Source organism: Beta vulgaris, chromosome 5 (assembly GCF_026745355.1).
Source record: "Beta vulgaris subsp. vulgaris cultivar EL10 chromosome 5, EL10.2, whole genome shotgun sequence".
NCBI lineage: Eukaryota > Viridiplantae > Streptophyta > Magnoliopsida > Caryophyllales > Amaranthaceae > Beta > Beta vulgaris.
This window is the reverse complement of record NC_079206.1, coordinates 17994396-18066484: the sequence shown is the minus strand read 5'-3', so window position 1 is coordinate 18066484 and position 72089 is coordinate 17994396. Positions and strand designations below refer to the sequence as shown.

At 36.2% G+C, this 72089-nt stretch overlaps 3 protein-coding genes and 3 pseudogenes across 3 annotated transcripts; 3 read left to right on the top strand and 3 right to left on the bottom strand.

Moving 5' to 3' along the window:
* LOC104886518 (uncharacterized) overlaps window positions 1-2042 on the top strand; it is a 2836-nt pseudogene extending 794 nt beyond the window's left edge.
* Window positions 2043-23169: 21127 nt separating this feature from the next.
* LOC125498095 (U2 spliceosomal RNA) lies at window positions 23170-23348 on the top strand (annotated as a pseudogene).
* Window positions 23349-31309: 7961 nt separating this feature from the next.
* On the bottom strand, window positions 31310-31486 carry LOC125498106 (U2 spliceosomal RNA; annotated as a pseudogene).
* Window positions 31487-46266: 14780 nt separating this feature from the next.
* On the bottom strand, window positions 46267-46726 carry LOC125497335 (uncharacterized). Its single transcript, XM_048643901.2, has 2 exons — window positions 46553-46726; window positions 46267-46470 (listed from the first exon to the last, which is right to left on the bottom strand). The coding sequence occupies exons 1-2, from the start codon at window positions 46706-46708 to the stop codon at window positions 46282-46284; spliced, it is 345 nt and encodes a 114-aa protein (XP_048499858.1). The 5' UTR covers window positions 46709-46726; the 3' UTR covers window positions 46267-46281.
* Window positions 46727-49413: 2687 nt separating this feature from the next.
* Window positions 49414-52457, bottom strand: LOC130591359 (uncharacterized). Its single transcript, XM_057394646.1, has 6 exons — window positions 52313-52457; window positions 51735-51934; window positions 51464-51644; window positions 51128-51377; window positions 49771-50608; window positions 49414-49692 (listed from the first exon to the last, which is right to left on the bottom strand). Exons 1-6 carry the CDS (start codon window positions 52455-52457, stop codon window positions 49414-49416), a joined length of 1893 nt encoding a protein of 630 aa, XP_057250629.1.
* A 7082-nt stretch (window positions 52458-59539) lies between these two features.
* Window positions 59540-61173, top strand: LOC130591358 (uncharacterized). Its single transcript, XM_057394645.1, has 3 exons — window positions 59540-59989; window positions 60076-60085; window positions 60767-61173. The coding sequence occupies exons 1-3, from the start codon at window positions 59540-59542 to the stop codon at window positions 61171-61173; spliced, it is 867 nt and encodes a 288-aa protein (XP_057250628.1).
* Window positions 61174-72089: the final 10916 nt, after the last annotated feature.

Here is a 72089-nt window from a genome sequence, read left to right as displayed (position 1 = left end):
AGATAAAGAAGTGACTAATGTCATGGTCATGCTTGATGAGTTCAAACAAGAATGGAAAAAAACTGGTTGTACTATTATGTCTGATGGTTGGAGTGATAGAAAAAGGCATTCTATTTGTAATTTCTTAGTGAATAGCCCTAAGGGGACTGTCTTTCTGTCATCTATAGATACATCAGACATATCTAAGACAACAGACAAAGTCCTTGAGATGTTAGATGTTGTTGTAGAGCAAGTTGGTGAGGAGAATGTAGTTCAGGTTGTCACTGACAATGCTTCCAATTATAAGGCTGCTGGAGAAAAGTTAATGGAGAAAAGAACAAAGTTATACTGGACTCCATGTGCTGCCCATTGCATTGATCTAATGCTAGAGGATTTAGAGAAAAAGATTAAGGTTCACAATGTGACAATTGCAAAGGCTAGGAAAATAACAACATACATATATTCTAGGACTTTGTTGCTTACTTGGATGAGAGAAAGTACTAAGGGTAGAGAGCTAATTAGACCCGTTGTAACACGGTTTGCAACTTCTTACTTGACATTAAGGTGCTTAAATGAGCATAAAGGGTCATTATTAGCTCTTTTTGCATCTAATAAGTGGAAATCAAGCAAGTTTGCTACAACTGTTGAAGGGAAAAAAATCCAAAGAATTGTCTTGGATACTCGTGGATTTTGGCAAAGTGTTCTAACATGTTTAAAGGGAGCCTTGCCACTTGTGAAAGTTCTTCGCATGGTGGATTCTGATGAGAACCCTGCAATGGGATTCATATATGAAGCAATGGCACAAGCGAAAAATCAAATCAAAACAAATTTCAACAATGTTGAGAAAAAGTATGTTTTTTTAGCTTATTTGTGTATTCTTCCATGTAACTAGTTATTTACTTTGTTAACCTTATTTGTGTTTTCTTCCATGTCGCTATAAACCTATTTTAGAGATTGTTGATGAGCGTTGGGTGGATCAATTACATAGACCTTTACATGCTGCTGCTTACTTTTTGAATCCGCAATTTCAATATAGTGCTGATTTTCAAGTTAGTGCGGACATTAAAATCGGTTTGTATAATTGTTTACAAAGAATGGTCCCCGATCCCGATGAAAGAATGCTTATTGATCTACAAATGGGTGCTTTTAAAAATGCCAAAGGACTCTTTGGGTTGCCTACTGCTGTGATGACCAGGACAAAAAAACTCCAGGTGCATTTTTTTTCATTTTATTGTTAGTTTTTGCAATTTATAGTTATTTTCCAAGCATATTTATTTAATTATCTTTGTGTAGCCGATTGGTGGGATTCATATGGGGACGAATGTCCAGAGTTGAAAAGGTTTGCAATTAGGATCTTGAGCTTGACTTGCAGTTCTTCTGGTTGTGAGCGAAATTGGAGTGCCTTCGAGATGGTATATTAATGATCTATCCTATTTTATAGAACTTATGATTTTGGTTAAATTAAAAATTATGTAATGTTTGTTGATGTGATTTAGGTCCACACTAAGAAAAGAAATCGATTACATCAGAAAAAGATGAATGATCTAGTGTTCGTGATGTACAATCTGAAATTAAAAAGGAGATATGACATACGAGCAAGCAAGTCCATAATGCAACAACCAATAGTTTTGGATGACTTGCCTTCAGATGATGAGTGGATAGCTGAAATCGAAGAACCTGTTCTTCCAGCTACCAACACATGGTTAGGTGCTCTTGATAGAGCATCTAGGAGACTTGCAAGAGCTGGGCAAAATGGAGATGAAGGCATCACTACGGAGTTAAATGGATCTCAAAGTATGCTTTCTTCTCTAACTTTCTTCCCCTTTATTAATAACATCATTGCAAATCTAATCTTCTACTTCTCTTTTTTTCCTCTATATGTAGATGAGAATGTTGAAGTTCAAATGCTAAGTGATGATGATGAAGTTGCACCAACATTTGATTCAAATGATATTGATTTGGATGATATTGATGATTATGGTGATGAAATGGGGGCAACTACCACGGGAACTACCAACGGGAGTGATGATGTCGACGATGGGAGCTTTGGATTTAATGATTAATGAATATTATTAATTTAAATTGAGTACTTTTTTTAAATTAAGGACAATTATTGTGTTTGTATTTTGTTCAACTTTAATTTTATTGTATGTTTGTATCTTGTTCAACTTTAATTTTATTGATGGTGTCCTTTTTCGTCTCATATTGATACCATTACGCATAAAATTGAATTTTTAGTGTTGTTCATTGAAAAAATAGGTAAACAGTTTACATATTTTATCATAGAATCTTATTCCCGCAAAATTCGTAGAATCTTACGATTTTACGATTCGATTTTACGATCCGATTCTGACAGGCCCTTCCGATTTAAAGTAGAATCGCGATTTTGACAACCTTGATCATAACTGCCATTGTTGCTCTTGTTTACCAGGTGTGGCGGGATAGGAATGATGCTCTATGGAATGATAAGGTCCCTTCCATAAGTGCATATTGTCAAGCAGATTCAGTATACGGTAAAAAATAGAATAATACAAGTTTATAGGAGTACGACCCTTAGAGGGTGTTTGGTATGGAAGATGTAAACGGAATGAAAAGGATTTTGATAAGGAGGGGAAATGGAAATAGTAACCGTTACCTTTAATTGTTGCTTGATATCTTAGTGGAATGGAAACAATTGAGAGGATTATGATTGAGGAAGGAAACATGATTTGTTTCTACTAGTTTGATAAGGGTAACAAATGGGGGGATTATGTTTCCCCTTGGAAACGGTATTTGTTACTTAACACTCATACCAAACAATTAGAAATGGAAACACTTATGTGAATCCGTTTCCTACATCAAAATTTTCCATACCAAACACCCTCTTAGTGAGGATAGGTGGTTTACTGTCTTGTAAGTAGTTTTTTTTTTAGGCTTTGCCTCTATTGGTTGGCTGCTAAGGTCATGCTTGAGTTGTACAAAGGCTTGTTTTAGTTCAATATATCTTACTTCTTGCTTAAAAAAACAACCATTTAACCGATAATTTTACTAATATTTACCTTAATCTTGTTCCTCGTAAAGTAGTCCAAAAGCCCATGAGCTAGCTGTACTAGCTAGGAATAGACTTGTGTAGTTTTTTGTTTGGTGCATGTCAAAACAGAAAAAAAAAGTTGGGCTAGAACTGAGAATCTCTATTATATAAGCTAAGAAGGAGCAATGGTGTTCCTTTTGAAATTTACTTAATTGCCTCTCTAGCCACCTAATTAACCCCAATTTCATACATAAATTTGCCAAAATAAAAATATCAATCAAATCAATTTAAACCCAATCAACTCATATAAGATTCAATCATATAAACTTGCCAATAAAAAAGATTTAATCAAAAAGATTCATAATCAATAACTTACCAAACGTTAATACTACATCCAATAACAAAAAAAAAAAATTACATGGCATAACATCCTCTCAAATCATTTTTTCCATAACACAAACTCAATTACAAACACAAACTCCAAACAAAAAAAAATCAATTCTATTCAAAGATTGTAGCTTCGCGACATTCTCAAATATGGAACTCTAAAATTTGCCACTTCTTTACCGTCATTCGGGTACGCTGTTCATTAATGAAAATAAAATTATGTATGTTGTTCTATGTTCAGTAAATCTTAAAAATATATACTATGTTCGAGTAAAATTAAACTCAAATTATAGTTCCTCTTACGAATATGTGTCGTAATATATTTTTTCCAAAAAAAAAATTTACATTAAATTACAGTTTATTTAAAATTTAATTCGAATATAGTTGAAAATCAAATTGAAATTACATCATAAATGGTCGAAAAAAAATGACTTCAATATTCGTGTCGTGGATATAAAAATTTAAGACGAAATATGAGAACTCGAATTGTTTTGTGCCCATATATTAAAAAGAATTTGAGAAAAAAAAAACTTAAACCCATATATTAAATTCGTTCATATACCTTTAATATTCATTCCCAAATACTTTTAAAAAAATTGAGACATAATATGAGAACTCGAATTTGGAGGAAATCAAAAAAAAATTTAAACCCATATATTAAAATAAAAAAATTGTCCCCATAATCGAATTTCAACATAAACTGCAGAGTTTGGACCATGACCGCAAGCAAGCTTGGCGATCCATGACGGTCTGAGTGAAAGCCAATTTCATGACCGCCAAAGCCAACTCTGCAACTTACTTGAGATAATCTTCAGCTAATAATGGACGGTCTCAATTGAATAGAGAGAGAAAAAATCGAGTATGTGGTTTGAATTGGGGGAAATTGATGAAGATGATGTTCAATTGAATATATAGAGAGAGAAAAAATATTGCTTGAAATTCAAAAATATGGGTATGGTAATTGGGAAGTAGTGCTTTGATTTGGAAAAATATCATCGCACGCATCCCGTGCATTAAAAACTAGTATCACGAAAACCAACTTGTGCCTAATCTAAAGTTACTCGTCACATACAACAGAACATGCTTTATTCTTATTGGTGGAGTTAGGATTCTCAATTATAAGTAGGTTAAAAAACTATCAAATAATGATAATAATAGTGAAATATTATTTAAGTTAAACACTTATAATCCTTTTTTTAAAAATACAGTGTGATATTATTATAGGAAATTATTTCCCATGCTTTTGATTTGGTCCATTTACAACTTTAACACTCCAAATTTCACATTTAAGTTTTTTTTTTCAATTGTACGTTAAAGTTGTTGGGCTACTCGAAAGGGATTATTTGATGCTAATTATTATATATCCATACCAATTATATAATTTTTTTTACATTAATTCATGAATTGTACTCAATTGGTATAGAAAGTGCTGCAATTTGTACTACTAATGATAAGAAAATGTGCTATATTGTGTTACTAACTTTAAAAGAATATCAACTTTTCAAAACACTTGCTAGTTTATTATTTCATATATTGATAGTCAAAATTGTGTATTGACAAATGTTAAAAGGTTTTTATTAAGTGGAAAGAGTGAGTTTTACATATTTCAATAACTTCATGTAAGAGGACAACTTTTAAAAAATTGGATTTTTACTTCTTGTTTTAGCTTTTCTCTTTTCTACGTTGTGCCCCTAATGTTTTTCTTCTTTCAAGTTTTAGTCATCCGTTTATTTTAGTATACTTATATGAATGGATTCTTTCAACAACACACTTACTTTTAATTATAATGTTAGTACTAATAAAAATGATAACATCTTAACTACCATAAATCATTTATTAATAAGGGTTGATTTTTGTTAACTAACTAGTTGTTGCCCCGATCAAAACCACGGGTCATTGCTATAATTCGTTCAATATTTTTTTGAAATTAAATGATATGCCCCCATATCACTATATACATTTACACTAGTGGAAAAATGAAGAAGGGTTACAATGAAAAAGGCCTGTAGGGCTGCGCTTTTTGACAGCAGCCCTTTCAGTAGCAGCCCTTCACCTTTTAAGTAGGGCTGCGCTAGAAAAGCGCAGCCCTTAAGCTAGGAAAAAGCGCAGCCCTTCTAGCCCAGCTCAGAAGGGCTGCGCTTTTTCCTAACTAGCGCAGCCCTTCCTACCAAAAAAAAAAAAAAAAAAAAAATTTCTTTGACATTTTTTTAATCATAATCTCACATTTTCTGAAATTAAACAGAAGAGAAGAGAAACGAAACGAAAATACTAAACCCAAAACAAAAAAAAGAATGAAACGAAAATAAAAAAAGGAACAAAAACTAATATAAAAGAGAAGTATACAAGAAGTATACAAGAACATTAATCAAAACAAAGATGAAAATACAAGAAATTATATACAAAGATAAGTATACAAGAACATTAATCAAAATAAACAAAGAGAAGTATACAAGAACATTAATCAAAACAAAGAGAAGTATACAAGAACATTAATCAAAACAAAGAGAAGTATACAAGAACATTAATCAAAATATATAAACAAAGAGAAGTATACAAGAACATTAATCAAAATATATAAACAAAGAGAAGTATACAAGAACATTATAGATCTGAAAATACAAGAAATACCTCCAAACATTAACCTAATAATATTTAAATACATAAAACAAAACCCTAATACATAGTTTAAGGGAAAAAAAATTCGGAAAAACTTAAAATGCCTATTTGGAGGCTTAAACGAACTCGGATGGCTTAAAAAGCCTAAACTTATTATTTGTAGGGCTGCGCTTTTCCAAAAAGGCGCAGCCCTTCAACCATAGGGCTGCACTTTTATCAAAAGCGCAGCCCTTCTTGCGCAGCCCTTCTGTTTTTTCCCCTAGTGTTAGATGACACATGAAAACCTCAAATACTTTATAACTTTCAATTAGTATTGAGTATTGAGTTCATAATAATTTTATTGTGACATCATTCACATTTCGCAAAATGGATCACTCTTTTAAGTCAAAATGAGTCATTTTTAAACAAAGAATAATTGTTTACGTTAACGAGTCACTTGTATATAAGTAAAACTGATCCATTTAGGACAAAAAATACTCGCTCTAAAGTATAACTATTTATATTAAATAGATGAGTCATATATAAGTTTATAAGTGTCTATATCTTTAAGATCAATAGTTACCCGAGCACGAACTCATATCATACAATGGATCGGTCCTTCAAATTAGTTGATTCAACATGATAAAGTTTGTAATACCATTTTTCAGGTCATAAAGAGATGTTCCGTTTCGCTTCTACCTATAATTAATTGAAATTAACTACAACATAGTTCTCTCAAATTTCTCCTTCGAATAGGTAATAATACTATTTCTTTTTACTTTGTAAAAGGCTAAGTATAAATTAACAGTTGGTGGATCCATTAGAGATTTTTATAATGCAACAAAGTTGATTTGATATTTTATTATCACTATGATGTTAAACAATAACTTGATAGATAATATAACTTGTAACACAATGATATATTATTATATTACTCATTTACTCATCTATAATGTAGGAGTTGAATTTGTGTGTCAGCTTAACAAGTATAATTACTTCCACTTACAATAATAATCAATATAAGCTTTTAGCTTTTAGATTAGTTGGTTAGTGTATTTGTATCTCAAAGAAGAGGTTGTGGGTCCGATTCTTAACACACACATACAGTTTTATTGCTTAATTGTGTCATGTTTCGGGGGGGGGGGGGGATGGGACATGTGGTAGCATGGCATTTGTTTGCTTTGAGTTTTAGATATATAAATAGATGTCATTAGTAGCAGGGGGAAAAAACTACTCATTTATAATGCAGGAGTTGAATTTGTGTGTTAACTTAAGAAGTATAATTACTTCCGCTTATAATAAATAATCAATATAAGCTTGTAGATTAGTTGGTTAATGTATTTGTATCTCAAAAGAGAGGTTGTGAGCTCGAGCCTCAACACACACATATTTATTGCTTAATTGTGTCAATTGCTTGGGAAGGGGGAACATGTAGCAGCATGTAAAATAAAACTAGTTTTTAGGCTCGGGCTATACCCCCAATACTTATATTTTTCATCTATTAATAATTTGATTTTAAAATAATTACACCTTATATGACTTGGTTGTAGTGGTAAATGTATCTGAATACTTATTAATAGGTCATGGGGTCGATTCAAGATATCATTATATTTTTTCCAAAAAATATGATGACCAATCTACTGTTGGTCATTGCACACGCGATAAACTTCTAGTGCAAGAGGAAAGGTTCCACATGGCACATAAAAGCACACTTGAAATAAATTATATATGCAATCAAGGAATTTGTGTTATGATTAACAATTTCACCGACCTTTATGTGAGTTGCCCTCTGACCTTTGAACTCCATCTCCTGATCTGTATTCTCGAACAACAACAATAAGATTTTATTAGCATAAAAAATAATTTGTAAAACTACCCCATTAGTTACAGAGTAGAGGACTGATCACATTCACGGTGAATTTCGAAAGGGGAGATGGAGCAAGGGGATGACTGCAAAAAACAAATCAATTAAGAAAAATAAACTTATGGCTGGAAGTAAGAATTATTGCCACATTACTAATAACAACACAAATCTATAATTTTGTGGAAATATGAATCACTAAAAGATGTTAGATGAGATGGTGAGTCTTTCGAAATCCTTACCCAATGTCAGGGGTTTGAACCCAAGCTTTATCATATATATTTTTTAAATAATGATCGCTTGACTTATTGTTGATTAATTAATAACCACGTGGAAAAATTTTAATGGCAGAAAGAGGTCGGCGTCACGTGGTGCATAGATGCCGTTATGTACATCTTTTAATACATTTGTATAGATTTTTTATAATATGCTACTTAGAATTTACTACTGTAGTTGAGACATTGAGGAAGATGGAAAAGATAAGGCGAAAAAGGCAAGAGGGATTTAAAAAAAATAGATGTTGGAAAATTCTGCTAGGCGGAAATATCGAACCTCGGATGTTGGGACATATCATAAATGCATCTTCAAGATACACCACTTTGTAACAAGAATTATATACCTATATATTGCTGGTTTATTAGTTATATTATGTAATTACTCAATTTCGTTTCGCTAATTAAGTCAAATCATATTTTAATTTGTTTTTAGGGTAGCAGATGCGACGTCCTGTTATTTAATATTGGTCCTAATTTATCCCATAATAATTAATGAGATCAGTTGCATGCGTTTCATGTAAGGAAAAATAGAGTCATATGAGATCTTGTTAGACTCATTTCAACCTATACTGTCATAATACTCCCTTCGTTTTATTTTTTGAAGATCTTCTCAAAGGCTGTAGATACACAATTTAAAGCAAATTGGAAAAAGTGTAAAAATTGAATCCACGTGATTTCTTTAAATTTTTTCACGAGGAAAAAAAGTATGGGTTTATTATATATTAAGGGAGATATAGACCATGGAAGAGAGAATATGGGACAAGGATGATTATTAAATTATTGTATATGATCTTTTGACAAGATAAAAATAAAGCATAGTCAGTAGATCTTAAGAAAAGGATGGAAAAGAAAAACGTGTAGTTATTAAGAAAATGGAGGGAGTATCAAAATTTTTTTATAAATTTTTTACTTTATATGAAATTAAATTTATTAATGGTTAAAAATATGTATTGGCAATCGTGTCGAGATAAGTGTATAAATAAAGGAATAATTATGTATCTGCAGTAGTCCAAATAATTTATATATGAATGCCTCTATTAAAGGCATGTTTTGTCTACCATGAATTCTATTGCAATAATCTACATAATCCTTAGTATCCACAATTACAACTTATATCATACATACATGTAGTGGTGTCAAAATAGGTTATGGGTATATCCACAACCAATCAGGTCAGACCCGGACAGGTCAACATTTTGTCTGTTAGTGTCCTGGGTCATGATTGGTTAGGTTTTGTTCATCTGGGTCGGTAACATTTGAATCATTGGATAGCTAGTGTTGGATAGGTCTGAGCGTGCCATTTACAAGTCAATCCTTTTTATGGGTAAGCTCGTCGTCCATGGACATTTTTAGGTAGGTTTGCGGAGGTTGTATTTGGGTTTCATGTACGCTTGGGTCGAGTCAAGTGTAATCGGGTTAAATCACATATGGCCTTAGTTCGATCATTGTGAACTTCGGTTAACTCCTGGTTGGGTCATTTTGATTTTGTTATGAATTTTGTAAACAAATCATATTATTAAAAGGTTTTAAGATGGACATATATATACATATATGTGTGTGCGATAAACATATGGATGATAACGAAAAACTAATAAAAACACTATATTGTTTATCATGATGTTTAGTGTATTCTCTTAGTACATTTCGACTAATTAACTGCGTAAAACCACTCTAATAAGTAAAGGAGTAGAACGACTCTTCATACTTTCTAATATTATATTATTATAACCAATGATAATAATAATGAGTAGATGATCAATTCCAAGGTTCATATAAATGATTTATTATTACAAGCATTATGATTAATATATAAGTTTGTAAATAGTTATGATGATAATGAGAATAGTAATAAAAATAAACATAAAACGATGATGATGAATTGATGATGATGATAATAATAATAATAATAATAATAATATAATAATAATAATAATAATAATAATAATAATAATAATAATAATAATAATAATAATAATAATAATAATAATAATAATAATAATAATACAAATAATAACAGTAATTGTAACAATGCAAACAATAACAATAAATACAAATAAGAACATGAATACTAACAATAACAATCACAATATAAATACTCACTACTACAAAAAAGGGCAAAGATAACTGTTAAATAAAGCTTTACATAATTGTTTTGAGGTGTTATCCAAGTCAATGTAATGTAAAGTAAGCATAACACCTGATGAACATGTTATGTTTGTCAGAGAAAACATAACAGTCATTTATAATACACGTTATGCCACTAGATAACACATTTTGTAAATATAAGTGTTATGTTTGCTATTTATATGACAAATTGAAAGAAGAAAAAATTTAACACTTATCTTAAATAACTGTTATATTTTCCTATAATATATATAACATATATTACCTACAACTGTTATCTATGATATTTTAAAAAAAATTATCAAATTATAATTTCAGGCATATATTATTGGTCGCAAAGCCCGTTTTTTGCTCCCTCTATTGATAGACAATTTCATTGCCTGCCGTCGTTTCACAACAATGTCATACAATACAATTCCTTTTTTTTACGGTACAATACATGTGTCTGTTATACCGATAATAATAGTAGCAACAATGCTAATAATAGCAAGAAAAATATCTAACATAACTTGATTTATATGTATTATGTTGTGACTATATATGATAAAAATATAAACAAACTATTTTATCAATATGTTTAATCATTTTAGTCGAAAATTGGTATCAAAATAATTGTAAAACCATACCTAATACTCTATTGATTATAAATTGGTATAATGACTTTTGATATATTATAATATTATAACAAATAACATTCATACATTCATATGTTTACAACGACGGTTCATATGAGCCATAAGAGATTATAACGAGGGTTCATATGTTGCACAGTAATAATAATAATAATAATAAACATAGCAACATACCCCCGAATTCGGTAATTAACTAGCAAAGTAGGCTCAGACCTCAAAAATTAGGGGGTAACAAGGGAATCCCAACCCATAAGGAAACTTATAGAGACTGGAAAATGGGAATTTATACCCACAAGCAAATATCCACACAAACACCCCAAATTTGGGGTTAATGAGATTCGAATGTTGAGAGGTGGGAGCTCCAACCATTGGGCTCCCACATGATTATTCTCTAGTTAAATACCAGTATAGTGTTTATGATATTCTCTTAACTTTGTATACATGTGACTATAAACGAACTATTTTAGTAAGATCATCCGATCCGTTTTACTTTTTTTTTGTCCTCTAGAAAAAATATAATTTTATTGTCATTTGAATATTAAATAACCAATCTGACTATAAGAATAGAATTGAACTCATGAACATTATTAACAATTAAATATGCTCATAATTCTAACATCATAAATAAAAATAAAAAAATTACATCAAGAAACCTATGCAGGCTTACGACTTTAAATAAAAACAAAGAGTCAACTACCAAACAACTGAAGATAGAATTATCAGTAATAATGCAATATCAAGTAAACAATCTACTTGATTTCAATGGCATTAATATTTCACTATGGTTTATGTACTTACAAGTTAGTCATAACTCATAACTCATTAGCCTTTGCATGTTATCTATAAATGTATCTCGAAATGCATGGTTAAGAGAATGCAACCTCTTCTACCAAACCTCACAGAAAATTTCCAAAATGCTTTTGTTTCGGGACGTCAAATGGAGGATCACATCCTTATTTCCCGTGAATTATTACATATCATCAATAAATAAAGATTAGGATCACATCATTTAGCAGCTCTTAAGCTTGACATGAATTAAGCGTATGATCGGGCTAGCCCCATGTTATCTATAAATGTATCTCGAAATGCATGGTTAAGAGAATGCAACCTCTTCTACCAAACCTCACAGAAAATTTCCAAAATGCTTTTGTTTCGGGGCGTCAAATGGAGGATCACATCCTTAGTTCCCGTGAATTATTACATATCATCAATAAATAAAGATTAGGATCACATCATTTAGCAGCTCTTAAGCTTGACATGAATTAAGCGTATGATCGGGCTAGCCCGTTGTTTCTTCTTAAAATCCTCCCAACTTATGGTTTTTTGGCAAAATGGGTGCATCTAGTTCATCAATGTATCTCTATTGTTTCGTATAGAGTTCTTATAAACAGAGCTGCTTCCAAACCTTTTGTTCCTTAATGTAGTTTGTGTGGGGGGGGGGGGGGGGGGGGGGCTTGTCTCCTTATGTATGGATTTTTTTTATCTTGTATGACTATTATGGTTGTGGATATTCGGAGCTTTCAAGGAATTCAAATTCGAAGGCAAGGACTGAAGGATTTATGTCCTCGACTTAAATGCAATTACTAATATATAATGGATCGTATTATAGAGATAATAAGTTCGTTATATTGGGTCGTCTATACGTCTTGCTAGAGAAAGCTATAGAACTTCGGATTAGTAAATAAATAAACCCGAAGCCCAATGTAACGGATCCTACAAGGTCACACATTAAACTTGGATCAACAAAAGAAACCTAGAGCCCAAGAGGGCCCTAGGGTGGCCGGCCAAGAGATAGGAAAAGGGGAGAGAAATCTGACCTAAATACTTTTATATATTTGGGTTAGGCAGAAAAGAAAACAGTCAGTTTATTCTCTTATTATTTTCTCTCTCCTATTCTCTCTCTTCATCAAAGTCACGTTTAAACTCCAAAAACAAGAAAGAAAATTTCTTCCTTTCCAACTAGCATTGGTGGAGTGTTGATCTGGGTTGGTGGACTAAGTAGAGGAATCACATCTGAGATTCTCAATCCGAGTCATTCAAGCTTTGTGGAAATCACGCTACAAAGGTTATTTCTAAACTTGTATGTGATCCTTGATTATATATGCATGTGATCCTGATTTAAGTGCTTATGAATTTGATTCATCAAATTCCGCTTTATAGTACTTATAAATTCCTACAGTGGTATCAGTTTTAGCCTCTTGCATATAGAGTTTTGGTCATAAAGTTTAGTTTATGTATGATTAATTTTAATTTGATTAAGGGGAGGAATTAAATTATGGATTGAATAATTAATTGAAATTTGTTAAAAAGAGTTTTAATTACTTTCTTTCTCATTTTTTTTAATAGCCGTTTTTTTCCCACCTAATAAACCCTAATTTTCGAAATTTATAAAATTCTGATTTTAGATCTCTAAATTTCGAAAATAATTTTCATTATTAATAATTTTCATGTTTAAAATAGTTTATGTATGAAGATGAATTCATATAAAAGGTGTTTTGTATGAATTAATGATTAATTATATGAATAATCTGAAAATTAATTAAAATAGAGATTTTAAATCTAATTTTCTGTATTAAGCATAAAGAGTTATGTTTAATTTAGTCAAGATCACCTAATTAAATTTACAAGAGGTTGTAATTTTAATATCCTTCAAAAAAAAAAAAAAAAAAAAAATATTGAAGGAAGAAAGAACGGGAGCAGTGGCTGCTCCGGTGACTGTGGTATGTCGGCAAGATATCGGGGAACGGCGACGCGAGGCTGGCCACCAGCAGTCGCGTCGGAAAAGGTATGTGGCGGCAGCACGACGCGCGTTTGACGTGCGACGCAGTGCTGCTCGCTGCAGTAGTGGGATGCCGGTGTCTGGTCGGTTCGCGAAAGAACGGCGAGTCGCCGGTGAGGTGGCCTGAAGGTCGCTAGTAAGGCTGCCTGAAGGTCGCCGGTAGTCGCTGGGTGTTACTGTTGCGTCATTTGGCTAATAAACGTGAACTCAGTTCACGAGTTGGTTTTGGTTTTAAAATAAAAAAAAAAAAAAATTGTTACGGATAACGTGCATAAAAATCAAGGCAGCATTATTTTTTTTTATTTTAAGCTTTATTTTGAAAACAGAATTTTGAGAAAGATAAGTAAATTTCAATTAGGTTGACTTGGTCATAAATTTCAATCCATAATCTGATTTTTTAATCTAATTAAAATTAATTAGGCTAGTTTTAAGGGATAGAATCTTTAGGTGATTAGATTTACTTAAAATTTTATCTTCTTGCTTTAATTAAGAATATTTGATATTTTAATTGATTGGCAAGTATAATATTGATATTATTATGTGGCTTTTATATATGATATATTTGCTATGTATGACTAGTATGGCCCAAATTAAGATAGAAAATACGATCTGCGTATCGTGATGTATTCTTGTAATTTTAAATACGATCTGCGTATCGTTAAGTATTTTTGTAATTTATTTAATTTAGTTATTATGTAAATTATTTTTGATACTTATGTAATCCAAAGAAGAGTCCATCAAGAGAAGGCCCATGGAAAAGTGTGATGGAGATCCATGAAGAGTCCAAGAAGGAGCCATTGATGCTTAGTTCTTAGGATTAGGGGCCATACTAGATCATTTTATTTTGCATTTTATTATTTTAAAATGCTTATAAGTTTATTGTATGTTGGTTATTGATGCGCTAGAGTTCACTAATTCATAACAACATAATAAACTTAGGCCCCGTAAATATTAAGGTTTGCTTTTCCAAACATAAAGTACTTATAAAACCCTTAATTAATAGTAATAGGTCATGCCTCCGCAGGGTGTTATCATTAATTTTGGGATAATAAGGTAAAATTGCGAATTTTACAACTTAGTTTGGTTGTCCTTAACAAAATTATCAAAAGCGTTTTGAATTTTGAAGCAAGAGATAGTTAAACATGCGATGTTTATCCATCTAAACAAGAGTTATAAAGTGTTATAATTAGTAAAAGAGTTTACTTACCTTGATAATGTAACGTTATGATAAGGCCTCCGTCTGCTTAGTGTTACATGTTGATAGGATCTTGTAAAACACTTATTCATAGGGGACTTTAATTTTGAATAGGTGGTCAACCTAGAAACCTTTACATGTTTTAGGTTGCTTTATAAACATAAAATTGAACTTTGCCTTATTTTTCTGTCTGTAGATATCATGTCTAATAACAACAACAACAACTCCGGTTTCAACATTCGTCCTTTTCTGGAAAAAAACAGACTGAATGGTGAAAATTTCCTTAATTGGGAAAGGACCTTAAGACTCGTTCTGAGGTTTGAGGGTCGAGAGGACGTCTTAGATACCCCGCTTCCTGTAATAACTGATGAATCAACTGACGCTGAAAAACGTCGTGCAAAACAGGCTAGTGATAAGTCTATACCAATCACTTGTTTGATGGTAGCAGCCATGGAGCCGAACCTCCAAAAGAGGTTCGAAACCAAGGATGCCTACACGATCATGCAAGAGCTGCGGGCCATGTTTAAAACTCAGGCCCGAGTTGAGCGGTATAAGACTAACAGGGAGATCCTTGAATGTCACTTGAAGCCGGGTCAAGCTGTTGGCCCCCATGTGTTCGAAATGATGGGTCTTTTTTGAAAACATGGAAAGACTTGGGTTCCCTTATAGGCTCGAGTTGGCTACTGACATCATTCTCCACTCACTACCTGAAAGTTTTAATCAGTTCAGAATGACCTACAATATGAATGAGTCTGAAAAGACTTTGCAAGAGCTGCATGGATTGTTGGTCAATGCTGAAAGGAACATCCCTAAGGTTGAACCAAAGAAAGAGGTTCTGTTGGTTCAAAAGGGAAAGGGTTTCAAAAAGAAATGGGCGGAAAGAAGGACAAAGGCAAGCAAGTTGCCACTGTCGCTGAAAAACCTAAGCCAACCGCCAAGCCCAAGGTTGCTGCGGAAAGCAAGTGCTTCCACTGTCACAAGATTGGACACTGGAAGAGGAACTGCCCGATATACTTGGAGGAAATAAAGAAGTCTGGGGCTTCTACTTCAGGTATATATGTTATAGAAATCAATTTACTTCTACTTCTTTATGGGTATTTGATACCGGTTGTGGTTCTCACAGTGTTAATGATGTGCAGGGACTAAAAAGAAGTAGGAAGTTGGCAAAAGGCGAGGTAGAGCTACGCGTTGGAAATGGAGCACGAGTTGCTGCACTTGCCGTCGGGAGCTATAGTCTACACTTGCCATCTGGGCTTATTTTAGAATTAAATAATTGTTATTTCGTTCCTACAATAACTAAGAACATAATTTCGGTTTCAGTTTTGGATTCTGAAGGTTTTTGCTTTGAAATAAAGAACAAATGTTGTTCCATTTCTTACAATAATATGTTCTATGCCAGAGCTAATTTGATAAATGGTTTATATGTGCTTGATAAATCATTACAAGTCTATAACATAGATAGCAAGAAAAAGAAATCAAATGATTCTAACCTAACCTATATTTGGCATTGCCGAATGGGTCATATAAACCAAAAGCGCATTCACAAGTTACAAAAGGACGGTATAATTCCATCATTTGATTTCGAATCATTTGATGTATGTGAATCATGCTTAATGGGTAAGATGACAAAATCACCATTTACTGGAAAAGGTGAAAGGGCCAGCGATCTTTTAGGACTCATACATACAGATGTATGTGGTCCTATGAGCACAAAGGCAAGGGGAGGGTTTAATTACTTCATCACCTTCACTGATGATTTGAGTAGATATGGCTATATTTACTTAATGAAACATAAGTCGGAATCTTTTGATAGATTCAAAGAGTTCCAAAATGAAGTACAGAATCAACTTGGTAAGACAATAAAAGCACTACGATCCGATCGTGGTGGTGAATATTTGAGCCAAGAGTTTGATGATCATCTAAAGGATTGTGGAATTCTTTCACAATTAACTCCACCAGGAACACCACAGTTAAATGGTGTATCTGAAAGGAGGAATCGAACATTACTAGATATGGTTCGATCTATGATGAGTCTTGCTGATCTACCGATTTCTTTTTGGGGATACGCTCTCGAAACTGCTGCACACACACTAAATAGGAGCCCGTCAAAGGCTGTAGAAAAGACTCCATATGAGTTATGGAATGGAAAACCTCCAAACTTGTCTTTTCTAAAAATCTGGGGATGCGAGGTCTATGTAAAGCGGTTACTATCAGACAAACTCGCACCCAAGTCAGATAAATGTCTCTTTGTGGGATATCCAAAAGAGACAAGGGGTTATTACTTCTATAACCGTCAAGAGAACAAAGTGTTTGTTGCTCGTGATGGTGTCTTTCTTGAAAAGGAATTTGTTTCTAGAAAGACAAGTGGGAGTAAAATAACCTCGAAGAAATTCGAGATGAGCAACAACTGGACGTGGCTCACACCATGTCAGAGACGGCCCAACAAGACGAAAGTCATGTTGAGGAGATAACTATTCAACGCATGAACCTCCTACCGTCCCATTCGAAGTTGAATCAAGCGAAAATCTTCAAACTGTTGAAGAGAACGTTTCTCTTGATGCTCAGACCCCGCTAGGTCTAGTAGACCAAGGATTCCAAACAAAAAGTTGATTGATTTCCTATTAACTGGAAATTCTGAAATTATGATTTTGGAAAATTCAGAACCTACTACCTACAAACAAGCTTTGACGAGCCCAGACTCTGAGAAATGGCTTGAGGCCATGAAATCCGAGTTAGACTCCATGTCTGAGAATAAAGTTTGGACACTAGTTGACTTGCCTGCTGGGGTTAACCCTATTGGATGCAAGTGGGTGTTCAAATTGAAAACAGACAAAGATGGAAATGTCTATGTCTACAAAGCAAGACTGGTTGCAAAAGGATTCAGACAAGTTCATGGTATAGACTATGATGAGACCTTTTCTCCAGTAGCAATGCTTAAATCAATTCGGATACTTTTAGCGATTGCTGCATTTTTCGATTACGAAATTTGGCAGATGGATGTCAAAACCGCATTCTTGAATGGGTTCTTGAATGAGGATGTGTACATGACACAACCTGAAGGTTTTGAAGATCCAGAAAATCCTAAAAGGGTTTGCAAGCTTCAGAGATCCATTTATGGATTGAAGCAGGCATCTCGGAGCTGGAATCTTCGGTTTGATGAGGCAATCAAACAATTTGGTTTCATCAAAAGCGAAGAAGAGTCTTGTGTTTACAAGAAGTTTAGTGGGAGCAGCTTAGTCTTCTTGGTTCTGTATGTAGATGACATACTAATCATGGGAAACGACATACCAATGCTTGAGTCAGTCAAGGAATGGTTAAAAGTTGTTTCTCTATGAAGGACCTTGGAGAAGCTGAGTACATACTGGGAATTAAAATCCATAGAGATAGGTCTCGAAGGATGATTGGGCTGAGTCAAGAAACTTATATTGATAAGGTTCTTACAAGGTTCAACATGGAAAACTCGAAGAGAGGTTTCGTTCCCATGTCACATGGCATATCGCTTAGCAAGAGTCAGTGCCCGACTGAGCCTGATGAGTTAAAGCGAATGAGTAGCATTCCTTATGCTTCGGCTATAGGGTCTATTATGTATGCCATGATAAGTACTCGACCTGATGTTGCATATGCCTTGAGCATGTGTAGCAGGTTCCAAGCAAATCCAGGAGAAGCACACTGGACTGCAGCTAAGAGCATCCTTAAGTACTTAAGGAGGACTAAAGCATGTTCTTAGTATATGGGGGACAAAGTGAGTTGGTTGTTGAAGGTTACACGGATGCAAGCTTCCAAACCGACAGAGATGACTACCGCTCTCAGTCAGGGTATGTCTTTCGTCTGAATGGAGGAGCAGTGAGCTGGAAGAGCTCAAAGCAAAGCACTGTAGCAGACTCTACGACAGAATCAGAATATTTAGCAGCAGTTGAAGCAGCTAAGGAAGCAGTTTGGATAAAGAAATTCTTGACAGAGCTGGATATCGTACCTAGTGTTCTGGAAGGAATTGAGTTGTTTTGTGACAACAATGGTGCTATTGCGCAAGCAAAAGAGCCAAGGTCACATAACAAGTCCAAGCATGTGATGAGGAAGTATCACCTCATTCGAGAGATAGTTGACAGGAAGGATGTCAGAATCTGCAAAGTTCATACGGATGAGAACGTGGCTGATCCGCTAACTAAACCGCTACCTCAACCCAAGCATGAGTGTCACGCTAGGGCTATAGGCTTGAAGCAAATGTTAGAGTGGCTTTAGATTGTACTAGGTTTAGAGAAACTTATTACAATGTAAAGACATGGTTTTGCTATTTATGTTTATGATAATAAATTTTGTCTTATTTAATTTTGGTTTGGTATTAAATAAAATGTCCAAAATATATCTTGAATTCTATGGTTTTGTCAAATATGTGATTTGATGAATGAAACACCATAAGTGAACAGAATTCATAGAATATTAAAGTTCCTAATCTAAGTCATTAAACTGGACATAAATGACTTATTAAAGGGATTAGCATATAAGATTGATTGATAGCGCCGTTTCATGGGCTATGGAAACATAAAGATGTTTAATCAATCATATGGACATGTATAGTTGATACATAGTCGAACTTGACCTACTTAGAAGTTTTATAACTTCGAAATTATATTAGTAGATTCCTGAGACATGAGTAGAACATTACTCAGCCCAATGATTAGTATATTTGATACTGTCAAACGTCATGCCGTAAAAGGGGACTATAAAGGCAGCATTCAGGTTGTGCTAAAAGTTGAGTGGGAGTATTGGTTACTACAAGATTGGAAAAGTCCTCCTATATGAGATAGGATAGGTTCTTGGCCCCTTGAAGAGTGAAAAATTGAAAATGCATGGCCGTGCTCAAATGGATCATTCGATGATCATTTGTTTGACAATTTGAACTCGGATTTCAAGGAATAATTTGAAAGCTAGTATGGATGATATAGAAATATGATCATACTATCAAATTAAGACATTAAGAGACTTGAGGAATAAAAACATTGCACACTCGTCTCGGACAAGTGGGAGATTGAAGGATTTATGTCCTCGACTTAAATGCAATTACTAATATATAATGGATCGTATTATAGAGATAATATGTTCATTATATTGGGTCGTCTATACGTCTTGCTAGAGAAAGCTATAGAACTTCGGATTAGTAAATAAATAACCCGAAGCCCAATGTAACGGATCCTACAAGGTCACACATTAAACTTGGATCAACAAAAGAAACCTAGAGCCCAAGAGGGCCCTAGGGTGGCCGGCCAAGAGATAGGAAAAGGGGAAGAAATCTGACCTAAATACTTTTATAATTTGGGTTAGGCAGAAAAGAAAACAGTCAGTTTATTCTCTTATTATTTTCTCTCTCCTATTCTCTCTCTTCATCAAAGTCACGTTTAAACTCCAAAAACAAGAAAGAAGTTTTCTTCCTTTCCAACTAGCATTGGTGGAGTGTTGATCTGGGTTGGTGGACTAAGTAGAGGAATCACATCTGAGATTCTCAATCCGAGTCATTCAAGCTTTGTGGAAATCACGCTACAAAGGTTATTTCTAAACTTGTATGTGATCCTTGATTATATATGCATGTGATCCTGATTTAAGTGCTTATGAATTTGATTCATCAAATTCCGCTTTATAGTACTTATAAATTCCTACAAGGACCTTCTATTTCCCACCTGCAGATACTATTTATTCTTTTTCAGAGCCTCCGATATAGCATACTAAGCACTGAAAGATTTGATAGAAAGATTTTGTTCTATTTTCGGGGAACTTCTGAATCTCCATTAGTCCTTTATAAAATTTAGTCCAAATATCTCTTAGGAAAATCAACAACAGTATAATAATGATCGCCTCAAATGGACTCTAAGCCTGCAATGGGGGTGTATCCAGGCATTTCAGTGGATTTCCAAGATTCTTAAATACAACACTTCACTTCCTTGCTCGACAAAATGTCAAAACAAATTTCTCAATGGAAACATCGCAATCTCAACCAATTAACAAAGCTTATTATCATCAATTCAATTTTAATTGCTTCCTTGATGAATCAACTGGTTGTTTTCCATATACTATCCTATATTGCAAATAAGATTGATATATAGTATGATGGCTCGATTCTTTTGGACTGACCAACAGGGTAAAGGTATTCTGACGCAGTCGGAATTAATGGAGAAAAGCAAGCGCTAATCTCGAATCAAGAACACACAAATTTACAAGCGATAAATCTGTAAAACTCCAGAATCCACCAGAAAAGAGTATAAACTCTGTGATATTATTAAAAGTCAAAAACTGCCTCCAAACATTGACCTAATAATGTTTAAATACGTAAAACAAAACCCTAATACGTAATTAAGGAAGTAACAAAATTCGAAAATAATTAAAATGCCTGTTTCGGGCCTTAAACGAACTCGGATGGCTTAAAAAACCTATACGTCACAGCATAGCGGTGTGTTTAACTCGTTGGGCCGTTCCACTTCCGAAAAGGTATCACAATAAGCAATCGGACTCCGTCGGCCCAATTAGCGCAAATCAGTTCAGTTTTCGTCGCGCTTCCTTATCGAACTTATCTGCCAACCGTCCTATGTCATATTAACTGGCGAAGACAAAGCATAATTCATTGCCCTAAAGGTGCAGAAGGCCTGGGAATTCACAACATTGGGGTCATGAATGAATCACTTCTGATAAAAAAATGCTTGGCATATATCCTACATAACCCCCAACTCCTGATTTCTAAGATCTATGATAAGATCAGCTTCTCACGACAACACAACACCCCTCGGGCTCGAAGTATGTCTTGGGGTGCAAGAAGCATAGTTTAGGTAGCTAAAACTCTTTGCCCGCGTTGTGTGTTAAAAGTAGGTAATAGGCAAAAGATTATGGTTGTGCAAGATAAATGAGTCCTTGGTCAAACTCCGATTACGAAAGATGAAATTTCTCTAAGCGAAGTTGCTAATTTGAACGTCGCGGATCTCATTCTTCCTCATGATCAAGGATGGGATATCTGGAAAATTCACAAGTTATTATCTCGCTTAGTGCAGGTATGATCACCGGCTTTGAATTACCAATATCACTGACTACTGGTGATGCTCTCTATTGATCGTTCACCAAATCGACAATTTCTTTACAAAAACAAGTTATCATGTGATTTATCAAAAACAACCAAAATGAAATTTGTATCATGACAAGTCCATCGATGGCTCAGTTTCTACTCTTCTTATGGGATTTGAATATCATGCCCAAAATGGAAACTATTTCTCTAGAAACTATGGCATAATAGTCTTGCCACTATTGTTAATCTCTTTCGCAAAGGTATTGGAAGCTCAGATAATTGTCCTATTTGTTTAGAGGAAGTTGTTGAAGATTGTCAACATCTTTTCAGAGACTTCCCCTTTGCTTTGGAAGCTTGGGAAATAAGGGATTTAGATCATCCTACTTTGCAACCGCATTTATTTGTGACATGGTCAGTGCGTCAATTTTTTGGTTATAATCAGAAGAAGGGTCATAATGGGTCAGCTTTACCAAAATTTATTGGTGTACTCTGGGCTATTTGGATGACTAGGAACTAACAAGTTTTCAGACACTCTCTTGCCTGGATTGAATCTATTAAGCATCACATTGAGGATCAGGTGCACCATTAGGTTTTTGTGAAGGATGATCATATTTCTCCAACTCACTTCATCAACAAGGGCCCGCCGCTGGGCTTTATTTCTGCTAAGTTTGGCACTTCTCCCCATAATAATCCATATGTTATTCTTAGAATTGATGGTGCTTGAGATAAAAGAAATCACAAGACAATAGTAGCTTGGATTGCTTAACCTTCTAATTCGCAGCCTCCCTCTTCTCAGGCTCATATCTTGCAGGCTTCCTCAACTCTTCAAGTTGAAGCCGCGGCTTAGTCTACTTGCACTTTGTTGGGTCCAAGCATTTTTTCGCCATAAGTTTTTTGGTCTACAATGACTGTAAGATGTTAGTTCGTCTGGTTGGGTCTCCCACGCTCAACGACATCAACTTCCAACATACAATTCAGGATATCCAACGTCTGGCAACCACGTTCCAATGATGCGAGATATTAAAGGTTAGTCGTCAGGAGGTTATAGAAGCTCACAATCTCGCGAAGGCCTGTTGAAATTCCAGTTTCTCCTTTACTTACCATTAAGTTATTTTTTATTCTGTTTGGTTTGTCTTTATTGTACATTTTCCATGCTGTCAAAAAAAAAACTCATACTTGAGCACAACAGAAATGCACAAAGGAACAACAAAAATAGTCCCACATCGATGATATAAGCAAGAATGTGTTGTGAAGAAACTATAAGAGGCTAGTGCTGAATATAGAATAAGCTACCCTTCTCAATCTTTGGCTAAGATCAAGTGTAGTATCTGAAACATGAGCTAATGTCCCACAATGATATTAAATTTACTTTTTAAGGGGAAAGTTCCACTAGTCCACAATAGCTTACTGCTGGGAACTTCGAGCGTAGCCTGTGCGTTGCACTATGGAACCTAGTATATTCAATCTCCATTAAATATATTTTCAAGCCTGGATACAGAAAAATAATTGAATTTTAGCAATTTTGTTGGGTTTATTTGTCCAAATAGGTTGTTAAAATTGGATCAAATTGGACATATATATATATATATATATATATATATATATTATATATATATATATATAATATATATATATATATATATATATAATTTTATTTTATTTGGTTCAATTAAATTCTAGTTGAATTTAGGTATTATAAACAAATCGGGTTGAATCAGATATTTACTGGTCTAGTTGGGTGTTGGTTAATATCTGGTGGGAGTGCAGGTTTGTATTGTCAGGTCAGAATATGATCTTGGTGTGTGGGTAATACCAAGTCAGGTTTCGATCAGATATGTGGACTGACCCTCACAGGTCGAACCAGGTTCAAGTCAAGTCAGTATCAGGTTGATCCAACGATCAGATCTGATTCTGACACCACTACATACAATTGTCCAATGAGCATGGTAAATCCTAGCTATTTTTGAATGCTCCAAATATGCAAAATTCGCATAATAAAAAGAGTTCCAAATAAGAGAATGAGCAAAAATAGAATTTCATATACCAGCATATATGACACACTCTGGCGTGCAAGGAATTCCCTTACAACTTTTATCGGTGCATCATCTTGTCAAATTCTTATATCTCCAAACAACCGTCAAATATTTCTCTTATATTATCTTCAATACATGCATTTCCCAACATTCTTCCATATATCTTTATTTCGAATTTTATCTCAGAGTGTTCACATACATCAGTCAATTTGTGCATATATGTTACCCCATATCTCTAATATGATCTTTCCCAAATATCCAACATTCTTACCTATATATTAATGCTAATCTAACAATCGTACTATAGAATTTTCGATTTTTTTTTCACCAAACACCCCTGACAAATTTTCTATTCACCAGATACCCCAACTTTTTTCCAAATTCACCATATGCCCCTTACTTTTAAAAAAAAATAACACAAAATGCCCTTAATGACTAACAACGGTTAACCCCGTTAGTGATTAACCCTAAGAAATCCTAATTAACCTTAAAAAACCGTAATTAACACTAAAAATCCTAGTTACCTTAAAAATCCTAAGTCAACCCAATTAACTAAGTCAACCCAATTAACTAAGTCAACCCAATTAACCCTAAATCAATCCAATTAATCTTAAGTAAACCCCCAGCCCCCAGCCCCACTCCCCTTCCCCCGCAGCTCACCCTCTTCCTCGATCTCCCCCACCGCTGCACCTCCTCCTCCTCCCACCCCCACACTCGCAACCCTAACACTCTCTCTCGACCACCCAACCCTCCCCAACCACCCCCTTCAAATTCCGCAGAATTAACCCACCGCGCAAGAAGAGAAGAACTCATCGGGTGAAATCATGACGGAAGAGTTTAGAGGAGGAGAGAGAATCGATGTTAGAGGTAGGGGCATAAACGAGGTCGGAGATGTTTCTGCATGATTTGAAGGGGGTGGATGGGGGAGGGCTACGGCATGGGGTGGTGTAGAGAGAGTTGGGGCCGTGGAGTTGGTGGGGAGGGAAAGGCGAGGGAGATCGGGGGGGAGGGTAGTGGCTTGGCTGGTGGGGGTGGGCTAGTGGGGGTGGGCTAGTGGGGGTGGGCTAGGGGGCTAGGGGGGTTGATGGGGTTGGGGGTGGGTTAGGGAGAGAGAGTGTTTGGTTGACTTAGGGTTAATTGGGTTGAGTTAGGATTTTTTGGGTTAATTAGGATTTTTTACGGTTAATTAGAGTTTTTAGGCTTAATTAACGTTGATGACTAATAGAGTGAACCGTCGTTAGTCATTAAGGGTAGTTTGTATCTTTTTTTAAAAGTTAGGGATATATGATAAATTTGAAAAAAATTTGGAGTATCTAGTGAATTAAAAATTTATTAAGAGTATTTGGTGAATAAACCATAGAATAATCCCCATAATGTCACAGGTACCCAACCAAAGGCAAACATATCCCAATTTCTCCTCTTCAGAACATATTAAGAACAAATTAGATTTAAACTATTCCCTGTTCACCTTGAATTGGGGGTGAAAAACACAAATTTACATTACATCCACTCCTAATAAAAATAATTAGAATATTATTAAGGAAAAATTGTGAATAACCACCTGCCAGATACCCTTATTTTAAAATAACCACCCCCATTTCATTTGCATTTAAATAACCACCTCTACTTCCCTTAACGTTTTTAAATACCCACCTCTTAACAGAAAAAGGTGACTCTGTTACCTCTTAGGCTTGTTGACACGCTTTTTATTAAATATCCCGTCAATTTCCTCGACTTTGACCTATATATATATCTCTAGCATCGACAAATCTAATCTAAACAAATTTGGCAAAGATTTACTTCAATTCCACTGTGATTCCCCTTGAAGCTCAAAATTCAGGTATGTTCTTTACAATTTCTAGGGTTTTAATGTATATATCTAGGGGAAATTAGGGCTTTTTCTTGGCAAACTCATACTACTAGCAGCATATACATTCTCTATCATTCCCCATAAATACCTCAAATTAATTATTCTTTTTCTAATTGACAACTAAGGTAACTGAAACCCCCCCCCTCATACTGAACCACCTTCCCCCCTTTAATAATCTTCTGAGCAAAATCCCCACCAATGCATTTTGAAGCCTAATTTGATATTTTGACATTCTCGCAAGGACAAAACTGAAATTAGGATTCTACCAATTTCATAAGGCAATCAACAGTAATTAAAAATCATTCAAAAACGAAAAAGCATTTGCTTAACCAAGCTTTTAATTACTTAATTGAAGAATTTATACATATCTTAGTATAGTATAAAGGTTAAAGTTTCAGTTTTTTTACCTTGTTTAGGGCATATAATTGACTTCACTGGGCCCCAACTTCACAACACAATGCAGTAACACCACCGTCACTCACACCTTCTTCTCACTGTAAAAAAACTGAGTTGCAGATTAGAGAGAGAAAGAATATTGTCCAGAAAATTGAATGGGGAGGGGAAGGTGAAACAATAATTGAAGTTTGAAGAAGAAAGAGGAGAGAGGAAAAAGAGAATAGAAAGAAAAGTATGAAATGCGTGGTTTGTTGGAGGGAGATTAGGTCAGTAAAAAAAAAACTGGACCCCACTGTTAACGGAGTCACCATTTTCTGTTAAGAGGTGGGTATTTTAAAACGTGAAACTGAGTAGAGGTGGTTATTTAAATGCAAATGAAATTAGGGTGGTTATTTTGAAACAAGGGTATTTGACATGTAGTTATTCACAATTTTTCCTATTATTGACTAACAATCAAGACTCTGCCGTAACGTCCCGTAAAAAAAAAAAAAAAAGACTCTGCCGTAACGCAACCATGTATTTTTACGGTAATTAGACCATCCAAGATTCCAAGGTCAAACTTTAATAAACTTATATGCATCATGCATGAACCAGCTCTATTTCATGTGCCCTCGTCGAAATTACTAAATTTACAATTTTCACTGTAGAATGACGAAATAAGATTTGATTTGGTAAGAGAGAATAAATCCATAAATATCTACGGAACAACAGAAAAATAAATACAAATGCAAAACGCCAAATACTCCCCAACAAAAAAGCAGTAGCTAGTCTGAAATTTCTTATAACAACTAATAGTGAAGAATGGTTGCCATTACACACTACTTTCTAACGAAATCCAAGTTGAATTAAGAATTTACTCTAAAGTTTATATATGACTTACCCAAATATAATTAAGATGCCTTGGTGGCTGACGTCCTGACGAGAATTGAAGAAGAGCTACTTGACAATAACTTTTCAAGAGATGGGCGAATTTCAAGTATGATGTAGTTCAAGTATAAAGTTTTCTTTTTTTTGTCATAAGTCGTAAATGATTTGATTTCATTTGAAACAAGTTACAACCAAAGTATAAAGTTACAAATACATTTTAGGAAATTTTACAAACGTCTGAGGTAAGATGGAAATTTGCAATTTTATTATCTATACGAAAATATATATAAAGATCCTAGTAAAAAGATCGGATTACTTGCAAAATAAAGTGAGATTTCATCCCGATTTAATTAGACATAGGTGGTTGTATGTCTTCTAGAACATAGGACAACTCCATATCAACACCTATATACGGCTGGTCAACGGTTACTTCAAAAATATGACTTGCATTGCTAAGTGGTTTACTTCAGCAAGGCATTAACGATGAGCTACAAGCATACAACCAATGTCGTAAAAAATCAACCAGCACAAAAGTCTCCAAATTATGTTATACCTACGAACTACTAAACATTGAACCTGATTTTGTTTTTTCTTGCTTTCTGTTTAGGTAATGAGAAATACTAGCAGTAATTAGACAAGATGCTACATAAACTAGAAAAAAGTTCCTTTACTCAATAACAATTAAACCATCTAGCATCCACTATTATTCCATACTTACCTTATATGATAACAGCTTTGATGATTCTCAAACAAACATATAACTTCTAATAGATTATAGAAATACTGGGAATAATTTTTCCCATCTTCTCAAAATTATTCAAACATATAAAAGAAATCAAAAATATTTAAAGTGATACTCTCTATTAGATAAAAAATTCTTTGTCGAGTCTTGTTAGGTGTGTTATACAGTATATTGACTACAAGAAAAAACGCTTATAGAGGCAAGATAGATTTGCCTTTAAAACTCAAACTGTAGCCTTCCGTTGGTTTTTAAAGTAAATGACTGGTGGCCTCTAATACTTTCGTTGCTAATTATGGTTGCCTCTAAAAGTTCCTTTTTGAGCCAATGTAACATGTTGCCTCTAAAAGACTTTACGTTTAAAGGCAATCATATATTCTTGTCTCAAAATATAATTAGATGCAACCATATATTCTTGTCTCAAAATATTAGAGGCAATATGAAATTTTGCTTCTAATATATTCAAGGACAACCATATAACTTTGTCTTGAAATATTTTGAGCCAAAGTGAAAAGTATTTCTAAAAACCATACATATTTAGGGAAATCATCTGATTTCGCCTCAAGATATAATTAGAGGCAGTATAAAAAGTTATGTTAAAAAATTGCATATATTTAGGGACAATCATAAATTTTACCTCAAAATATAATTAAAAGCAATGTCTTATTTTTTAAATAATGATATCGAAATGCAATTAGAGACTGTCGTAAAAGGTATCTAGTGCATCGAAAGTAATCTAGCGTATTATTCACATGTTTTCAAGCACGATCATCTATACGAAGTAACCATGGTAAAATCCCTTCAAAAAAAAAACCATGGCAAAATTGAAAAAATAAATCAACAATTTTTTATGGAAATCAAACATTTATTAACCCCAAATAACATTGTTAACTAAATGATTTTTTAACTAGAATAATACAAATATTTGTCTGTTCTCTCACAACTATACAAACTTTTGATTATTTTTAAATAATACAAACTTCACACCAAAATTCCCCTCTGGAGGACAAGTTGACCTCTGACCTTTAAAACAGGTAAAAAAATTTAACAAAATAGAAATCCTTTCTTTCTCCTTCCCCTTCCCCCAACCAACTGAATCCCCTGCCCTACCTCGACCCAGCCCCACGCTCACCCCACTCTTCCCCACGGAACCACCCTCCTCCTCCTCCTCCCCCACAGAACCACGCCCGCCCTACCACGAAACCACCATTCAGCAGCCTCAAAACCTCCTCCTTCCACACTACCATAGCTGGGCAGAATCCCCACACCACCATCAAAATAACCAAAAAAAATTGCGACAATTAATCTCCATCTCATATCATATATTTCAGTAAACTATCAATCGAAATTTGATGCAAGATCAAAAAATAATATTAACAACAAACTTCAATCAAAAAAAAATTTCTACACATTTGTTCAATGCAACAATCAATTAAAGAGACAAAAATTCACTTTAATATCCAAAAATAAACAAAAATTCGTAAAAGAACATGCAAAAAATTCTAGAAAATCGGAAACCTAAGCAACTATACTATGCAAATCGTTAACAAATCAAATAACAACAAATCCACAGGTGATCGCCGGAGAAAAAAGGGGGAAAAATAAGTAGATAGAAAATGACTTTTGCGAAATCGAAACCACTAGAGCACCATCAGCAAATTCGAAACAATCACCACCGCGAGCACCAAACTCGAACAAATCTGGGTTGTGGAGGTTTTGAAATTCGGTGTTAGTTTGTGGCGGATGTGGAGGAAAGGAAGAGGAACAGGAGAGGAGGTGCTGGTCGACTGATTGCGCAAGAAAAGAGAGAAGCTTTAATGGCGGAAAAGAGAGAGACTAATGAAAGGAAAAAAAATGGAGGAAGAAGAATCAGAGCAAACAAAGAAGAAGAAGGGGAAATAACGAAAAAAAAGTCACATCACTAGTTTACCTACACGAACAAGTGACTAATCGATCGTGACCTACTGGAGAAATTTTGGTCAAAAGTTTATATTATTAAAAAATAATAAAAAGTTTGTATTATTGTGAAAGAACGGGCAAAAATTTGTATTATTCCGGTTAAAAAATTCTTAACTAAAATTGAACAGTTGTACAATCTCCACCATACAAAAGGCTCTAGGCCTTGCAAAAATCTGCAAGTCGGAAACTACAAAAATCACCAAACAGCAAAAAACTACCAAAGTCAAACCAAGTTAAGATTGGTCTAAAATAGCAAAACGAAGTGCAGATTAGTGTGAGCAGACCAATCAACACCAATGACAAAAATAAAACAGCAGAAATGTAGTTCATAGGAGATCGTCAACCTATAGAATAGCATAAAAGTATCAATAGAGCAACAACAAAGATACAACAACAATTAGGATTGTGCAAAGTAAAGATCAGACCGAAATCTGGAACGGAAGTGACATGAATTTGGACCGGACCGGTGATGGAAAATTCCGGTTCGGACCGGTGACGGAAATTTCCGATGTTTTAGTTAAAAAAAAAGTTTAAAAGGTGGAAAGTTAAAGTTAAAAACCTACAATTTATTACCTTTAGGAATATTATTATTAAAATTAATAAAATTTAATTTATATTATTTATAAATATGTTTAAATCAAATAAAAAAGTTCTTTTTGAAAAATATAAATTACGTTCAACAACTCCAAAACCGAACCGGAATTTATCCGATTCGATCCCGGTCTAAAATTTTTCAAGATTCATATCCAGTGGATTTCGGCCCGGTCCTGGACCAATACCACCCCTAGCAACAATAGTGACACCTCAATAGTTCTTGGGGTATATGTTGAAAAGTTGTCACTGTAGAAACAAGAAAGTATTAGCAAACTTTAATATGAATGTAAAAACAAGAAAGCATTAGCAAACTTTAATATGAATATACTAATATTCTAGTTTCTCTAGAAAATGTTAGAACACTTCTTCTATTATCTCTATTATATATTGGAATAGGGGAAAATGGACACCAAAAAATAAAAAAGAGGACAAAAAAATGATCAAAGTTAAACTGAACAACAATTTTTTTTTTTAAATAAAACTAAAGATAAAAAAAGACAATGGCTAGCGTTAACTAGTTCTTACTTTATCTTTTTAAGAGGTTTCACTTCTTATTTGTGGTGTGAGAAACATATTTGACCGCTTCGTCAACCTAATACTGACCTGATTTGAACCTGACTTGACTTGTAAGGGTCAGTCCCTAAATCTGATCGAAACATGACTTGGGATTACGGATTATCCAAATCTGACGGTCACCCGGCAAGATCATATTCTGACCTGACCATATAAACCTACATTCAAACCCAAACCTGACCGTAACCCCACCAGATATTAACCAAAATCCAACTAGACCCAGTAACTATCCCATCGAACCCAATAAGCTTATAATTGACCCCAATTCAACTAGAATTCAATTAAACTAAATAAAATAAAATATGTTCGATCCAATTTTACCAAGCCATTTGGACAAGTAAACCCAACAAAATTACTAAAATTCAATTATTGTTCTATATGTAGGCTTGAAAATATATGTAATGGAGCTTCAATATACTAGGTTCTGTAGTGCAACGTAGACGGCTATGCACGAAGTTCCCAGCAGCTAGCTATTGAAGACTGGTGGAACTTTCCCCTTAAATTTGATATCATTGTGGGGCATTGGCTAACGTTTCAGATACTACACTTGATCTTAGCCAAAGGCTGAGAAGGGTAGCTTATTCCATATTTAGCACTAACCTTTTATAGTTTCTTCACAACACATTCTTGCTTATATAATCGATGTGGGACTATTTTTGTTGTTCATATGTGCAAATCTGTTGTGATCAAGTATGAGTTATTTTTGACAACGTGGAAAATGTACAATAAAAATAATCCAAACATAACAAAAAATAACTTAATGGTAAGTAAATGAGAAACTGGAATTTCGACAGGCCTTCACGAGATTGTGAGCTTCTATAACCTCCTGCCGACTAACCTTCAATATCTTTCACCATTAGAACGTGGTTGCCAGACGTTGGATATCCTGAATTGTATGTTGTTCGTTAATGTGGTTGATAGTAGGGAAAAGCAACTTAGGAACAAAGTAATTCCTATGGTTAAGATTTTATGGGCTAAACATTTGTCATCCAAAGCAACATGGGAAGTTGAGGATCAAATGAAATCCAAATACCCTCACCTATTTGCTTGAATGACCTTATTACAATTCTGCAAAGTTATTATGTGTTTATGTAATGATATGTATATGTGAATATGTGATTCTGAAATATTATGAATGAAATGCATGACGTTCTGCACCTAATTACGTTTATGAATTTTGGAGAACGAAACTTTTTTCAAGGGGGTGAGGATGTAATATCCCAAAACATTAAACATGTTTAATAAAATAATTAGGAAAGTTAATTGATTGTTTAATAATTGTTTTAGTTAAGTAAGTTTAACTACGAATAATTTTGAGCTTTTAGATGAACTAAATTATTAAGTAAGATTATTAAAACTAATAAAAGCCATTAAGGAATGTGTCTAACAACTTTATGCAACAAAAACATGTCAGAGCATCAACAAGGGAAATTAAATAAAAAAAGGGAAAAAAGTAGGAAATTCCTCCAAGCAAACCCACGGTTAACCGACCACCCCCCTATTCTTCCCTCTACTCTCCCTTGTTCCCTACTCTAGGTGGAAGCCACCACTCACCCTTCTGCCACCTCCCTTTTGTATGATAAATTCATCTCTAAAGAGTCAGTGCACTAGGGCTCACAAATCACAAGTTCAACAAAAATATCACAAAATTTCTTCTCCTCTCACATCACCACCACACCACCACTACTATGCGCACCACCACCCTATGACTGACGAACACCACATCAGTCCTTCACCGCACGTGGCGCCAACAACACCACTCTCGCTCGCACTCTCCTCTATTTTGTCCGCTTGCTGCTGTTCCTGCCTTCTAGCTACCGCAGAGCTCTGAAGATCGACGGTCGACGCGGGTCTGTTGCTGCCGCCGCCAACACTTGTAATATCCTAAAATCTTAAATGTGTTTAAGTTAAATAATTAATTTTAATAAGTAGTTAAAATATATTTTATTTTATCATTTCGCTAATTAAGCAAAGTAAAATAAAACGATTATAGAATTTCAATATGAAATTTACCAACTTAAATTGCGTTAATAACTAAGTGTCGACAATTTATATTTTATGATTTCATGAGTTAACAAAAAAGGTTAGCTTTTGTTGTTAATTCACCACGTGAAGTAAGTTGAGAAGTAATGTAATTTTCTGATTTTGGTTACAAAATAAAAAAGAAAAATGAGTAAAAGTTCCATGGTCAATACTCCATTAATGTTACCTTCTTCTTCACCCTTCTATGGCCACTTGACAAGCATGCCATCACACCCTCTTTCTTCCTCTGCCAAAAGTTATGTCACCAATACCTCTTCTTAACTTCTTCAAGTCAAAAATTCAGAATAGTTACTTCAATCTTCTCCCTTCCAACTACTGATTTTGTGTTCTTGATCTCACTATAAATAGCCATGAAAATCTCTCACTAAGAACACCATCAACAACAACTCTCACCCTCTCACCCTTCACTTCACCACCACATACGAACTAATCAGAATTTTCCGTCAACAACTTGCCGGGAAACATGAACCAAAGAAACCCAAAAAGAAAACTCCTATGTTCTCTCTCCCCCCTCTGTTTCGGGCTTCAAACACCACCACCGGCTGCCGCGGGGTCGCGCGACATTTGCACCGCGCTTAGTCGCGCGCCACCCTGCCTCGGTTGTCGTTCGCCAGAGCACCGCCGACCACCAGCAGCCTCGCTCTCTCTCTCCTCCTCGCACTCTTCTCTTTCGCGCTCCTCTTCTTCGTCGCGCCAGCAACACCGCGCACAGCCACGCGACACATAGCTCGTCATCCCGTTCTCCGGTCTCTTCGCCGTCGTTCGCCTCTGCTCGCCACCGTCGCCAGAGCCGTCCCCCAGCCGCAGCACCGTCGTCCCTGCTCTAACAAGCAGAGGTAACGACATTCCTCCTTTTTATTAAGCAAATTCTGATTTTCTTAAATTTAATAATCCAACTCCAAGTTTAAATTCTTTAGTTAGTTATTTTAGTTTGGCCTAAGATAATACCTTCGGACTAAACTCAAGTGTTTATAATCTGAATAGGAATTGGTTTCCTGTCAGCCTGTTCCCCCTGAACAGTTGACTTCTCTCTTGACTTTACTCAAAGTCTTTTCTCTTTCTCTCTTTCTCTCTTCTCTTTCTCTTTCTCTTTCTCTTTTTCTCTCAAAATGGTTACAGACTTAGATTCACTCAACCCAATCTATAATACATTAATTTCTAAGAAGAAGAAAACCGAATGTACTTTCTCTAAGAATATTACATAAAATTCTGAAAGTATATCTAAAAGATCCGTTACAAATGTCTATTTGTAGAGACCTATTTTCCCAAGCACTTCTCCACGATTTTCTCCAAAAGCTTCTCCATGATCTTCTCCATGATCACACGTAGCTCAGCTACTTCTCTGTAATCTGTCTGTTGCATTTTTTTACCGTTGGCAGTTTGTTCAGTTTGGCTTTCACGATCTCAGCCACTTCTCCACGTTCACACGCCTCACAAATAGTTAGGTTGTTGCGGTTCCTAAATTATAGGAACTACCTCAACGTTCTTTTTGTAAGCGCCTCCTTAGGTTAGTGTTTTGCGGCTCCTAGATTGTAGGTAACAAAAGATGTTGCACACACACTAACTAAAAACAATATTATGGAATCTTAATATTTCATTTGTTACGCCCATAATATTAATCGGATACCACAAATAAGTTATAAACAACTTAATCTTGATTAAACACCTAATCAATTCTTCATAAGTTATTTAACATGTTATTTGTGAAATATGAAGATAATTAAACTAATTAAAACTAGAATAATAAATTAAACAGAACAAAAAAAACTGGAGAAATAAATCAAAGCCATATACAAATTACTTCTAACATAAAACTAAAAACCGAATTAATAAACCAAAAACATGTAAACTTTAATTATATGCCATTATCAAAATAGTGAAATAACAATTATGTTTTATATATGAATTGCGGGAATATAAATGTTTTATGATGGTTATGATGATATGATGAAATGATGACGATGATGATGTTATGGACGAAATGAAAGAATATAATTATTCATGATGATGATGATATGCTTAAAATAAATGAAAGATGATAAATTCAAGTGAAACACGGTTCTTGGCAAGTATCCCGTTATCCTGGGTCGTGCACGTACCTTTTGGCCGGTTAACCACCTTCTATTTAGTGAGGGCTATTGTCCTCGGGTGGCACCGCACATTTTTGGGCATTAACGCCACCTTCCTTTTAGTGAGGGCTTTTTTCTTCGGGTGGCTACCTTCTGTTTACGATGTTACTATGTTCTCGGGAGATGTCCCTTCTGTTGTACGAGCCATGTTACCAAAGTAAAAGATATATGATGATGAACATGATAAAGAAGATAATGTAACATGTTATGATATGTTTGTGAAATAGTTTTACTTATTCTCTTCTCCCTGTTTTTAAATAAAATGATGTGAAATGAATATACGATGTTAGAGTAGTATATTACTGAGCTTCGGCTCACAACATCTTTTTTTATGTTTACGGTACTGACGGTGATAACGGTATGGCATAGTAGTGAGGATTATTATAATATTTAGATTATATACACTCTCATGGTTTTAATTTAAGTTTATGTCAAAACTCGGATTAGTAACTAAGTTTCCATTAATCAAGAGTAATGTTCAATCCATATTATGTTTCATGTTATAAAATGTTTAAGTTTATTAGTTTATGTTGCCTTGTATTTTCCATATGGAAAGTACGGCGGTGACGCGCCGACCGTCTAGGTTTCGTTGCTAATAATCGATTATTTAACTTAACTACACTTGATTAGAGGTCGGGGCGTTACAGCACCTCTCGCCGGAGCTCGTCGAGAACTCTTTCCTTTCATTGTTACGTCCCTGCTCCAAGTGAGCAGAGGTATACACACCTCTTATTTCCCATTATAATTTGATTTCAAGTACTACAAATGCAAGCCCAATTATTACCCATTGTTAATTAGATTATATTTAGTTCATAAGTATTTGGGTGGTGGTAGTTTTAGGGGAAAAGTTGTGGTGGTGGGAATACTAGGGTTTTCTTTGATAACATCTAAACAAACAACTTTGAAAATCAAAGGGTAAACCTTTCCATTCTCCTTGTAACCCTTTCTCAAACCCTTTCCCTTTCCATTCAACCAACCAAACACCCCCTTTTATATTTTAATATTGGTCCTTTAAATTGTGTGTACCATTGATAAATATGTCATGTGTTTGACTCTCATTTTCGCTTGCAGCCTGTGTTTAGTCCATCCATTTGGGCTGAAATGACAAGTCCTAATGGTTCGTCTACTGTCCCTGTTTTAGGTGGCGAAACACTATCATTTGATTCGGAAATTACCAAGTCGCCTAAAAAAAACAGTCGCTCGATTGGGCGGTTAATGTCTCGTGCCCGATCGGACGATGTTTGCCAAGTCGTGATTCTCGATTGACGCCCGATTGGGAGTACCCGTTAGACCTGATCGGGCACCTTGTCTTAAGAGCCTGATGAAGACAAGCGACCCTGCCCGACCTGACTGAGCGGGCCTACGAAAACTCCGTTTGACGAGATTCAAGGCATCAAACACATTTATGTTATTAGTCAAAGAGAAGTGGTATGGAAGAAGATATATGTGAGGGCAGGTAGGATAGATAAGGCATAGCTTTTGCTAGGAGATTTTTTTATTGTGTTTAAAATATAGAGGAGAGAATAGGTTCTTTTGTTAAGGATTATGAGATGGATCCTTTTGGGAGATATATGGCTAGATATGGGTTAGATGATTTAAAGTCAATGATGGGCTATTATTTTACATGGCATAATCAGTAGCATGGTGAAGAGAGGATGTTTAGTATGATTGACAGAGTCATGGAAAATCAAGCAACTTTTATCCAAGGAAGGCTTATTGCCCATAATATCCTTACTTGTCAAGATATCGTGAAAAATTATGGTAGGAAATATGCTAGTGCTGGGTGTATAATAAAAATGGACATTAGGAAAGCGTATGATTCCGTTGATTGGGTATTCATGGAAGATATCTTATATGCTTTATAGTTTGCTGAAAAATTCATAAAGATTATTATGGAGTGTGTTTGTACTCCTGTAGGATTCTATAAGTACTATAAGCGGAATTTAATGAATCTAATTCATAAGCACTTAAAACAGGATCACATGCACATACAATCAAGGATCACATATAATAAGTTTAGAATTAACCTTTGTAGCGTGAATTTCACAAAGCTTGAATAACCCGGATAAAGAACCCCAGAAGTGATTCCTCTACTTGGTCCACCAACCCAGATCAACACTCCACCAATGCTAGTTGGAAAGGAAGAAAACTTCTTCAAGTTTATGGAGTATATTACGTGACTTTTAAGAGAATAGGAGAGAGAAAACAATAAGAGATATTGTTATGTTCCCTATTTTGAGTTTTGAATGATGACAAACCACATTGAACTATTATATTGCATGCATGTTTCTGTTTACATGTGTAGGTGCCAAAGTACGAGTTCAATGGATAGAAAGACGAAGCTAGTGAAGCCAAGTCTTGAAGAATTACATGAAGACCAAGATCAAGTTGTAGCTTTTAGGTATTAGATGCAATGTAAGTGGTATAAAGGTTTTAATGCACTATAAAGGTTTGAAACTAGAGAGATGAGGTAGTTGTGGATGACAAGAAACATCGGATACTTGTCATACACAACTACAAGTAAAATTTGGTTGATTGGAACAATCTGGGAACCAGTCCTCTAAGATTTACTTCATGCATTCGTATTTTAGGAAAGTTCTCTTTCCGAGTAAAATTGATTTTCAAATACACAGATGCATGGTTTAATATGTGAGCAAGATTTCTTAAATATGGTAAGTGTGTTATATGATAGTATACTGAGTATATTTTCCTTGGAATTATTTTCATACTTCCAAGGAAAGTATACTCACATAATATCATGTAATATTTACTTACCAAAGGCTTATTTAAGGTGTTTTGCTAACATACAAACATTAAGCTTTTGCACGATAATTTTGGAGTATTCCCTCAGCAAAAGTATTCTCTCTCAAGTATTCAAACCTAGCATAAACCCTAATACCACATAGATCTTAAACTACTCTCATTCTAAGCATATTAGGCTGTTTTGCTCGTGAGCCTTGTTGTATTTGAGCATCCTGTGAGTTCAGGTTGCTGGGGAAGTTGATCAGGGATCAATTTCATTTGAACCTTCATAGTTGGTGGTTGAGTCGAACTTCCATAGGTGGAAGTTGGGGAATCATCTTGTGCATAGGTGCATAAGTGATTGAGTGTAATTCTTTTGTTATTCTGAGTTGATTAATAAAAGAGTGAGTGAGTGGAGGACGTAGACTTATTGAAGTAGAACCTCGTTAAATCTTGTGTTGTTTATTCATTGCTGTTATTTCCACTGCTAGAGAACTGTTTCTTTACTGTTCTTACAATAATCGAAAAAGTTGCAACATTCGGACAAACACTCAATTCACCCCCCCTCTTGAAGGGTAACACCTAGAGAAGGAGGACATAATGACTACTCAAGAAATGACCAGTGGACCCGGAGGATCAAGGCTACCAAAGTTCAATGGAACTAACTATCCTTGGTGGAAGAATTGCATGAGAAATCTGATCATTGGCACAGACTATGAGTGCTGGATGATCATCAGGAATGGACCAAGGAAGGTGGCTAACAATTCAGATGGAACAGAGAAGAAGGGAGTGAGTACACTACTACAGATCTGAAGACTTGAGAAGAATGCAAAGGCCATGTCACTACTTCAACAAGGTATTGCTGATAATGAGGTAAGTCGTATATTAGCATCTCTACTGCTAAGGAAATATGGGAAACCTTAGAATTAGCCTATGAAGGCACTAGTGAAGTCAGGAGATCTAAAGTTGATATGCTATGTCTAAATATGAAACTTTTGATATGAACCGAGATGAAAATATAAGAGATATGTTTACTCGTTTCATGACAATTATCAATGAACTTAAATCTCTTGGAAAAGACTTTACTAATGAAGATTTGGTGAGAAAGATCTTGAGAAGTTTGACAGGTAAATGGCTGCCCAAGGTGACTGCTATTCAGGAGGCTAAGGATCTAACGAATTGTCCATGAACAACTTATTGGTCATTAATGACTCATGAGATGTTGGTGGATCAAAGAGGAAAGCACAACAAAAGTCGTGGGTTAGCTTTGAAGGGTGAGGAAAATGATGAAGATCTTGATGATATTGGTCTCATGGCTAAGAGGTTTGAGAGGAGTCTCATAGCGCAGTTCAAGGGGAAGTCTTGGAAGAACAAGGGCAACTTGAAGAAGACCAGTTCCAGCACTGGTTGCTTCAAATGTGGAGAAACTGGACACATGATCAAGGATTGTCCAGCATGGAAGAATGATAAAGGAGGACAGAGAGAGAAGAAAATGACTAAGAGGGCTATGCTAGCCGCCTGGGGTGATTCTGATTCAGGTGGTGAAAGCGAGGAAGATGAAGCCCTAATGTGTGTGACGCTCTGATTGGAGACATAGACCAGAAGCAGACCAGTTTAGGAAAGAAAGGACACATGTGCTCATGGCAGGAAGCAGCTCTTCCGACGAGAACAGGTAACTATCTCTAATATGCAAGAACAAATGAGATATTATGATAGAGATGAGTTACTAGGTTCTATTGATTCTGCTATTAAACAAAATGTTAAATGAAATGCTACTTATAAAGCTAACAAAAAGAAGTTGAGAGAAGTAACTCGAAACTTAGACCTAAGTGAAAGCCGTTCTGCTGAACTTGAACTTATTTGTACAGAACTGAAAGAAAAAATTTAGTAAACTCAAGGAGGCTGAAGTTGAAGGTATAAATTTCGAATTACTCAAACAGAAAAGCTCTACTTTAGAACATTCAGATTTAATTGTGGCTCATAACTATCTAATTGATGATGTGGAAGAATTGTTCAATGAGTATGTGGATTTGAAAGCTTCTTTTGCTAGCACAAGTGGTCCTAGTGTTAATGTCGAAGACTTATGTTTGGAATACGAGGGTAAGATATGTGATCTTCAATCCGAATTATATGAACAAAGAAAAGGCAAGAACATTGTGACCACGTCTGACCCAGATCCAGAACTAGTCTCAAAACTTAAGGATGAGCTTCATAAGGCAAAGTTGGATCTTGTCATTGCTACAGAATTTAATGAAGCTCAACATAAGAAACTTGAAACCAAAGAACATGATTTAAGTGACTGCTTGAGACAGATGAATAGGTTGCTCGATGCTCAGAGTACTTTAAATATTCTGACTTCACAACCTGGTAATCCTCAGAGGTTTGGATTAGGATATTCTGGAACCAGTTCCCAACAGCCACCAAAGTTGGGAAGAGATGAGACTTGGATTTCCGAATTCAAGAGAGGTAAGTACGTGTTTGCAAAGGACATGCACGTATGTACCTACTGTGGTAAGAATGCTCATGTTATTAATACTTGTTGGACTAAGCAAAAATATGATAAAAGAAATCAGTCTCATATTCACAATGTCCTTTATCAGAAGGGTCACACACATAATTGGTCTAACAATGGGAAACATGATAAAACTAAGAAGACCAATGTAAAACAAATCTAGGTTAGAAAGGACAGAGTCAAACCAGTTTCCAAAGACAAGGAACCCAAGAAAATCTGGGTTCCTAAAACTAAACCTTGATTTGTTTGTGCAGGTTAGAGTGAGAGCAAGACCATACTGGCACTAGTACAAAAAACATCAAATGCTCCGGTTAAAAACCCTTCAAATGCTCCGTTTTTTACGCGTAGCTGACGTCATACGAGCAATTGGACAATAACAAATGCTCCGGTTTTCAACGGGAGCATTTGATGGGACAAATGCTCCTGTTGTCTTGAAAACCGGAGCATTTGTACAGTTTTTGCCTTCAAAATTTGTCAAATGCTCCGGTTTTTAGCTAATAACTGGAGCATTTGTCCCATCAAGTGCTCCGTTTTTTGCTAACAACCGGAGCATTTGTTCTTTTTTTTTATTATTTATAAAATTAGCACCGTTTTCAAATATGATTTCTAGAGCTGTTACAAATATATTGCGCACGCAGACTCTGTTACAATTCTCCACCTCGTGCCCTCCTCATTGCTATACAATATTCATCCAAAGTATATCCAACAAATTGCATACAGAAATTCAATAATCCAACAAATTAACTTTCAAATTAAAATTATATTATAATGAAGTGTAGAATTGAATTACAAAATACTACTCTAAATTCAAAGTATGCATGTGTTTACATCATAAGTAACTACATACATATCAAAATCAAAGACAACTATCGGTAAGGAAGGAAGCAAACTTGTCTCGAACTTCATTGATTTCCTCAATAGTGAATGACTCCTCCTTTGACGTGTTGTAAATCTAATAAGAACAAAGACAATAATATATATGTCAAAATTTATCCGTTATTAGGTCGTTTTGCCATTAATTATATCCTTTTTCATTCCATATCATGTATTTTTAGCTTACAATCTATTCTAATAAGTTGTTTTGGGATTATTAGGATAATTACAAGTCAAAGTTGATCGTTCAAGTCAATTTTGAGTAAGTAAATCCCTTTAGAAGGTCAATTTAGCCCGTTCGGGTCCAATGCATCCATTTCATACCACATCATGTAATTTTAATTTAGAATCTACTCTAATATGTTGTTTTAGGATTACTAGGATGATCAAAAGTAAAAGTTGATCGTTCTAATCAATTTTGTGCAAGTAAAGGTCATATCAAGTTCGTTTTAGATCATTTTAGATCCAATTTATCCATTTATATACCATAGCATGTAATTTTTGCTTATAATCTACTCTAACATGTTTTAGGATTACTACAATGATTTCAAGTCATAGTTTGTAAGGGGGATGAAATGTTACAAACCTTCTCTAGATCATTAAATTTCGTGCAAGAAGAAATTATATCGTACATAAACCTCATCACATAATAGCCGCAAGCAACCCCGTCATGTTGTTGTGCACACTAAATTCAAAAACATAATCAAAAAATAATTCTCAAAATCTGATCAATAAATCTAGGGAGACTAATAACTTAAAGATAGATGACAACTAAAATCATTTACTAACCTTCACTGATTTCCATTGAGGAAGTGTGGCTCTTCTGGGACCAGAACCACGCAGTTTCTTCATCACACTACAACACCACATTTTATAATAGTGACAACAATGTCATGCATGTTATTGAAGACTTAAAAGAAAATGAAAATATAACAATACCTATTCAATATGCTTTTGACTAGTAAGCCTCGGGGTGGTTCTTGACGCACAGAATCAAAATGGTATATTGTATGATTTGAAGGAGATATCACCAAAAGCATCCAATGAAGACTAATAATAAAAATTTAAATTCACCCCCTCAAAAAAAAAAAAAAAATTTAAATTCAACTATCATATATATATATATATATATATATATATATATATATATATATAACATATTTGTACCAATAATATTTATCCAAAATAGCATTATGAAAAGACATTATCAATTAGGTACTAAAACATACTCTTCAATGTATGGAGCGATAATATACTTATCTCCCGATCGAACACATTGTCTAATACTCCGTTCAATGTACTCATTTGCTTCTGCATGGTTGTGCAAGCAATTGGCATCACGAATCTCTTGTGGACATAACCACCCAACTTTCGAAACAGAATCACATCCAAGTAAATCTTCGTAAAGTGCACTAAAAGAATAATCAAGTAAAGTTAGAATGAAAACCGTCAACAACTAACAAAATATTGAAGTAGTTACTTTAATTATATATAACCTCATGAAGACTTGTAATATGGATATATTTAACATCGCTCCACAGAGGAATTCCCGAATATCCACTTTATATACCCAAGTAGCCGAATCTTCACCTAGGTAATGGAATTGAGACTTCTCCAAATCAACCTTTGTTGGGGAAGAATCGGGCAAGTTGCTAACCCGAGCATGTAGCCAAAGACATGACTTGCTAAGAGATCGGATCACTTGCTCATCACACACAAGTGGCGTTCCTTTTGGTGTTGCATCAGGAGATGAGCCCTTGGATGAAATCTTTCCTTCAATTGCAAGAATAGGTTGTGATTTCACCTTGTTACTGTTAGCTTTTGAGTCCACCTCATTCGATTTTGAACGGTTTCCTTGCGAAACCTCTTTATTCACATCCAAATTTCTCACATTTTTTGCCTTTTTTGTCTTCAAAGCCTATTTAGAAACAAAAAGACACAAAAAAACATAGTTGAAAAGATCATTTGGTATGTTTTCATGCCAGTTTTATGAAAAGGAGAGGAAATAAAATATCTATAAAGCGTATGGTGATTATAAACAACAAATTGAACAGATAAAGGAAAAAATTACAAATCAACTTCATAATGTGCATATATTTTTGAGTTGGGCAAAACTTTTATATCACTATCATCATGCTTAGTCACATATATTTTACCTCATCTGTAAATCGCACCCAAGCACGAGGCCATAACACAAAACTACCCTCTGCGTCATTAAGAACAAAGAGGCTCCATTCCGCCCTAGGGACCGGCAGTGAGAAATTTTCAAATCCACATATAATGGTGTCTACAGACACATTAAAATAAAAATTTGCTACCGACAGCAAATGCGATGTTTGGCCCACTCTCGATGGTTGTGCCCGATCATAAGCTACCACAACCAACTCCCCATCTTTTGATTTGGGAAGTAAAAGATCACAATGTGTCTCCTCCTATTTAAAACATAATTGGCTATATCAAACTTTAACAACATGATATAATATATTTTGTTAGAAAAGAAACTGAAAAAGTAATTATTTTTTTACCTCTAAATCAGGTATCGGGGGATCAAGTAGTGGAGGATTGGGTATCGAATCAGGTACTTCTCTGAGTGTCTCTTTAAGTGTCTGAGGATCTTGCTGGCTTAATTTGTCCCTAGGAGTGATATTGAGCTCGTCAAAGCTAGGTAATCCCATGTGTTCCAAGATGGCACTGAATTGATTCTTCATCTTCTTCTCAAGCTCCTCTATTGCAGATTTCATTTTGCGCTCCATATCTTGTGATGCATTAGAAATTGAGCTTGATCTTGTTGCGGAGTACTCTTCACCGTAAACTTTTTTCAAGCCTAGTCGTACCCCTCCTTTCCCTTTCACGCGTCCATCATGATCCTTACCTAGTACCATATACAAGGCATCCTTGTTCGCTTTGGGAACGAACTCGCCTGTAACCTCTTTGTGCTTCCATCCAAGCTAGTGAAAGAAGGAACACATAAGAAAACGGTTAGTTGGAAACTGAAAAACTAAACTCAAATGAAGTGACACTAAATACTAACCACAACATCGGCTATCTTATTCGTTCCCGGATCAGAAATGGTTCTTCTCCCACTTGCATCTCGACTATGAAGTGAACAATACCAATCGGCAACTCGATCAATCTTCTTTGTCTTAATTGTAGAGCTAGAAGTTCCCCCCGACGATGAGCTAATGCTTGGGTAAAAACCATCTACTTCAATCCACTCCTTTCTACTCTGCTCATAAGTTTTAGGACCCATATGATGATAAAACTTCTTCTTCCCTGAACTTATATAAGCTTTAGCGCGCTTTTCCTGTAGAATCAATATAAAATATATAAATTAAAGGTAACTATAGTCAATAAAGGCATATTAATATAAAAAAATTGACTAGTTGGGGTGGCAGGGGGTAAAAGGAGGGTGGCAGGGGGGTGGAAGGGGGGTGGTAGGGGGTAAAAGGAGGCTGGCAGGGGGGTGGAAGGGTAGTTTTGTTTCAGGAATTCAGGCGAACACTATATTCTATGAAAAATCTTGTAAAATGTTCAGTAGCAGTTTTGTTTCTGTAGTCTGCCTAGTTTGAAATTTTAATTATGCAAATAGCTGCAACAGTATTCTGTTCATATGTTATGAATGAGTCTGACTTATTAGCTGTGTGTTCTTTCAAGTCAAAGTGGTTGTAATTGATAGTCTAACATTTTATTTCCGTCAAGATTTTGAGGACATGGCCCTCAGGACTCGGATTCTTGGTGAGATGGCACTGAAATTGATGAAGCTTGCACATAAGTTCAATCTGGCTGTAAGTGAAAGTCTCACTCTTAAACTCTTCCCTGTTGTAAGGTGCACTTGGGCTGAACAAACAGATGAGAGTCTACTTGATGTTAGTCTCACAAACTGACAGATGTAGACACAGATTCATCTCAGGAACCTTAATTTATTGTTCAGAACTCGGAAGTGTATGACTAGGTCCTATAGTTTTTCTTGATTGACAGTTTCAATTGGGTACATGAAGGGACTGGAAATAAAGTTTGGATTTATTCCAACCACCTCGTGCTTCTTTATTAGTCTCATTTGACCTTATTGAGTAATTTATATATTTCAAAAAAGATATATAGTCATGCAAGGTTCTATTATATCTTTCATAATCTGTTTTCGGAAGTATACACCGGAGACAGCATATTCCAAATGGGATTAACAAAAAATGACAGAGGTATTAGATACAAATAATTGAACTATGTTTATAGTGTTTTGTTCAACATGTTTTTACTTATTAAATAAGTTAATGTAGGTTTCATAAAGTTATACCAATAACAAATAAGTTGACGTAACTTCAGATAAGTCGAAATCAATTGAATAGAACCCACCCATGATGTGCATAAGAGCTTCAGTCATGATCTAACCAAGTTCACCATCGTTCTCTGCTTTGGAGAGAAAGAGGATTTTATCAAAAAAAAAAATTCCATGTATCTTTCAGGTGGTCATATTCAATCAAGCGGCAACCAAGTATACAGAAGGTTCTTGTCAACTAACTTTAGCACTAGGTAACAATAATTTTCTCATCTCCTTGCCACTTGAATTACTACTGGCTTGCACTACTGCTTTCTTGTTGTTCTCTGAAGGTTAAGATAAACTAAGGAATTATGTTAGTCTTCTCATAAGATTCAGCATTGCCCTTTTGATTTTCATTCAAACTGATCTTTCTGGGCAGGTGACAGTTGGTCTCATGCAAGTACAAACAGGATCATCTTATACTGGAGCCACCCACCACACAACCAAAAAGTTGCATATAACATATAAATAAATAGAGATCTGCCAAATATTAATTGTGATTTATTTTAATGGTTTTGAGTAGCAGCAATAACATCATAAACTAGGAGGAAGGTATGCAGCTGTTTAGAGGAAATATGAGATAAAAACTTACAACTGCTTTCGGAGTAGTTTTTTGGGCAACAAATGCTTCCCAATCCTCTTTTGTGATGTGATCCCATATCTCATAAGGCAACTCCACCGGTCCTTGCTTCTTTTCCAATGCCTTTTCATTTTCCCCTCCCTCCTCATTTTCCTTTTCCTCTCCTTCCTCATTCTCCTATTCCTTTTCCTCTCCTTCCTCATTCTCCTTTTCCTTTCCTTCTGTCAACTTCTTAGACTTGGTTCTTTTTCTTCTTAAAGTGATCCATCCACTCACTAGCTTTGTCTTGAAGTCTCTAAATCTCTCTGCAACAGCTGATAAAAATACTTCCTTCTTGGCTTCATCAGGTTCAATATGAAATAAATTCTACAAAAAGAAAAACAAAAAAGTTGCACAAAAAGTATGTTATAAAATGCAGCCAAATAATTGTGAACTCTTATAAACTTACCACTGTATCTTCCCACAATGCCTTCTTCATACCCTCCGTCACCTCTTTCCATGTTGTTAAAATGGAAAGTTTGCGCATGCAAAGGCCAACTTGTTGCCCATACATATGACGCCACTTACCACATGGTTGACCAAATTTATCGTATTCAAGGTGCATGGGTTCCTTGTTTTTAAGTCCTTTTTGGGACCTCGCCCTCTTTTCTTTTTTGGATTGTGACTCACAATTTCACTTGCGGTACGGGTTGTAGCATCGGTCTCCTCCTCACCTTTATCCTCTTCCATCTCACCTTTATCCTCTTCCATCTCACCTTTATCCTCCATCTCTGGATCATACTCAGCATCATTATCACGCTCCATTTCATCATTCTCAATATCATCCTCCTTACTCCTATATTTGCGTGTTGTGCCCTTTTTTGATTGAGTTTCATATGCGGCAGAACAAATCCCCATTTCTTGCATTTTCAATTTATTTTCCGCTATCCTCTTTTCTCTACATTTCTCATAATCTGTCATCTTGAATGTCTAATGTGAGATTAGCTTCTGCACAAAGAGGTCATAGACATTCAGTTTTTTTAAAAAAGGATAGAGAGTTATGGTTCTAGTATACTACATACAACAATAGACTATTAAAAATACAAGTAGGTGGGTGTGTGAGGGAGGGGGAGGTAGTGAGTGCAGGCAGTGGGAGGAAATGCAGTGAGTGCAGTTGGGTGAGTGAGGGTCTTTGAGGGAGAGGGAGGCAGTGAGTGCAGGGAGGGGCAGTGGGGCAGTGAGGGGATTACTGTGCAGGGCAGTGGGTGTTTGAGGGTGTTTGAGGGAGGGGGATCAGTGAGTGCAGGGATGGCAGTGGGCAGTAGGAAGGAGTGCAGGTGGGTGAGTGAGGGTGTTTGAGGGAGGGGAGGCAGTGAGTGCAGGGAGTGGCAGTGGGCAGTGAGGGGATTACTGTGTAGGGCAGTGGGTGAGTGAGGGTGTTTGAGGGTGTTTGAGGGAGGGGGAATCAGTGAGTGAGTGTAGGGAGTGGCGTGAGTGAGCTGTTGCTGAGCCTTTAGGAATCATACCGCAAGTCCCAAGCAACATAGCTTAGAAGAAGTTTACTAAACTTTAAGTCCTTTTTCTTCTCCCAACAAACCAACTTCAACAAAAACAACATGAAACAACCAGATGAGAATGATGCAAGCAGCATCTCCAGTTGTAATAAACCTGAGAATAGATCAAATTCTCCTTATATCTTTCCCAATATTACTCATTTCTTTCCGTTTCTGTTCAAATGTCAAATACTTCTTTTTGCCCAATTTGATCTATTCACATAATCACACTTGTTATTCTTTTTTAACGGTCATGAAATAGATGCATCCTAAGTTGAGATATGTACTATTACTATATTATTACTCCTATTATTATGAATTATTTATCCTCAAGATTATATTCTCTTCCTTCAAAACGTTCGTGCTTCACTAGTTCGCTTTCGAGATCATAATGCCTCTGATGATCCAGGATGTATTGTTGATTTGTTGCTTTTATGATATACAGTAATATTGTGGGGATAACAGTTTAGTTAGTTCAATAATGAGAAAAGTAGTATTAGGCAAAGTCAAAAACTAATTGCTTGACGTTTTCAACAATTATCCAAAGTCATAAATCCATCAGAAAGCTACATTCCATGAAGAGTAAACTGCATGGGTTAGCTACGTAAATCGGCTTAGATTAAGCACGTCCATATTTGCAATATTGAAGCATACAAGTTGAAATAGCTCAAATTGTGCTCATTGAATGTGTTCATTTCCTTTATTATACAAAGTCACGTGACATTCCACCGTCTAGAGTCTAGACTATAAATGACAGAAATTATAAGTAGATAAACTTTTAAAGTAAAAGTAACAGGTACTTTTGGTGGCATTGAAAGGTAAGCAAAAAACAAAGACTCCTTACAACAGAATAGCAGGTACTATTTATTGGATCCACACAAAAATATGAAGAACATTGCTAACTTGAAGTCAATGGATCAGGAATATCAAAACCAATTATGCTCAACATCACATGATCTATGCTCATTGCTCAAATAAACATCCAAGCAATATCTCTCCAACTAAAACAAACCAAGAACTGATTATGCAACAGCAACAACAAGTCAACAACAACAATCATAATAACCACAACAACAACAACATAATTCGAGGTCGACCAACATGAATCGTCATAAGAAATCGAATCACACTTAAAGTGATAGTAATATGTATACCTTCTTCAATGAAGACAGAGAGTCCAAAATCAGTAGCTTTCAAAGCGGCATTCTCATCCTTATTAGCAAGTAAAAAATTCTCAGGCTTCAAATCCCTATGCATAACACCCATAAAAGTGACAAACATGAACAACATTAACAATCTGACTCAACATAGTAGCAGCAGCTTTCTCACTATAAATCAACAATAATAATAAAAAAGCAGTTTCAATGATTAATAATGTGTTACCTGCGAACTGGATGCTAGAGCGCTAGAGTGACTGTAAGCTAATTGGATTTGTGACAGCTAGAAGACCAAATGTAGTAGGGCATCAAACAAAAAAAGCAAGCAGCTACACATGACCTGCAGTCAATTGATAGCTTGTTATCACTTGTTTATATATGATGTACATATGCTTTACTAGGAAACATAAGAGGTTCTTTAAAAGATCAAAGGTGTCAACGTCAAAAACTCAAACAAACTCATTATATAAAGTATCATATGAATACTGCAAAGTAACGATATTCAAAGATAGAAAACATATAATATGAGAATAGGAACCACAAAAATATGTTTCATATCTCCCAAATAATAAAAGACATTCATAAACTTGTACATATAATACCTCGTGAATATATCATTCTCAGAAGTCGACAAGTATCCCTTCCGTGTGATCTACACGCATATAATTTGTGTCGACATCTGCATCGCATGTTACATCGATTTTGGGATTGATGAAAGGCGGGCTATCCTCAAAAGCATCATATTCTTCCTCATCATCAACATCGCCAATGCCAAGGATACTTCTTTTTCTCGGTACAACAATACACCACTTATGATCAGCAGGGTCTCTTACATAGAATACTTGCTTAGCATGTGTTGCAAGTATAAATGGCTCACCTTTCACGCAAATGACCCAAGTCTACAAGAGTGAATCCACAAGGGTCATCCTTTTTTACAAAACGCCGATTATTACCTATCCATTTGCAACAGAACAGACCAACCTTAAAACTAGAGTAGTTAAGCTCCCATATTTCTTGAATTCGCCCATAGTATAACAATTTGGCATCCACTGGATTCCGATCCTTAGCGCTCGCATAAAATGTAGATGACGCCAAAACAGAAACACCACTATTTTTAGTGATGATGACTTTTCATCTTGACCTTCACTCCAAAATGTAAATCCGTTGATATCATACCCCTCGTATTTGTTGACAGCTTCACGAGGACCAAATGCTAACCACTTAATAGTTTCAGATACATCATCTTGTTGTTGACATATTACTCGATCATGAAACCAATCAATAAACGTCTTATTATGCAACTGCATCAATGCCCTATCCCCTTTGGAAGGATTTTCAGCCCGTAGCACCTCCATATGCTCAGCCAAATACGGATGCACTGCTGCAACGTGATGCAACACATATAAGTGTGCTTGTAGGCGCCTATCCCTTGGAGGTGTGACTAATTTTGAGCCAATCGTACCGTGGCCTCCAAGTCTTCCATCATGTCGAGATGTAGGAAGTCCGATAGGTTCAGCACTAGCCAAATACTCGGCTACAAAATTACCAACTTCATCGCCCACGGTGCCTTGAATGATACTAGCTTCAGGTTGTGCAGGATTTCTCACTTTATCTTGTAAAGTACCCATTCGTCTTTCAAAAGGATAACACCACCTCAAAAACACTGGACCACAAAGCTTTATTTCACGAACTAGATGGACGATAAGATGAACCATTATGTCAAAGAATGCAGGTGGGAAATACATTTCAAACTTACAAAGAGTCTCTACCACATCAGCTTGAAGAGCATCAAGTCTTGTCGGATCAAGCACTTTGCTACATATCGTGTTGAAAAATGAGCATAGTTCAGTAATAGCATACCTCACATGTTTTGGTAGTATCCCACGAATAGCAATCGGTAAAAAACTTGCATCATAACATGACAATCATGAGATTTCATAAACCCTAATTTTAACTCGCCATTCAAAGATACAAATCTTTTCATATTAGATGAGTACCCCGACGGGACCTTAATGCCATACAAAGACTCACAAAAAATCCGCTTCTCTTCCTTGGACAACGTATAACAAGCTGGAGGCAAATAATTTCTATTGTCGACTTTTTTTGTTCTTTTTAACCTTAACTTTCTCGAGATTTCTGTTTTCTTCTGATTCTTTCCCTTCTTGTCTTCCTCAATATTTGTTTCTTTTTCAGATTTCTTCCTCTTCTTACCTTTCTTGTCCTGGGGCCACAATTCTGGCCGAACTCCTTTTCTTCCAAGTACAATCGTGAGGCCTTGTTATCCTTTGTCTTATTGGGAATATTCATAAGCGTTCCAAGAATAGCATCGCATACATTTTTTCTATATGCATGACGTCGAGACAATGTCTAACCTTTAGGTCTTTCCAGTAGGGGAGTGTCCAAAAGATAGACTCCTTTTTCCATAATCCTTTCTCCTCTTTCATTGTTTTACCAAAGATCGTTTCAACACCCTTTAGTTGCTCATAAACCTCTTTACCAGTCAATGGTCTACGAGCTACACCCTCTTCAACAGACCCATAAAATGCCTTCTTCTTCTTACGAAACGGGTGGTCGGTCGTAAGAACTTTCGGTGGGGCATGTAGACATGTTTGCAATTAGGAATGAATGTGATTCCATGTCATCCATTACATATCGGACATGCTTTCTTACCTTTATTCTTATACCCAGATAAGTTACCGTACGCCGGGAAATCGTTAATGGTGCAGAAAAGCATTGCACGCAAGGTGAACATCTCATTAGCATGAGCATCAAACACAGAAACCCCTTCATCCCATAGCTTTTTGAGATCATCGATAAGTGGTGCAAGATAGACATCTATGTCATTTCCGGGCTGTTTAGGACCCGAGATTAGTAGCGACAACATCATGTACTTGCGTTTCATACACAACCAAGGAGGCAAGTTATATATAACTAAAAGCACAGGCCATGTACTATGCAAAGAGCTCATACTTCCGAATGGATTCATCCCATCTGTACATAGTCCAAGCCTCAAATTACGATCTTCATTCCCAAATGCCTTATGCAATCTATTAATACTCTTCCACTCAGGAGAATCTGCTGGATGCTTCAACAAACTATCTTTCTTCCTTCCGTCTGCATGCCACCTTAGATTTTTTGCATCTTTTTTTATGGAAAACAACCGCTTGAATCTAGGTATTATTGGAAGATACCACAACACCTTAGCTGGGGGTCCTTTCGAACCTCCAGCCCCTTTCGCTTGTAACGTGACTTCCCGCACCGTGGACACTCATCGAAATTGTCATATTCATTCCTATATAACACGCAGTCATTTGGACAAGCATGTATCTTCTTGTACTCTAAGCCAAAGGGACACATAAGCTTTCTAGCATAATAAGTCGACTTTGGAAGTTCATTGCCATCGGGAAACATCTCACTTAACACTTCCAACAGGGAAGTGAAACTAATATCGGTCCAATTTCCCTTTGACTTAATGTTGAAAGTGTCAACACGCAAAAAGTTTGGTAAATTTTTTACAACCAGGATAAAGTGGCTTTTGTGCTGCCTCTGTCAAAGACTCAAAAACACGAGAATGTTGTCCTAAATCATCCTCAACACCATCCATCATCTCATCCACATGATCATTGTCATCATCATCAATCTTGTCCTCAGTATCATACTCCATTTCCTCAGACGCGTCTTCTTGCTCATGGACATGATTTGCACAAGAATTCCCTTCATACACTCCCTCCTCACCATGCCAAATCCACACATGGTATTCAGGCCTAAACCCATTACGAAGTACATGCTCCCTAAGCAACTCAATACCATCGACTTTGAACCATTACTACACTTAACACAAGGACAATAAAATCCCAAAGCCCCCGTCCTAGCTTGATGTTTTAAGGCAGAATCAAAAAATTCCAGTACCCCATCCACAAATTTCGACGAATCAATGTTACCATACATCCACGAACGATCTTTCGCCATTCAAACCCTTTAACGACTAATTAAACAATATAATAACACATTGTCAATCATTTAAGCATTAAACAATATGAAGATGCAAATTCAAAAGAAGATTTATAGCATGAATATATGCATGTCTTTCAAAGGTCCTTATCACTCCAACCTAACCCATCCTTTGACGTCTAATCCCACTAGTAAATGTAGTCATCTTCTCGATTCTATGGAAAATCCGGCAGCATTTCCCTACAGTTCTCCAAGTACGCAATGTAGGTAATTACTTATCACATATGCACCCAGAGAACAAATTAGGGAAATGAGTAGCCGTGATTTTCCATAGAAACAAAAAGAAAACTACATTTATCACCTAAATGAGATCAAACGTCCAAGAACAGTCCCAAAACGGGGACTATCCAAGACTTACTCCTAATTAGTAAGTCTTGGATGGGTATCTAGGCATATGATTATGATGATACTTTAATTGTGCATAAAAAAAAACAAACTTTTGAATAAAGTCCAGTCCTTGATTCTTAAAGAGTTCTTAATGATTCAAAATTAACATACAAGTAAATCATTTAACAAAGATGTTAACTAATTTTACATAAGAGTAAGAGGGAGCACAACTAACCTATGGGAGACCAGAAGAAGAAAGCGCGCGGAAGCAAGTAGACACAGACAAGGTGTACCATATGTAGGCATCCTGAGCATTATAACCAAAAGGAGAGGATTGATATTAGCAACGACTTTAGCAGACAAAAGTAGTCATTCATCCCCTATAAATAACTTCCTTTCTTAGTTCCACAAATAACTTCCTTTAATAAAACTTAGAGACGGACGAGGTGTAATACATTAGCTCACTGTTAACTATAATTCTCATTGTAGTGTTATATTAGTAATGACTCATGATAATTCTCATTTAGTAGTTACATACCACGGACAACACAGTTTGCTTGATTTATCTTCTTTATACTACTCATGACATCTCCCTGCAATGGTGACGCGGTGTCGACTACCACCTCAATACTATCTCCAATTATCTCCACCTTAATTATCTTCCTACATCACTTCCTCAAATAATTTCTTAAGTTATGATCATGATATTCGAGGACTAACGCCACCTTTTCTCCCTCACTTAATAATTCCATTATTAGCACTAATATGATCCTCACATCCCGCCAAGGCCATAATCATGATCACCAAATCTCTAATGTTAATGATCTTAATCCAACGACTCCCGCTATCCAAACCTTTGATCATCCTAATGAGATGATTCTTAATGATTTCACCCCTCATAATAATTTGGATAGTTTGATTCCACCCATTATTACTACCTATGATCAATTATTGTCATCATCAGCAAGGTTTCAACATTTGCTTAATGAAGTTGGGATTAATGATCATCATGTAAATGATCACCCATTTTCACGTACACGATTATCAGTTTATCCAACATCCAATGATGATGTTCAGGCATTTATGAGGATGAAGTTAAGAAAGATGATGTTGATGATAGGAGACCCAATCAGCATATTCACCGACATTACATGAAAACAAAAATCAATTGAAATTGGATGTGGTGGAAAACCCCCCTCCATCCACAATCTCAGGTCATTTATCTCTCTCTCCTCTCTTTACTCTCTTCACACCTAACCAAAATTTAGCTACATTTTACCTTCTGTTCTTTGTACAGTAAATTTTTCACCTGCTTTATTTTTATTTGTTTACTAATTTGGCTTTAAATTTGTGATGTTGCATTTTGAGTAACCCAGTTTTATGTGCTTGTGATTCTATGTTGTGTTTATATATAACTAGGCTAATTTGGATATAGGACAAGAGAAAAAAAAAGAAAGAATTCATCTTTAATTTGTTTTGAGCTATTGGTTTTTGGTTATTACGATTGATTGATTAATGCCAAAGTGATACCAAATGTTGTTTGCTTCAGCAATTACATTGAGATTATTAGAACATAAATTCTGTTTTTATCTCAATTATTGTCTTTTTTCTCTCATTTTCTTGGTTAATTATAGTAAACAAGTAGATTTTTTTTTCTGTTTTTGAGTTTTCTGCAGAATAAAAAAGTGAAATTCAAACGGCGGCCGGTGGAGAGAGAAAGAAAGAAACCTGATTGAACTGCGGCCGGTAAACTGTGGTGGAAGCAGCAACGACTTCGAACTCGATTGAACCTGAACTGTGGTGGAAGCAGCAACCGCCAGGGACTTCGAACTGCGGCACTTCGAACGGCGGCCAGGGATTGTACGAGCGAGTTCCAATTGAAATCTGGCGGAGGGAGGGAGGGAGGGACGGCGGAGGACGGCTGAGGATGCGAAGGACTTGGGAGTTGGGAGGGAGATGCGACTTCGGAGTTGGGAGAATTGATAACTGAATTGAAGACTTGGGCATTAATTAGGGACGGCTGAGTAATAGCAGGTATATTTGATAACAAAATTAATAACTCTCGCGCCTACCTATCACAAATGCTCCGTTGATCAACCCGAGCATTTGTATCACAAATGCTCGTGTTGATTAGTCAACCGGAGCATTTGGTATAAAATGCTCCGGTTGACTAATCAACACGAGCATTTGTGATACAAATGCTCGGGTTGATTAATCAACCAAAGCATTTGATAAGTAGCATTTGATGTTTTTTGTACTAGTGTGGTATTTGGACAGTGGTTGCTCGAGATACATGTCAGGAGATAAAAGACAATTTCTCTCACTCATAGCCTATCAAGGAGGAAGTGTCACCTTTGGAGACAATAGCAAAGGTTTGATTAAAGGTATAGGTAAAGTTGGTAAGACACTTTCTCAAGCGATTAATGATGTTTACTATGTAGAAGGTTTGAAACATAACCTCTTGAGCATTTCTCAACTATGTGACAAAGGAAACCATGTTGAATTTGAAACCAATCTTTGTCATATAGTCAACACTGAAACAAGGGAACTGGTCTGTAAGGGATTTCGACATAACAATGTTTACATAACATTTTTAAGTCAAATTCCAAAGACTAGTGCCACTTGTCTTAGTGTTATAAAGGATGATCATTGTTTGTGGCATAAGAGACTTGGACATGTGAGTTTTTCTTTACTAAATAAACTGAGATCTCAAGACTTGGTGACATGTTTACCCAACATCAAGTTTGCTGCAGATCATATTTGGCATGAATGTGCTAAATGTAAACATGTCAAGTCCTTTTTTCAGCCAAAGAAGTTTGTAAGCACAACTAGACCTTTCGAACTTGTACACATGGACTTGTGTGGGCCCATGCGCGTGCAAAGTCGAAATGGCCATAGTTATGTGTTTGTGTTAGTTGATGATTATTCTCGTTTCACTTGGATAATCTTTTTGAAGTTTAAAAATGAAACTTTTGAAGAATTTGAAATTTTGGTAAAACAAGTCCAAAACAAGATTAGTCATCAACTGGTCTCTATCCGGTCTGATCATGGTTCAGAATTTGACAATGTCAGCTTCGTAACCTACTGTAATGATCATGGTGTATCTCACAATTTTTCAGCTCCTAGAACTCCACAACAAAATGGAGTGGTTGAAAGGAAAAATCGCACTCTAGAAGAAATGGCAAGAACAATGCTTCTAGAGAGTGGTCTTCCTCGAAATTTCTGGGCTGAGGCTGTGAGTATTGCGTGTCATATCTTGAACAGAGTAATGTTGAGACCTTTACTGAAGAAAACACCTTATGAGCTCCTTAGGGGAAGAAAACCAAACATCACACATTTACGTATTTTTGGGTGCAAATGTTTTGTACACAACAACGGTAAATCAAGTCTGGACAAGTTTGACCCTAGGAGTGATGAGGTTGTTTTCGTTGGATACTCTTCACACAGCAAGGCATACAAAGTTTTCAATAAAAGAACCTTGTTTGTTGAAGAAAGTATCCATGTCTTGTTTGATGAGACTAACATGTTCAACAAGCATGTGCAGGTTGAAGATGTTGATGAGTTCGAAATTAGTATGCTGAACTTTACAGGGGCTAAGGATGAAGATGGTGCTGAACCAGGCTCACCACACAACTTTCATAGAGGAAGAGTCTGGTCCAGCACAGAATCAGGTAGCTCAAGAGGTAAGGGAAGGAGATAGTGACTCAGATGCTCATCCACATGAAGATGATGCAAATGAGACCACTATGGAAACTGGTTCACCTGCTCAAAACAACAATGAGACAGGGGGAACCAGTAAAGGAATAGGTTCAACATTAGAAGGCACAAATGAAAACATTGATATGAACAAATCTTTTAAGTACAAGTCCTCTCACCCCACTGATCTAATCATTAATGACATTAACAAGGGGGCAGACAAGGAATTCTACTTGCAAAACTTTTGTGCATTCTATTCCTTCTTATCAAGTGTTGACCTACTGACTATAAGGTTGCTTTAACGGATCCAGATTGGGTTCTAGCCATGCAAGATGAACCCAATCAGTTTGAGAGAAATCAAGTATGGCATCTTGAACCCAGGACAGAGAACATGTCTGTTATTGGAACTAAATGGGTGTTCAGGAACAAATTGGACGATTCAGGAATTATAGTCAGAAACAAAGCTAGGCTAGTGGTTCAAGGGTTTAATCAACAGGAAGGAATTGATTATGATGAAACCTTTGCTCCAGTAGCCAGGCTTGAAGCTATCAGGATATTAATTGCATTGTGCTCAAATGAATTTTAAACTCTTTCAAATGGACGTTAAAACAGCCTTTCTTCATGGCTATTTGAAAGAAGATATTTATGTAAAGCAGCCCCCTGGCTTTGAGGATAGTGATTTGCCAAATCATGTTTTTAAACTCGATAAAGCTCTCTATGGTCTCAAACAAGCTCCCAGAGCTTGGTATGAGAGACTTTCCAGTTTCTTTTAGAAAATGGTTATAAGAGAGGATCAGTTGACAAGAACTATTCTTCAAAGAAAGGGAACTGATCTGTTAGTGGTCCAAATATATGTTGATGATATTTTGTTTGGAGCTACTAATCCTGATTTGTGTAAAGAGTTTGCAGATTTCATGAAGAGCGAATTTGAGATGAGTATGATGGGAGAGATTGGATTCTTCCTTGGTCTTCAAAGCAAGCAAACCAAAGATGGAATCATGATCCATCAACAGAAATACCTCAAGGAGCTGCTGAAGAGGTATGGTCTGCAAGATAGCAAGTCCTATGAAACACCTATTCCAACTTCTACAAAATTGAGCCTTGATGAGAAGGGAAAGGATGTTGAGGGCACGCTATACAGAGGTATGATTGGCTCATTGCTTTACTTAACAGCCAGTAGGCCAGATATAGTGTTTTCAGTAGGGTTGTGTGCGAGATTTCAAAGCAACCCTAAAGAATCTCACCTTAAGGAAAGGATTCTTAGATATCTCAATGGTAATGATGATTTGTGTTTGTGGTATCCAAAGGGCAGCAGCATGAGCCTCATTGGATATACAGATGCTGACTTTGCTGGTTTTATTGGACAGGAAAAGTACTTCTGGAATGGCCCACTTCTTAGGTTCTTGTCTCATTTCATGGGGATCTAAGAAACAAAATTCTGTAGCATTATCCACAGCTGAGTCTGAGTACATTGCTGCTGCTTTGTGTGTGCTCAACTCTTGTGGATAAAGTCACAACTAAAGGATTTTGGGGCTGTTTCGGAAGTGTTCCGATTTTATGTGATAACACAAGTGCAATCAATATTTCGAAAAACCTGTCCAGCATTCTAAAACCAAGCATATTGAGATAGGCATCATTTTCTAAGGGACAATGTTGAAAAAGGTAATGTTGAGTTGGAGTTTTGCAGGTCAGAAGATCAATTAGCTGACATATTTACAAAACCTTTGAGCAGAGAAGTGTTCATCAACTTCGTACCTTGTTGGGTATGATTAAATATAGACAATGAGCTCTTAGGTCTTGACTTGTCCCTTTGGCAGTCAAATGATGTCAATTTGTGTATATATGTTTTTGTACATTTTTCTTGTGCTTTTTAGGGCTTACAAAGTTCTTATGCGATGCTGAACTGATCATCTTAGTACTTGGATACTTAAGCATAAGTCTTAAAAAGGTAAGTTGGCACAGACCAGTTGCAGACCACTTGGGAACCAGATTCTTGAGGCGGTTATTCTCTGAATACTTGGTTTATTTTTTCAAATTTCAAATTAGGAAAATAAATGAAGTGACCGTTGTAATTAAGGCAACTGCAGTTTGCGAAGAACGGATATATCCGTTTGTTTTTTTTTTCTTTCTTACCATCTTATATATATTCTTGCATGTGATCATACTTTCCTTATTTCTCTCTCATTATCTTTGATCACATATTTTCCTGATTTTGCTTTCTTTAGTTGCGTACTTTCTTCTACTCCCTTCTTTCTCGAATTCTTGAAACACAAATTGTTCAAGTTTTCTTTTCTTGTTCTCAAGTGCTCACAACAGAGTAAATTCAGTCTCATCATGTCAAAAAGAAGGAGTTCAAGGTTGGTCGAAAAGGAGGTTGAAGAATCTCCTGAAATTGAAACGAAGCAAGCAAAGGAAGTGATTGATCCGGTTTTAGAGGAGGAGGTTGAAGAAGAGGAAGAAGTTCCTCTGATACGGAGGTCTTCAAAGAAGCCAGCAACTGCAAAATCCACCACTACAAAACAACAACACCAAAAATCACCACAAAATCTACCACCACAAAAGCGGATACTTCAAAATCAACCGCCAAAAACACCAAAACCGCCCCTCCCAAAATTCCAAAAAATCACCACTCCCAAAAAGCCTATCACACCAAAATCAAAGGCTCTCTCACCAAAATCGGTTGAGGAGTCTAAGCCAGAGGTGTCGGAAAAGATGGAGGAGTCAGAATCTGACAAGGAGTCGGAGCCGGTGGATGTGTCTGAACCGGAGAATCAGGAGATGGAGGAAGAAGAAGTTGAGAAGGAGGAGGCTGTAATCGTTGAAAAGGCAAAGAAGGTTGTTGCCCAGAAACCGTCATCCAAAGCACTTCAGTCGGTTGAGAAACCGGTTCCCAAACCCATTCCTACTAAACCATCAATTAAAACCACCAAGCCCAAAATTTCTACCCCTACAATTGCACCCCAACCAGTGGAGAAATCAAAGAAGAAAGCAGATGCTCATGTTGAGGGGAAAGTTTCTAAAACGGAGACTGTTAAGGCGGGTGCTAGCAAGGGCCCTAGGATTAAGACGGTTGCTAGGAAGGGTGCTGAATCTTCCAAAGGCAAGGAGATCATGGAGCATGAACCAGCATCAGACCGGTTCCCTGCTGACAAAAAGAGGAAGGTGCCTACTACTACTGCTGCTGAGGGTTCTAAACCCAAGAAAAGTAAGTCTATTACTCCTGCGCCTTTGTATGATTTGAGGGATAGGTCTATACTGGTTGGTTTTTTGTTGCAAAGAGTTGGGTTAATCAGAAATTCTTGCATGAGGTTAAGGAAGCCCTAGATTTTCAGAAATGGTCTGTGTTATTTGCCAAAGAACTTGATGTGTTTATGCCTTTGGTTGAAGAATTTTATGAACACCTGCATACTAAGGACGATGGGTCCTACTTTGCTTTTGTTAAGGGCACTCCCATTAATTTATCTGAGAAAAGTTTGGCTGAAATTCTCAAAGTCCCACACAAGGGACTGGATGAGTACTCAAGGGAGAACTGGCCCACAGTTAAAGGCCTCAAAGCATAACAGATCCAGACCAGGTTGTTCACTGGTCCTCCTGACCCTAAGTAGGGGTACACCATTGGTCATCTAAGGGAGCCAATCATGAGGATCTTTCATACCATAGCCTCAAAAATTATGTTTCCCAGAGCACAAGGGTGCATGAGTGTTCGGTTGATGGATAGTGTTCTTATTTACTATCTCATGGAACATATTCCAGTCAATCTCCCTGCTATGATTTTGGGTCACATGATCTGTTGTGTGGAAAAGGCGAAGCATGCACTGCCCTATGGAGGATGGCTGACCTTAGTGTTCACTCATTGGAAAATTCGTATGGTGGGAGACTATGGCACCATGTCTCACCTTACGAATCAGATTATAGGTCAGAAGGGCATGTCATATGCAGGTGGTGTTCTGAAAATGAAAAGTGCAGCAAAAGGTGATGCTATTGGTGAAGGGACCAGTACGAAATCAGTTCAGGCTATTTATGCCTTGGTGAAGCTGTTGAGTGACCAGAATCAGATGATGCAGAATATGCTGAATAGTGTTACTCAGCTTTGCACTGCTCTTCTGGAATCCTACAAGAGAGTTGAGGTTCGCCTTGACAAGGCTGGTATTCAGGGTAGAGAGGATTCTGAGGAAAAGGATGAGTCATCTCATGCTGCTGGTGATGAAGATGATGAAGAAGAGGAGGCAGAAGTGGAGGAGGAAGAGCAAGAAGAAGAGGAGGAGGAAGAACATGAAGAAGATGCTTCAGAGAACCTTGAGGAGGAAGAAGATGATGGGACTGAAAATGATTCTGAAGCTGATTGATTTATTTTCTTTTCTTCTTACTATCTTTTGCTGCTAACCCCTCTTTTCATAAACTTTCTATCTGGTTACCCCCCTTCCCAAATTACAAAAACAATTGATCTTCTATAATTTGGTCTACTACTGGTCTATAATAACTCTTAATTAGGACAAGTAGCTTTTGGTACTCTGCAGGAACTTTGGTAGCATCAGCATCCCTAGAATGCTGTTTGAGCTGCCTATTTGGCTTGAATTAGTAGTTATCTACTGCTTATTTTATGTTCCTTTGGTTGTACCCTTGATTTATTTTGATGATGCCAAAAGGGGGAAGCAGGTGTGAAGTTCTGTGATCTTTTCCACCTAATCTTAGGGGGAAGTAAATCTGGTGCTATAACTTGTGTGTGTTGCAGCAACTAGAACAAGGCTGAGTGCCTTGTTAGTGGTGACATACCAAAAGTGGTTTGGATTTGAGTGTATTCAAAGCACTTTACTTCTTTTCACCCTAATGACTTAGAAATAAGTCTGAACACTACTGATGTTCTTCTTGCGGATGCATGTTTAAGTCTAAGAGCTCTGAGTCTAATTAGTATCTGCCTATGGTACTTAGAAACTCTTTCTTAAACTACTGTCAGTAGTTGTGAACTGGTGTACTTGCAAATGATGCTTAATCTGCAGGAACAATACGAGACCAGTGCTTTGAGTTCTTATCTTAAGAATTCAATTTGTCTGAAAAAATTCCCAAAACTAATGATATTATTTGCAGGGGGAACTTCAGGGTTTGTCATCATCAAAAAGGGGGAATTTGTTATGTTCCCTATTTTGAGTATTGAATGATGACAAACCACATTGAACTATTATATTGCATGCATGTTTCTGTTTACATGTGTAGGTGCCAAAGTACGAGTTCACTGGATAGAAAGACGAAGCTAGTGAAGCCAAGTCTTGAAGAATTGCATGAAGACCAAGATCAAGTTGTAGCTTTTAGGTCTTAGATGCAATGTAAGTGGTATAAAGGTTTTAATGCACTATAAAGGTTTGAAAATAGAGAGATGAGGTAGTTGTGGATGACAAGAAACATCGGATACTTGTCATACACAACTACAAGTAAAACTTGGTTGATTGGAATAATCTGGGAACAGATCTGAACCAGTCCTCTAAGATTTACTTCATGCATTCGTATTTTAGGAAAGTTCTCTTTCCGAGTAAAATTGATTTTCAAATACACAGATGCATGGTTTGATATGTGAGCAAGATTTCTTAAATATGGTAAGTGTGTTATATGATAGTATACTGAGTATATTTTCCTTGGAATTATTTTTCATACTTCCAAGGAAAGTATACTCACATAATATCATGTAATATTTACTTACCAAAGGCTTATTTAAGGTGTTTTGCTAACATACAAACATTAAGCTTTTGCACGATAATTTTGGAGTATTCCCTCAGCAAAAGTATTCTCTCTCAAGTATTCAAACCTAGCATAAACCCTAATACCACATAGATCTTAAACTACTCTCATTCTAAGCATATTAGGTTGTTTTGCTCGTGAGAGAAAACTTGTTGTATTTGAGAATCCTGTGAGTTCAGGTTGCTGGGGTAGTTGATCAGGGATCAATTTCATTTGAACCTTCATAGTTGGTGGTTGAGTCGAACTTCCATAGGTGGAAGTTGGGGAATCATGGGAATCATTTTGTGCATAGGTGCATAAGTGATTGACTGTAATTCTTTTGTTATTATGAGTTGATTAATAAAAGAGTGAGTGAGTGGAGGACGTAGACTTATTTGAAGTCGAACCTGGTTAGATCCTTGTGTTGTTTATTCATTGTTGTTATTTCCGCTGCTAGAGAACTGTTTCTTTACTGTTCTTACAATAATCGAAAAAGTTGCAACATTCGGACAAACACTCAATTCACCCCCCCTCTTGAGTGTCTTTTGCACTTACAGATATCTCATGTATTTTCTTTACTGTTTAACCCAATATATAAATATATTTTAGGTTAACAATAATCCTCCCCTTATTCCTCTTGGCCGGCCACCCTAGGGCCCTTATGGGCTCTAGGCTTCTTTTGTTGATCCAAGTCTAATGTGTGACCTCATAGGATCCATTATATTGGGCTTCGAGTTTATTAGTTACTAACCCGAAGTTCTATAGCATTTTCTAGCAAGACGTATCACTAGTACATAAAAGGCAATTTGCGTCGGATGTGAGGCGCCTATTTGCGTCGGACTTCGGTGCGACGCCAAAGCCCTCGACGCAAATGACTCAGAATGATCTGCGTCGTATGCGGAAACGACGCAGATAGTTCACCTATTTGCGTCGCACCTGTATACGGTGCGACGCAAATCACCTGTTGCCAGCCTAATTCACCAAGCTCAAAGGGTAATGTGCGTCGCACATTGCCTAGGGTGCGATGCAGATGAATGATTTGCGTCACACCTAGGGCCACGTGCGACGCAAATTGCAATTTTTTTAAAAAAAAAAATTTTTTTTTTATTAAAAAAAAACTAAAAAGCATAAAAAGTGGAGTTGGTAGTGGTAGAGAAACAGCAAAAACTAGAAGTTACATGGTGTGCCAGAAGATGAGTAGAAAACGCAAATTGCAATTTAAAAGGAAATGAAGAACATCACCACTACCAGAAATTACATGAGTAGAAAAAGTAAAAAATATACTAAAACTACAAAACTCAAAACGCTAACCAGAAGATGAGTAGAAGTTACATGAGTAGAAGTTACATGGTTTTATATTATTTTAATTGAAAAAAATACAAGAAAAAAATATCACCATTACCACAAACATCAGATCTAAAACTAAAATATACAAAAAAATTACAAACGATGGAGAACAATCAAGAAACTAAATCAAAAATAGAAAAAAGAAATTCTAACCCTAACCAGAAGATGAAGGGGAGATAAAACTAAAAATAAAAATACAAAACTCAAACGCAATCTTCATAGCAATCCAGATCTTCACCTCAAACGCAAGACTTCGAGAAGAACCAGATCTGAAAACGAGAAAAGATTAAGAATCAAAATTCAACCAAAAAAATAAACAAAAAAAAAAATCAGACATAAAGAAAAATAAAGAAAAAGAAAAAATACCTTCACAACTCGGCTCCCCTGATCTGTAACGAACTCGTCGAGTTTCGGCGAACTGAAGCAAACTGAAAGAGAGAGACGAACTTGTCGAGTTTCGAAATCAAAATTCAACTCCCTTCATTTTCGGCGAACTGAAACGAACTCGTCGAGTTTCGAAGATGAATTTCGGCGAGTGAAAGAGAGGGAGAGGGAGAGGGAGAGAGAGAGACGAACTCGTTGAGTTTCGAAGATGAACTCGTCGACTTGTATGCCGGAGATCCGAAAATACGAAGATGAATTTCAGATCCGATGATGAATGCCGGAGATTTCGTTGTTGAGATGAAGGTAAGGTGGGTGAGAGAGACGAAGGTAAGGTGGGTGAGAGAGAGACGAAGGTAAGGTGAGAGAGAGATGACGGTAGGTGAGAGAGAGAGAGATGACGGTAGGTGAGAGAGAGAGAGATGAAGTTAGGGTTTGAGAGAAGTTAGGGTTTCAGAGAACTGGTGAGAGGAGTGTCGTTTAAAAGTCGCGCATGTTGTGGATTTGGGCCGATCTGCGTCGGATGGGCCAAGGGTCCGACGCAGATTACTTTATTATGTGCGTCGCACTATGGGCTTCATGCGACGCACATAGATGATTTGCATCGCTTGTTAGTTACATACGATGCACATAGTTCGTCTTGTGCGTCGATTCATTGTTGCATGCGACGCAAATAATATTTTTGCGTCGTTTCCGTGTTTGTGCGACGCAAATGGGGCGACGCAAATTGACCTTTTTCTACTAGTGTATAGACGACCCAATAAAACGAATTTATTATCTCCATAATACGATCCATAATATTATTAGTAATTGCATTTAAGTCGAGGACATAAATCCTTCAATCTCCCACTTGTCCGAGACGAGTGTGCAATGTTTTTAATTTCTCAAGTCTCTTAATGTCTTAATTTGATAGTATGATCATATTTCTATATCATTATACTAGTTTTCAAATTAATCCTTGAAATCCGAGTTCAAATTGCCAATCAAATAATCATCGAATGATTCATTTGAGCACGGCCATTCATTTTTCAATTTTCGCTCTTCAAGGGGCCAAGACACCTATCGTATCTCATATACGAGAACCTTTTCACTCTTGTAGTAACCAATACTCACACTCAACTTTTAGCACAACCTGCATGCTGCCTTTATAGTCCCCTTTTACGGCATGACGTTTGACAGTATCAAAGTTATACCAACCATTGGGCTAAGTAATAATGTTCCACTCATGTCTTAGGAATCTACTAATATAATTTGGAAGTTATAAAACTTCTAAGTAGGTCTAGTTCGACTATGTATCAACTATACATATCCATATGATTGATTAAACATCTCTATGTTTCCATAGCCCATGAAACAGCGCTATCAATCAATCTTATATGCTAATCCCTTTAACAAGTCATTTATGTCCAGTTTAATGACTTAGATTAGGAACTTTAATATTCTACGAATTCTGTTCACTTGTGGTGTTTCATTCATCAAATCACATATTTGACAAAACCATAGAATTCAAGATATATTTTGGATATAATATTTAATACCAAACCACTAATTAAATAAGATAGAATTTATTATTATTAACATAAATAGCAAAACTATGTCTTTACATTGTAACAAGTTTCTCTAAACCTAGTACAATCTGAAGCCACTCTAACATTTGCTTCAAGCCTATAGCCCTAGCGTGACACTCATGCTTGGGTTGAGATAGTGGTTTAGTTAGCGGATCAGCCACGTTCTCATCCATATGAACTTTGCAGATTCTGTTATCCTTCTTGTCAACTATCTCTCGAATGAGGTGAAATTTGCTCATCACATGTTTGGAATTGTTATGTGACCTTAGTTCTTTTGCTTGCACAATAGCACCATTGTTGTCACAAAACAACTCAATTCCTTCCCGAGCATTAGGTACAATATCCAGCTCTATTAAGAATTTCTTTATCCAAACTGCTTCCTTAGTTGCTTCAACTGTTGCTAAATATTCTGATTCTGTCGTAGAGTCTGCTACAGTGCTTTGCTTTGAGCTCTTCCAGCTCACTGCTCCTCCATTTAGATGAAAGACATACCCTGACTGAGAGCGGTAATCATCTTTGTCGATTAGGAAGCTTGCATCCGTGTAACCTTCAACAACCAACTCACTTTGTCCCCCATATACTAAGAACATGCCTTTAGTCCTCCTCAAGTAAGGATGCTCTTAGCTGCAGTCCAGTGTGCTTCTCCTAGATTGGCTTGGAACCTGCTACACATGCTCAAGGCATATGAAACATCCGATCGAGTACTTATCATGCCATACATGATAGACCCTATAGCCGAAGTATAAGGAATGCTACGCATTCGCTTTAACTCATTAAGCTCAGTCGGGCAATGACTCTTGCTAAGCGATATGCCATGCGACATGGGAACGAAACCTCTCTTCGAGTTTTCCATGTTAAACCTTGTAAGAACTTTATCAATATAAGTTTCTTGACTTAGCCCAATCATCCTTCGAGACCTATCTCTACGGATTTTGATTCCCAGTATGTACTCAGCTTCTCCAAGGTCCTTCATAGAGAAATAACTTTTTAACCATTCCTTGACTGACTCAAGCATTGGTATGTCATTTCCCATGATTCGTATGTCATCTACATAGAGAACCAAGAAGACTAAGCTGCTCCCACTAAAATTCTTGTAAACACAAGATTCTTCCTTGCTTTTGGTGAAACCAAATTGTTTGATTGCCTCATCAAACCGAAGATTCCAGCTCCGAGATGCCTGCTTCAATCCATAAATGGATATCTGAAGCTTGCAAATTCTTTTAGGATTTTCTGGATCTTCAAAACCTACAGGTTGTGTCATGTACACATCCTCATTCAAGAACCCATTCAAGAATGCGGTTTTGACATCCATCTGCCAAATTTCGTAATCGTAAAATGCAGCAATCGCTAAAAGTATCCGAATTGATTTAAGCATTGGTACTGGAGAAAAGGTCTCATCATCGTTTATACCATAAACTTCCTTGAATCCTTTTGCAACCAGTCTTGCTTTGTATACTAGACATTTCCATCTTTGCTTGTTTTCAGTTTGAACACCCATTTGCATCCAATAGGGTTAACCCCATCAGGCAAGTCGACCAGTGTCTAAACTTTATTCTCAGACATGGAGTCTAACTCGGATTTCATGGTCTCAAGCCATTTCTCAGAGTCTGGGCTCCTAATTTCGGAAATTTCAGTCAATAGGAAATCAACCAACTTCTTGTTTGAAATCCTTAGTCTACTAGACCTACGTGGGGCCTGAACATCAAGGGAAATGTTCTCTTCAACAGTTTGAAGATTTTCTACTAGACCTACGCGGGAAGCATATAGCTTGTATCTGGTGCTTATGGACCAATGTTAATCGTCGCACTCTTCTTTGCGTGTGACGCAAATTACGTTTTTGCGTCGTTTAGGCTTCCATGTGACGCAATTGGGGCATTGCAAAACGTCCTTTTTCTACTAGTGGATATATATGTTTGATGTAACCTTATGCAAAGTAAGAAGAAGTGAAATAAGAAGAAAAAAAAGGCAAGCTACTCATAGCCTCTATATTTCCTCTTAGTTCAATATAATATAGTAGTAATATTTCTTCTTCCCAACAAAGACCGCGCGTTGGTGTGAAGTTTTCAGAAGTACGACCATTAATAACCATGAAGTAACAGTTGGTATACATTGATATATGAGATGGACCCATAAAGGAGGGTAACCAAAGGCTGTAAGAACTTTGGTGACGAAAATCCAATGGAACATGTCATAGGATTTTCTCATATCAATTTTAACAAGAGCGAAAGGGTGTATGTCATGCTTCCTTTGATTGATGTAGTATAGAATTTCATGCGTAAGAATAATGTTATCACTTATAATTCGACCAAGAATGAAGGCATGTTGACTTTCATTAATGAGATGTGGCAAGATCAACTTAATACGAGCTGCAAGGCATTTCGAGATGCACTTATAAAGAGTGTTACATAAACTATCGGTCATATCTGATTCGGGTTAAGAGGGCTATCCACTTTAGGAAGTAACACTAGAATAGTTGTTCCAAGTTTTGAGAAGGTGGGCAATAGAAAAAGAAAGTGTTGAATCCCTTTAATGACCTCATGGCACTAGTAGAATAATTGCTTATTGCTGCGGTAGTATTGCTGTGGTTTTACCCATACGCAGCAATATATCACGTAAAAAGAAAGATACAATATAAAAAAAAGATATTGTTGCGGTTTCGACCTAAAATCGCATCAATATGATATCAACAAAAAAAATTTAGAATAAAATTGAATATTTGACCAGATATATTGCTGCGGTTTTTGTCAAGAACCGCGGCAATATATTATATTAAAATAATATTTAAAAAATAATATCTTGATATATTGTAGCGGTTTTTGCCAGAAACTGCAGCAATATCATTAAAAAATATATCTAAAAAACCCTTCCGCTAGGGTTTTTTTCTCTCATCCTCCCTCTCTCAATCTAACACGTCGTTACATTCTCTCTCCCAACCTCTTATCTCTCTCTTCATCTCTTCGTCGTTCTTCACCAGACCGCCAACCAACCATTTTGCTTCGTTGGCTACCGGCCAGTCTGCTTCGTCGCCCCACCTTCCGTAAACCTTCGAACGAAGCTACACGAACAATGCCAAGCGAACAGAGCGACCATCACCGGCATATGAGACACTAATGTTGCCACCATCACCAGCATCCAGATCTCCTATCTATCTCCCTTCTCTACATCTCCTCTCTCTCTTCCCTCCTCGTCTCAGCCCCTTCTCTTATCCACTTATCACCGGTGTTCGTCTCCACCCGCGTTCGTTCGTCTCGAGTCATTCGTTAGTCTCGAGTTCGTTCGCACCAGCGTCGTCGTGTTGGCCGTCGTTCTTCTTGAGTTCGTTCACCGTCCACACCATCTTGGCATCTTCCGCACCAACATCTCATAAGTTAGGGTTTCAAGATCTAATGTCATTTTCCCATTTTCTTTTAATTGTTTATTTTTGTTATTAATTCTATGTATCTCTAATGTATTTCTGTATATCTATTTCTTTTTTTCTTTTCGTTTTTTCTTTTATTTTTCCTTATTAGCTCTTTCATTTTTATATATATATTTGTATTTAAGGTTTGTAAAATATTATTTTTATTGAATATATGGCGATTCGGTTTAGTTAATTTTGTGTTGTTATTGTATTTCAGTGATGCATAGTCTTTTGGATGAGAGCATGATATTATTTCAAATTTAATTGCAAAATGCAAAAAAAAAAAAAAAAAAAATTTGCCTGTACAGGACCTATTGCTGCAGTTTTGGGCAACAACCGCAGCAATACACCAAGATGTTGCCGCGGTTCCTAGTCAGAACCGCAGCAATACGTTGTACTTTTTTAATAAGAAATAAACATATTGTTGCGGATTTTCCCAAAAACCGCAGCAATATGTTCAGATATTGCCGCGGTTTAAAACCGCAGCAATATATTAATTACATATTGCTACCCCCTTAATTGCAGTAATAAGCATTTATTCTACTAGTATGGCCAACAATTCCCAGAGAGTTTGGAAGAATTCGCCTGTGAAAACATCCATCTTAGGAGTCTTGCATTTCTCAATAGAGAACATAACACTCTTTATTTCAGCATCTAAAACTGGTTTGTTGAGAAAAGTACTTGGTCAGAATCCATTCTTTGAGTATCAATTTCTCGTACAACAAGAACAAGTTCTTCTAAGGAAGCATTAAATTGGCTATGTTGAAGAACTCCTTGGAAGGTAATTGAAATTTCTTAATTAATGATACTATGATTGGTAATAATCCATTGACCCTATTGATCTTGGAGATAAGTGATAGTTTTCCTATGTGATCGTTTCTTAGTTTTTACGTATAATAACATGGATAGAACTTCGCCATAAAGGGATCGTAAAGTTTTCATCCTTTGTAGTCAAAAGGCAAGCCCACATGAAGATGTGGCATAGTTGAGTGAATTTGTTGGATATAGGAATGAGCATCCGACGAGGTAGTAATATATATTTGAACCTTGAAGACCAAGAACCGCACAAATGGTTTTCCAATTAATACCGTGATATTTCTTATGAGCAAGACACCAAGATTTAATCTTGTTATGCAGTAAGTGTTGTTTTTTGGTGACCGAAAACATAAAAGATCCATGGTAGACAATGGGCCATAGTTGTTCTACGATACAACGAATCTCGGGCAATCGTTATGCACGAGTAATCTAATTGCTAGAGTTGTTTATTACCATTGTTGACATGGTTGGCATCGTAGATGATAGATGCATCATCCGAGAAAAGAATAGGCTCGTGAAGAACACTATTTGGAAGTGCATGGAGGATATGCTTCTCTTCCCTTACGATTGCTTGTCACACTGATTGTTCCATCACAAAATTTCACAATCTTTTCTAGACGAATATTTTTTTGGGCTATTAAGAAGGAAATATAACAAATAAGATCAACAAATTAAATTTTTTCTTGCATTAGGGATAATCTAATGTTAGTTGGACAATAATTGTCCTAATTCTATAATTATATAATTCTTTCTTATGTTCAATTACTCCCTCTGTCTTTATTTAATTGCTACATTGTTGTATGCACAAGAATTTACGCATTGTCACTTTCAAGTTTTTGGAAGGGTACTTTTTGACCCATTTAATGTAAAATAATGGAGAAAAGTGAAAAAGGTCATACTTTTGGGTGGAAAGAGAGAAAAACAAATATAAGAGTAATATTTTATGGTGGGCCAAGTAACCCAAATAAGGAATTAAATAATCTAGCAATTAAAAGAAGGGTCATGCTATATGCAGCCCTTAGGGCTGGATATAAGACATAAATACATTGCTTAAAATGGAATTTAGTTGTAAATTTATGACAAAAGTTTGCATTAATCTATGTAATAAAAGATAAGTTAATGCTTGTTTTTTCCATTTTTAGCCTCTTATATGCAGCCCTTAGGACTGCATTTAGCTTTTTCCTTAAAAGAATTACCCATATATAGAAAATGTAGTAATTAAATAAAAACGGATAGAGTATATCATTGTGGCTAAATTAGTTTGCTGTTGCACCCTAAGGTTTTTCTTTCACCAATAGAATCATACGTATAACAATTATTAGGTAAATTAAGTTACCCATACATATTTAAGGTCGAGAATAAGATTGTAACTCATATTCTTATAATCATAAAGTGCCAAAGGGGTGTAGGTTTGATGACTTTTATGAACCTTTTAATGGAGAGTTAAGACGATTAAATATAATTTTGAAATAGATTAGACAAAGTTATATGGAATTATTAGATTGATGGATAAGTTTTTACTGTACATAAAGTCGAATAAGGAGAGGAGTGTATATACGTAGGAATAATCTTCTTTTATAACTCATTTTAGTAATTTTTGTGGGCCTCCTTTCGAAAATATCTCATGATAAGAAGAATTTGCCTCTGGGATGCCCTCGCACAGGACACTCACCCATAGGCACAACATCCCTTCCCCCAACACCTCCATCCCCCCCCCCCCCTCTTGAAATTTTTGCTTCCAGCGATATTTGAACATTTGTCTCTCATATGCGAGATAGGAAGCTATAAAATTAGATCCAATGGTCTTCGGGGTTTCTGTCCGTAAATAAAGAGATTGTAGTAAGTTGAGAGACTTGATGTGGGCCTCAAGAAGGTACGCCTGAGCTCCGTTATTCATACGTCGAAATCCTGCAAAATAAGGTTAGCCTACCCTCGGGGTGGTCCCTAGATCCCCCCTCTGATCCTCAAGTTAGTAAATGATTGAGATAGAGAGAGAAAGTGATCAATGTAGAGAGATGCTCTGGATTTTGTAACTCATAAT

Bases quoted from the DNA above. Each gene is read 5' to 3' on its own strand.
- LOC125497335 (XM_048643901.2), bottom strand. From the start codon at position 46,708: ATGCACCTTGAATACGATAAATTTGGTCAACCATGTGGTAAGTGGCGT. The intron at 46,471-46,552 runs GTAAGTTTATAA...TTCTTTTTGTAG, and splicing joins CATTGTGGGAAGATACAGTG to AATTTATTTCATATTGAACC.
- LOC130591359 (XM_057394646.1), bottom strand. From the start codon at position 52,457: ATGGAGTATGATACTGAGGACAAGATTGATGATGATGACAATGATCAT. The intron at 51,935-52,312 runs GTTGTAAAAAAT...CCATAAAAAAAG, and splicing joins ACAAAAGCCACTTTATCCTG to ATGCAAAAAATCTAAGGTGG. The intron at 51,645-51,734 runs GTGCTTTTAGTT...GGTCCTAAACAG, and splicing joins CTTTGCATAGTACATGGCCT to CCCGGAAATGACATAGATGT.
- LOC130591358 (XM_057394645.1), top strand. From the start codon at position 59,540: ATGGAGGAGTCAGAATCTGACAAGGAGTCGGAGCCGGTGGATGTGTCT.